Consider the following 69,498-nt stretch of genomic DNA (forward strand, 5'->3'; position numbering starts at 1 on the left):
TCAACTGTTTAACGATAAATAATGTTAAGATTGATATTTTATGATAATAAATCGAGTTTATGTTTGATCTCGTCCTTAATTTATCGAGTCTTGGTTGAGGGTTTCAATTCAGATTCAAACAAGTGACCCAAACAAATTTAAGATCAGATCGATAAGAATAGAAATAAACCTGTCTCAAGTCTCAATCCGATACTTGTTCACCCATATTAAAAGAAAAACACACAACAACAACAGCAACTACAAGGTCCATATTTTATCGTTAATAACCTAAGTTCTTTGCCATTCTGCATTCCCCAACCGCATTTCCTTAAGGGTGGGTTGGTGGCCATGGGAAAAATAAAATAAAATAAACAGCTCAATATGGATACACACCCACAACTTCGAGAGAACCCCCTATTTATCTTGTTAATAGACTTCTATTTGATTGCTTAGTGAAAAATAATATATTAATCAACATTTTTTTTATTCTTGCTCATAAAATAATGTTTTTTTTTTTATAGATGCTTACAAAATAATGTTAACAGTTTCTGCAATTGTTGCTTTAATGAAAAAAATGTTTTAAAACTAACATTAATAAAAATTTCACAAAGATTTAAGTGATTAACATTTTTTTATCTAAACAAAAATTATTATAATAACTTAATAAGTAATTTACATTTTAAAAGATAAAAGATAAATTTTAAATACAATTATAATGATTTTAATAATTTTTTAAACTAATTTAAAAATACTTCATTTTAAAGTTTACTTTAGATTTAAATATACATTAAGCTGCCCTGTTGCTAGCTCGATAAATGATAGTCATTTATGCAATTTAGTTCTCATTACATTTTTTTATTAAAATTCTTTCACACGCATTGCTGGAAAAATAATTTAACGAAGAAGATTACATTAACATTCCTTATATATTACATTAAAAAAACTCCTTAATTGTATTACGTACATCATGTACTCTTATAAGAGAGTTTGCAACATTAAGAAAGTAGAGAAATTATATAAAATCTCAAAAAAGAGAGGAAATTTTGGTGTAATTTGTAATATTCCATTTTCGTAAATAAATTAAAAAGAATTTTTATTTATAAATAAATAGAGTTTTAAAAAAATGATGAGGTTTTTATAATTAAATAAATAAGAAGAAATAATTTTATTAAAATAATGGTTTGAAGGAAAATAATAGACTGAAAGTACCCTATCTATAAATAGAAACAAGTTATGTCAGTTTTTGATGATGTCCGAGGTGAGAGAAATGTCCTTTGCATCGTAACTTTCTCTTTTCCCGTAGAAACCCAAAACTTGTCCCAGTAAAACTACGATCTCAGACTCGTCAACCATTGAATCATCGTGAAATTTGAAAACCACCTTGGGAACCCATTTTTGCATACTTTCACCGTTGGAATTTGCAAAATAATGTTCACAAAGAGAAAAATGTTCTTCGCACAGAGACTGTAAAATGGAGGCTTCAATCTCTTATCTTTCTCTCTGATGCTTGGAAACCCTATCAGAGCAACAAGAGGAAAAGTTTGAAAAATCTTAGAAAACTGCTAGAGATGTTGCTATCGCTGTCGGAATACACACGTGAGTTCGCTTAGAGGTAAGGGATGAGTTTATCGCAATTGGGGGTTAGAATGAACATGTGTAGAGAATCTTAGAGAATTAAATTGGGATTTATTTTAGGATGTTTATTAAATTATAATTTTCCTTTATGATTATAAATATGAGATTGTTGTGTTTGACGGACTAATTGGTGTTCTGATATGAATTGGTTGATAAAATTGAGTGCTCTTGATGTTTTTGTGCTTTTGACCTATGATTTTGATTTATTGATTTTAATATAATTGTGTGAAATTGTTTGAGGGGTTTTACTCCCCATGTTGTGAGAAACTTTTTTGTATAAATTGTTATATTGAGATTATGAAATGGGTTCAAATTATGAGTAAGCGACAAATTGAATCTGTGATGAATGGTGAAATACATGTGTATTGAGATGTTGTATATATTGAGTTGTGAGTTATGAACTGTGCAATCACACAATTGTAAGAACCTTTAAGGGCGACGAGTTTTTGCGCGACGAGTATTGTGATGGGATTCATTGTGGAAACCCGACGAGTTTAATCACTTTGAGGCGCGACGAATTAAAATGATTTTGAAAACAATTGAGTAGTTGTGTGTATTACATAGTTTATAGGTAAAGTGTATATGATTCATGAGGTGTGATAACATGTTAAATTATGATTATACCATTGTGATTGAGACCGAGTGTATGTGATAAATTGAGTATGTATTGACTTGTAATATATATGTGCATTGAGATGTTGTGTGCACTGAGTTGTGAGTTATGAATCGTACAATCACACGATTATAAGACACTTTAAGGGTGATGAGTTAATGCGCAACGAGTATTGTGATGGGAATCACTGTGGGGACCCGACGAGTTTAATCACAGGCGCGATGAGATAAAATTATTTTGAGAACAATTGAGGAGTCATGTGTTTTGTACTGTTTATAGATAGAGTCTGTGTGCTAAAATGTTTTCTAGGTTGGACCTGAATCAGGAGGGAGAGACCCTGACAGACTCTTCAGAGTCTAGGCCTTAGGGGTAAATACACCCGGTTTGAGTCTCCTTTAAGTCTATGTCGATTCCATATGGTTTGAGCATTCTCGCAAAACAGCGTGACCCTGACTGATCTCCCTATGATTTTACCTGGTGAGAGTGACCTGACTAACTAGTGTGTGGTTTGTCTTGTCATGTAATCCTAGACACCCAACGTGGTTTTTCACTTACATAGTACCACATTGCATATATGATTGAGTCTTAGTGTATCTGTTGCATAACGCTTGTGTATTGGTCGATATTGATTGATTTAGTGATATTGTGTTTTAATCCTTGAGTACGTGAATGATGTGAAAATGAATGAGACGTGTTGTGTTGTGATGTGATGTTACACAACAAAGTGGTGGAATGAAGTGAATTATATTTAAGTAAATTGTATTTCGTTTATATGATATGTATATCTACATGTTGTCTTATTTCTCTCTATTAGTTAAGAATGTGATAACTCATTCCCGTGTGTTGTTTGTGTTTGGATCCTGTGATCATCTTAAACTTTGTGTTTATGGGAGCAGATGACTAGGTGAATTGCTTTAAGAAATCTTGTACTGAAGGATGTTGGGACACAATACTCTGATAGAATGTGATATTGGGATATGAGTTTTGTTTAATTATATGATGTTTTAAGCCAAAAATGTTTTTGATAATAGTGAAGTGAATGTGAGCCTTTTATCCTTATATAATGCTTTTATTTAAATGTGTTTTAAATTTTTTTAATTAATTCTGATTTCTTATTCCTTTTATTATTAGTACATATATGTGTGAGGTAGAAGTTGTGACATAATTTACTCTTTTATTTATATACTAAACATGAACAGCAAAAAATCATGCATTTAGATGACGTAGGTTTGTTTAATTGGTTTGATAATTTCAGACGATTTTGTGCATTATCCAAGTGCATGGGTTCAAATACCTTCTTGTTTATCAACCCCTCTTGGTGATTATTCCCCCTTAGGGGGTTCCTTTGAGGTCCTGGATAGGTAAATCCTTTACGAGCACTTATGCTAGTCCTATGAGATCCTTCGGAGGTAAGAAAAATAGAATTAAAGTAACAAATAGCAATGTAATGTACTTGCAACTAATTACCAAAAATGAAAAAGTATACCCTGCATTGAAGATAATTGGCTATCTTATAAGGTAGTGTGAACATCTTGATACATAATATAACACCAAGTATTACATCTTGTCAAGTGTATGTAGATTTGAATATCATTTTATGGGACTTGCTATGTAGTCTCCACCGTAGAGAGTGGCAGTGAGAGCATAAAAAATTAACGGATGTGATAGCTGCTTGATTGAAGGGTTTTCATGGAATAAAAGACCAGAGAAAATAAGGGATTGCATGGAATACGATTTCAAACAACATTGGAAAACTAACAACAGGCTTACAGCTAACGGAATATAGTATTGATGGCTTTGGTTTAATGATAAGACTCTATCTTTTGTTTCTTTAAATTATCCTTTAATTAAATGTAAAATAAATCTTCACATATACTGTCATGCACTAAAGTAGGGACTTTGCGACACATCACTAGTGATTTTGATGATCCACATTTATGCTTCCCCATATTCACAACAGCTTCAAAAAGTTTGTCTGACTTGTTTTATTCATAGATTTTCCCTTTTGGTTTAAGGTCAAAATCAGTTTTACACTTTGTAACATATGCTTATGATTGATTGAACTTAATTTAAGCACAGACCCTAATCATGTTCAGTAATTAAAAATTAATTATCCTAAAATCTAAAACAAATGGATACTTTACAAGCATTTGTCTGGTCCCTCACAATTTTACAACTAGTAGCATTACTTTGTGAGCAAAAAAGAACTCAAAAGGTAGTTTATGATGATCATGTAGATGTTTGATTTCAAGTTAAGATTATTGTGACACATGTTTCAATGTAAATCTAACAAATAAAAATAAAATGAAAACAAAAACAAAGGTATTGAAAAGTAATTTATGTCTCAAAAGTCATTTTGCACCATATTTCCAAACATGTACTGTCATAATCCATTTGTCTTTCTTAAAAACTTAATACTTCTAGCTGTCACGAGAAACTTAAGAACCCATGTGGTGTTTCTCTCATACACAAGAAATTTTGTCCACAAGTAATATCACACACAGCAGTTGCACCAAGCAACCTTCATGCAAATCAGAAACTAAATCCTCTTCAGATCTTGTTAATAATATTGTAATTAATTCAGTTAATCAAATTATGAAAACCATGTCTCCATTTCATTCATCTGAGAAGTGGTAACCAAGAAATATCAATGTTGTCGTGGAATTTATGTATACAAACTCTTTATCTTTGTTACATTTATGAGCAAACCAAATTGGTGGGCTATTCCCATCAAAATCATGAATAAAGACCTCTCCAAGTCTAGAATGAGTACTATTTACAATATGGAGGGCAATAGGAACAAAATATTAAAATGTCACTGGAAAAGAACTGATACTTGACACTAACTGTCAACAATGCTTTGATCCATACCCGAATCTGTGCCCGAATGATGATCAATGGAATTGTAATCTGGCATGTCAGTTAAGGACCTGGCTGGCATGGATTCTTCATCATCTCCGTGTTCAGATGCAGAGCTAGCAGCATCTATCTCCTTCCCTGGACACTCATCTTGGACACATTCAGCAACTTCAATGTTGTAATTTTCAAAACCATGACTGCTACTACTTAAGGGTGACAAGTCTTCTTTCTTGACAACATTAAACACAATCCCATTATGGATCCTTTCAGGCTGCAGAAGATCACCTTCGGTCACAAGTATGCTGGACACATTGACAACCCTGTTGCCAGTTTCCCTTGGCTCAGATTCTGTGCTATCAGAGTTCCTATCTAGTGTTGTGAGCCTGGGGCTATGATACTGAAAATCATTATGGATAGTGTGACTCACTAAGCCTTTATTAGGATCCGTATCAACCTCTAAGTTTTGGAGAAAATCAACGAACATATTTGCTGAAGTAGTTCTCATCAAAGGCCCGCCAGTTCTTGTCCAAGAATGCAAATCAACACTTTCAGAGTCACTGTCACTTCCATCATGTATGCCACGGTGGGTCTTCCAAGTTTTGCCATTGGCTCTGCTGGAACTGCCGATGCCTTGATGCAATGAGGAGGCAACATCAGTAAGGTCCTCAAGGGAGCCGGTCGAATTCTCTCGTGCAATGCAATTCCACGAAGGAATTCTTTTTGAAGCACTGAACCTGACAGTGCTGGACAAACCATGAGAGGCAGAAGCAGCTCTCTCAGCAATTCTCTTTAGTCTTCTCATATGATTGAGAATCACAACACACTCATCAAGAGCAAGCTCAATGCCACAATTTGCTTTTATGGCTGAAAGTTTCTCCCAGGTACATCTTCTCCCTTGGTTGGCTGCCTTTTGAAGCTCTCCATAAGAAGGGTTCTGTATAATTTTGGTGTACTGGAACAGGACACAGGTAAAACAACAGTCACAATATGCACAATTTAATCATTAATTAACTGAATCATCTTTAGTAAATGATACACAAATAAACTCCTGAACCTTTAGCAAAAGTGGACAAATATAGAAAGAACATTTGCCACATAATTCCAATATGTTTCCAAGGAAACTTCACAAAGTTTTGTAATCAAAGGCTTCATGTTAACCACTAGCACTTTTTATTTGAATTGATATCTAGCTGAAGTTATTTTCTCCTTAAATATCTAGCTGTTATTTTAATGTTCCTTAGGTGCATACCTGAGCAAGAGTTGCGGGAATAACAACAGTCACATCACCTTCCCAGTCTTGAGCAAACAATTTAGCAAGTCCACCTAATGGAAAACCAAGTTCCAGTATTTGATGACACCTATGTTTCACCTCCATCTCCACAAGATGAGCAAGCTGAAAAATCAAAAACCAAATTTGATACAATCATTACGCAGTAAGAGTGGTTAACAAGTTTAATGGAAACTCTCAAAGGATGCAAACATTTCCCAATCAAATGTACACAATACCAATAAACATAAAAATGTATATGAATGTAATATGCATTGTGTTTGCCCAAACGTCCAAGTCCATGAATATGTACCTTGGCAGCAAAGTTGCCCCCATAAGTCCGCACAAATTCTTTCAATCTCAATAGTGGTGCAATATGAGGGTTGGCCTGACTAACTATAAAATGATTGACATTGAATAGTTCTTTCAACTGCATCATAGGTAAATCAATCTCCAAGCTACCATCCCTCCAACGGCGCACTGGTGTGGAGCCCTCTTCAGGGCCTAAGTTAAAAGGAGGGTGGTAAGGAACAATCTCTCCACTTCTATCCTTTGCCATCAATTCTTGAGCCTCAAAAAGGCCAGGAAAGGCACAAGAAGCGGTTACTGCACTCCATATAACCACATGGGGTGAAGTCAAGTAGTTAAGACATCTAGGCGGTTCATGCTTCCTTGGGGAACAAACAGTAATCCCAAGAATTCTGCCTGTCATGTCATAAGCTTCTTGAAATGTAAGGTTGCTTGTTAGATGCCTCAACATCATTTGCAACTGTCTGATCTCATGAACAGCACCCAATGTTGTGACTCTCTTAACAACTGCAAAAATCCCACCCATTTGATCAAAAAATTGCAATGAGTGCCATGAATCCTCAAAAAAGCTCTGGAGCTCAGGCCAAGTCCTAGTGGCAACAACAGCACACATAATGGATCCCACACTTGAACCAGCAATTATCCTAGGCATGAGTTTATGTTCTACCAGTGTTTTAACTACACCCACATGAGAAGCTCCAAGAGAGGCACCCCCACTTAACAGCAAAGCAGTCCTCCCAAATGCATGCCTAGTTTCATGCATGAAAGCAAGCTTTTCTTCCAATGATAGCTCCTCTGAATCAGAATCACAGACCATTCTCAATTGAGTCGTTACTTCATCAATGTACTCCTTGATTAATTTAGGCACCTGAAGCCTACCCTTGTGTAGTTCAGGGTTACACATATTACCTAAATTTCTAATAAGATCGGCACGCATAAAAAACATTATATCTCCGAGAGATCCCTCTTGTCGACGGTGGCGGAGCTCTTGAAGCTTGTTCCTCACCAATTCCACATCATAAAGGTCTGATTCATTCATCTTTGTTGTCTCTTTATCAAGCATCTTAGCTGCATGAGCCCACTCCTCATAGGTCAAAGCACTTCTCATCATGTTTCTCCAAAACTTCCTCCTATATGCCATTTCAGCCCTTGATTTCACATTTGTGTATCGTTTCAACAAGAAAGCAACAATTGTCATCATTGCCAATATCCCTTGAGGGTTCCTGGGATGCAACCATGATATAAAGGATGCCAAACCCCCCCTAAACCTATAGAAGAGATCTAACAACACAATAAATATGTGGTGCCTAAAATGTGAGATAGACTTGCAAAAAAGAACCCTGAAAGCAATTGTCCTACCAAGAATGCCAGAAGGACCAATTGGAAAACGGTCAACACTGGCCTCATTACTAATATGATCCATCATTCTCCCTTGATCAAAACTAAATAATGTCCTTCTCACAAATCAAAACTATAAACTACAAAGGGATTAAATAATATATAATAAAGTCAGTATAGTAAGAGTTGTATCTTCAATGTTAATATCAAAGGGTACACATTGTGGAAAAGGCAAGGCTAAAGAGTACAAAGAAAACAATTCACACCAGAATCTCACAAAATGATAAACTTAAAAAGTGTATATGTGTCCTGTACAGCTGTGTTTAGCTCCAAAACTCGTAAAATTCCCATCTTCAACCAAATTAAAAAGAAAAAGGAAACTAAAATAGAAACGAATATGCAACAGAACAGTGCTATAAGTCATTGTTTTTCTTCCAACCCCAAGAAACCTAAGAACCACGATCACAACTCGAAATCAGATAACCAAAACCTTTCAAATGAAAAAAGATGAAATTTTAACCAACCCCAGAAGTCGAATCGTCGATCTATAAAACCAATCTTCGTGCAGAGCTAAAGGGGCAAGGAATTTTTGGTGTTATTATAATTAAGAATGGATGGCATTGGGATCTGAGAGGAGGGGATAAGATACCCATACGGTGACGCGGAACCTAGTCAAGAAATGATGACGTGGATACCACAGAGATAAGGGAAAAAGAAAAAGGTGGCAGAGTCAGACAAATTTATAGTTTTGGTTTGTTGTTGCGATGCAAGTTGAAAGTTTGAAACATTCTAATTAGATAATGCCATCCAATTATGGATTTGTGGTTTCGCAAGCAAGGGGCACACACAACAGCTGACACGCAAACCAAACGACAAAAACGTGAGGGGAACAATTAGGTGTTTTTCTAAGTTCTATTTCTCACAAATAAACGGAAAACGGGCTAGGGAGTTGATATTGGCTCCGTAAGCTTTGCTATTTTCCTCACTAAAATTTTCTGTCTAAAAATATCCTTCCCCACTTTGTAGAGGGGAAACATAATTTTTGTTGTATGAGTGAAGGTGCCAAAAATATTGTGACACGAAAATATGATTTTATTGTATTTTATTTTATAATGTATAACGAAATTATTTTTCTGTTGTGTAAGTGAGGTTGCAAAAACATTGTACAACAAAATCATGATTTTATTGTCCAAGTGAGAGTGTAAAAAAATATATAACAAAAATATGATTTCGTTGCACATTGCAAAAGTCGGGATAGTTAGGTTGTGGTTGCATATCAATGTCATCACCACCCACATTTTTATCATTATCATTACCCAAACTAATATCATTAGCCTTTTGCTCCATATGCTTGGTCGAGTTGGTAAAAGAAACCTTGACTTTTATCATTCATACTTTTTCATCTAGTTGAAATTGTAACCTCATTAGATATAATTATATAAAATTATTTCAATCCATTGACCTAAAAAATTAAGAGAAAAATTTATCATTTAAAAAAAATATTTGTTGCAAAATTTCTAACACAATGAAATCACATTTTTGATGTGTTGCAAAAATTGCAATAGAATCAATGTTGCCAGAAAATAAATAAAAAATGAAATCTTGATTTCGTTTTCATTGTATAAATTACAGATAGAAAAAAAAAATACCGTGTAAAGGACTGAGAGGAAAGAAATGGGAGTGTAGGGGAGAGCTTCCACAGACAAGGAGGAAAAGAGGAAAGAAAGGAAGAAAGGTTAGAGGGGAAGGGTGGGTGCTAATAATAATATCCCAACGGGTAACTCAACAAAATAATACAATATAGCTCGGAACGAGTCCAATGATAATGTTCATGGACCTTCTAATATGTTAGGATAGTTGATATTTGTACCTTTCTTATATACTTGTATACCTCCTTTCTTTTTCTTTTTATTTTTACCTAAACTACCCTCATTTTTAAATACACCCTCCTCATGCCCTCCTAGACCTCATCAGAAGATTTATTTTTAAGACCAGTTGCTTATGCGATTACTGCTCAAAGAGAAATCTTGGAGATTTTAATTAGTTTTTTAATCACTGTGAAAAGAGATAGAAAGGTAAGCAAATGGAATTCCACAATCATTAAATCATCCTTGCTTCATACTCACATATTGTTTGTGAGAGATTTCTTTCCTAGGTCAAAGACAGAAGCCATGACAAAAAGAAAACAAAAGGAAAAAAAGAAATAAAACAAAATCTATAATTAGAGTTTTTTTTTTTAAAAAAAAAAAACACAAGCAACACACATCAATCCCATTTGAAACATTAATCCCATCAGATAAAAAGATTCAAAACATTCACTAAGGTTGAGAATCAGACGGTCTTGAGAACCATATGGTTGCTTTATAAATTACTATAAGTTTACTGCTAAAAAGAGTAAAGACTACATAGGAGGTATGTTTTCATTCTAAAGAAAAATGAATAAAAAAATTATATAAAGAAAAAGAGATCCGGATAATTTAGGGAAAAAATAAAAAAGGGAGGTATATAAATAAAAAAGAGAGGTAAGTAAAACATCCATGTAGAACCGTCAATGTAAACTTAAAACTCATGGTTTTTTTGCATTTTTTTTCTGTACCCTTTATTGTTTGGGCTTTTTACTAGAGTTGGAGACTGTAATTCAAAATTCACTCTAGGGAGTTGCTATTAGCCCCAACCACTTTGCTATTAGCCCCTACCATTGTTCAAAATTTCAAAATTACCACCCTTCTCCAAAATGTGCAATGGAATCACGATTTTGCTGCATTAGAGGAGGTGCAAAAAATGTTGTACAATGGAATCGTGATTCCTTAAAGCAATGTACAACATAAATGTGATTCCATTGTATTTTTTTATACCCCCACTAGTGCAGCGGAATCACAATTTATTGTGCATGAGTTTGTGAAAAAAGTGCATAGGGGATAAATACAACATGTACAATGAAAGTATGTTTCTGTGGCACAAGATACAACAAAGTTATATTTTTGTGGTGCATTTTTTTCCTTAAAAAAATGTACTACTGAAATGAGATTTTGTTGTACATTGTGCAACGAAATCCAACTTTTGTTGTACATTTTTTTTTTGGAAAAATGTAATCACAACTGAATCATGATTTCCTTATGTAACCAATAACTTGAAGAAAAATAAATGGAATCAAAATTCTGATATGTTTACGAAAAAGGAAAAAAAAATACCTCAGCAACGGAGACTTGTGTGAGTGAAGAGAGGGAAAGATGAAATGAATGAATGAAGAAAGAAAAAGAGGAAAGTGATAAAAGGCATGAAGAAAGGGAAGGAAGGAGTATTTTGGGTGGGGTGGGGTGGGGAAGGGTGTTTTGGTATTTGCTCTTGGCTGGTAGGGGTCAAGAGTAATTTGGTTAGGACCAATAATAATACCTTTCACTCTATCATCCCTCAATATTTAATAGTAAATAGGAAATTAAGTTGGATTATTGATAATGAGAAGTGTTAGTAACACATTTTTTTAATTAGTTAAAATTTATTGAAAACTAGAAAATCAGTATAGAGAATAATTAAATATGTTGTGGAACCCATCAATTTTTATCATTTTTGATAAATTTTAATCAATAAAAAATATATGTTTTAAAAATAGTGTAACAAAGAAATTGTTCCTAACATTTCTCTTGTTAATATAATGAGTATATTTTTTTTGTAGAGAAGACACGCTTTTTTATCCGTTGGAATTGAACACTGTATCAAAAGATTTACAACACACACACACTCTACTCAACCAACTGCATTAGACTCTCTTGATAAAAGATGTGTTTTTTTATGCATAGAGAAGACATGTATTTTCTATAGAAATAATATTGTTCAAATCGAGCAAGATTATTGTGAACAATAAATTTATTTCTCTAAACATTTAATATAATTATATACCTAAGACTCATATTCGAAGTAGTTAATTAAACTAAAATAACTTCAATATGCATTATCAATGATAAATGGGTATGATTATTAATCATTTTTCCTTTTACCAACTAATATTGGAAATTCATGAATAGTTTGGAGAGGCTAAAGTAGTGAACAATTAGACAAAATCCCAAATTCTATGTAGTCAAAAGGGTTTAGTAGATAAAAATGGGGTTGAATCATTTGTTAAAGGCATGCTTAATGGCTTGGATATGATAATATAGGATAATTATCCTATCCAATAATTAATTGTTTGGTATAATAAAATATGATTCGCTTATCTTGTTTATACTATCTTTTTGACCTAATGTATTTCTTATATTGAAGAGGGAATTGGGTTAGAAAATAACAAAGTAGGATATGTGTTCCCACTCTTTTCCTTTCACAATCACAATTGTCACTACCAATCTTGTCATTATCGTCATCACCACTACCACGGTCACAATTATTGTTACCATCAGAATTGTCACACGACTGTCATCATCATTGCTACTTCCACCACAACCTATCATTATTTTGTTTGCATCAAATACATGTCAAAATAACATAACAACGCTATCTAATGTATATTAATTATGAAATAAGATTAAAATTTATCATGTTTTTATATCGTATCATTTTCTATTATGTCATATGTTGACCGCAGAATGAGTCCTAACAATATTTATGAACTAATAAAATCTTATATAGATAGTAAAAAATTAATTAAAAATAGAAATACAAAATCTATATTTATTAAATGTATCACTTTTCATAAATATTATAAAACATAATATTTATAAAAGGCCATATATTTAATAAATATATATTATGTTTTATAAGTCAAACAAATACATTATACTTCATGAATATAAAATTTAATAGTTTTTTAAGTTTATTATATATTAATTTTAATAAATATGGAATTTAATATTATCATGAAGTCAATTTTATTTGGTTATATGATATATAAATATAGATTTATCAATTTTGTTACAATAAATAACATTTAATATGCAAAACAAATACATGTAACAAATATAAAATTGGATAGTTTTTTTATATAAATACATTTAATAAATATATAATTTAATATTACGTTAATTTTTAATATAACATTTAATTTATGAACATCAATTTTTTTATATCATATATATCAAATTTCGCATAAATTAAGTATTTGTTAATACAAATTTTATTTTTTGAATGGCTGGGACAAAGAAAACCCCTATTTTTTTTTTATTTTTTATTTTTGTGTATAATGGTGGTCTCACTTTGAATTTAAGATCTCGTGTATACAACCCAAAATCCCCACCACTAGGCTGACCCCAATGGTTCAAAGATACACTCATGTTAATATTAGGATAACAGTTTAAAACGATTTAAATCAGTTCGATTTTCTATTCAAATAGTTTAATTGGTTTGAAAATCGATTCAAAATTAGATTAATTTTAAAAAACTGATTCTTAACCGATTTTAACTAGTTTTAAATTGATTCTAAGCTTCATATTAGTTTTGAACTGATTTTTTCAAATAAAAAATATTATGTGAAAATCAGTTCGATTAACCAAACTGATTAGATAGAAACAATTTGATTAACTAAATTGATTTTATAAAATAATACAATTCTTTTTTCTTAAACTAGTTAAAAAAAATCAATTTAACTTAGGTTCAATTATAATCCGGTTCAATCCAAACCGGTTATTTTGCATACCCCTTATTAATACAATATCTAATCATGGACATTTACTTATATTTTTATATTTAAATAGTTTACTATTTGTTAAAATAAAATATACAAGTGATGAAGCATTAATTAATTTTTTATTTGCATGAAATTTTAAAAGATTAATCTGTTTGATAAAAAAATTAAATTCAATGATTGGATTAAGTAATTTCATATGTATAAAAAATTAAACCAACCTTCCCGTTGGCTAAACTTTAAAAAAAACGCATTGTAGCAAAAAAGAACTTTAAAAACCGCAGAAGAATTCAGTCAAAAAAAAAAAAGCAGAAGAATGTTTTTTTGCTCGAGTATGTATATATTTAATAAATTTTTAAAATGTTTAATTATCAGGAAAAAAAGAAGAAGATAATTCTTAATGATTTTTTTTTTCAGTCTTAATTTCATTACAGGATTGCGTCAATTGCGTCGTGTAGATTGGTGTGAGCAAATCGGTGGTCCCACCATTCTCATGATTAACTCAACTAAGCGCGTTATGTTTCCCACAACACCACACTTGATCTTCATCTATGACAACTATTATTAATTCCCGGATCTCAACTGTCAGAAAAGGTTCATATGGTAATAATTACTTAATTAGTAGATTTATATATTTCTATTAAGACTTTTAATTAATGAATATTTAATAACACAAATAGTATACCAATTAATTTTTTCTTAAAGTATTTGTTTTTATAATTTTGAAAAAATTACTAAAATAAAAATTATTTTAAAAAAAGAAGTAAATTCACACAAGGACCATTCTTCTGGTGTACACAAACATTTTGTTAAAAAAATAATATTACTGTACACCTTTTTCATGCAATAATTGGAGATTAAGATTTCTCTACTTGATGAGTCTAAGATTTTTTTTTCATCATCATATTATTTGGTATGAATTATTATCGGCTTTGTTTCATTAATTTTTATAAGAAATTCAACTGATTACTTTAGTAAAAAAATTTCTTCTTAATTACATTTTTCATCCATAAAATTCAAATTCAAGATTTCACTCAAAAGAATTGAGTTTAATATTATTTGTTAATAGATAAGTAAAGGGTATGACAGCGTGAGAAAATCCTAATAACACAACTTTTAGTGTATATATATATATATATATATTTTTTTTTTTTAAAATACAATCATTAATTAAAGAGTAAGTCCGATATTCAATCAACTCTATGAATTTCTCCATCCCATAACCATAAAATGAGTGTGTATGTGTTACAAAATGTTAGTAACAATTCTCAGAAGAATCTAAATACGAATGAGTAGTTTTCACGTCGAACCAATTGAATTGACCAAGGCCAAGTCAATTCGACACAATTGACTCTTTCCACTCCTATCTACTGGTCAAGTACCTCCAGGTCCCATTTCTCATTCTTTTTTATCTTTTAACACGTTCAATTCTAAACTTTAAAGCCAAAAGCCACCTATTTTATTTTATTTTTCCCTTTTCTTTTGCCTCTTATTTTAATAATATTAATATTAATATTAATATTAACATTAATATCTAGTCTAGTTACAACTTAAGACAACTGTCTGAAAATTCCACACTCTGGATTCTCTGTCTCATAGTTTTCTTTGCAGAAGAAAAGAAAAGCAATAGCTCAATTCTCTATTTTCCAGAAGATACACTTTTTTCTCACACAAACCAAGGGAAGAAAAAAAAGATCATTCCTCAATCTGAAGCATAATTGTAACACATAATCAGGTGGGAGACTTGTTTTCTTTTTCTCATTTCTTAATTTGTTTTCTTTGATGGTGTGCACAAATTTTCACTCCATGATGTTGATTCCATGAATTGTACTGATTCTGCAGAATGAAGGTTGAAATTGAAGGCAGCCACAGTGATTATGCTGAATCTGTTTCCAGACAACCAGAAAATAGAGGAAGATTGGAATCCAAGAAGAAACTGAAGAAAGTGAGGTCAATAAGGCTTGTAAGATTGCCAAGCAAGAGATCATCCACCAGAGGAGGGAGACACCGCCATGATTATCTCTTCATTGACACAGAAAGTTTAGAGGGGCCAACACCAATTGAAATGGTAGATGCATCACCAAATTACATGAAGGCTACCAGCAGTTCTCATGCAAAAGATAGTATTCAGGTAAGTTTGCTGATTTTGAAAAAAATGATTTGAATGGTTTCAATTGTTTGGTGAATAGTAAGAATAAGAATAATACAATGCTGCTTTTGGTCAGAATACACAAAGAATACTATTCACAAAGAAGACTTTGACAAGAATGTCTACTACTTTGAAACTGAAGAGAAGTCTGACCAGAAAGTTATCTGGAAGGACTGAACCAAAGAGGGAACTGAAGTCCTCAAGATCAATCAAGTTTGCAGCTGTCAAGGGCCAAAAATCAACAAGAAAGTTTTATGAATCTAATTATGGAAGTGATGACCAGAATTGGAAAAGTGCAAGTGATGCTGGTAACAAACTCCAGAGAGTCATAACCAGAAGATTAAGCTTGAAGCCCGTGAGGATCTTAGCAAAGATGCCTACTTTCAAATCAAAGAATTCTTCCATGGAGAGAGGCAATCAGATATCTCAATCCCCATACACAAGCTTGCTTAGAGCCACTTGTACTTCTGCTCTCAAGGATTCCCATTTTCCTGAGAAAATTGACCTCCCTCAAGAGGGAAGTGACTCTCAAGGAGTATCAGCTGTGAAGGTTTGTCCATATTCTTACTGCTCACTTCACGGTCAACGCCACACCAATCTGCCTCCACTGAAGCGCTTTGTGTCAATGAGGAGGCGCACGTTGAAGAGCCAAAAGCCAACAAAAATGGATTGTCAACCTGACACTAGATCAAAGCAGATTGGTAATGCAAAGAAAGCCGCTCAGAAAACTCAAACTGTCCACAAAGAAGATGGAAGATCTCATTTTCAGAACAAGAAAAAGCTGGCTAGGGGCTTATGGATTAGGCCTCATGGCACTCCAGCATCCACAGTTTCTGAAGGTGTGGAATCAACATCAACAGATAGAGTCGAGTTTTCTGCTCCTGATACTGAGATATTGGAGAGAGAAGTAACTAACACTGGCAACACAAGCAAAAATATGAAGCTGGATTGTGAAGTACTGAAGATGAGTTCTTTACAGAAAGAGTCTACACATGCTAGCACTACTGATATGGCAAGGGGAATGCAGGAAAGAGATAAAAAATTTGTCAAAATGTGGCAGTTGATGTATAAGCATGCTGTATTGAGTAACACAGGTGAAAATAAGCAGCAATTTGATGGGAAGGACAAGGAAGGAAGAGAGCAAGATTTCTTTGCAACTAATGAAGTGAACAACTCTTGTCGTGATGATTGTGATACAGATCAGGATATGGATGAGGAAAATAAGGATGCAATTGAGCTGGTGCAGAAAGCATTTGATGAAATCCTTCTTCCAGAGCCTGAAGACCTCTTTTCTGATGATCAATTCAAATCTGAAGGCATTGATTCAGATGTGGTACACTTAGAAAAGAGTGAAGTTGAGAGAAAAAGGAATACTTCAACATCCACAGAATCTCCAACAGCACAGAGGATGGGGACCAAACCTGACCAAAGAGCACCAAGAAGCTGGAGCAATCTGAAGAAGTTAATCCTCTTGAAAAGGTTTGTGAATGCATTAGAGAAGGTAAGAAACATCAACCCCAAAAGACCAAGACGTTTTCCTTCTGATGCTAACTTAGAAATAGAAAAAGTTTTTCTCAAGCACCAAACAGCGGAAGAGAAGAAGAATGCTGAGGAATGGATGCTTGACTATGCACTTCAAAAGGTTGTTTCTAAACTTGCACCTGCTCAAAGACAAAAAGTGACACTTCTAGTAAAAGCTTTTGAAACAATTCTGCCATTTCAAGTTGCTGAAAATAGTCCACGGTTTTCTCCAACAATGGAACCTCAAGCAAATCCAGTTCAACCCCTTGACAATTCCTCAAATCACAGCGAGGAAGAAACATCATTTTCTCATGATAGCAGTATGGAACTGACAGAAAATACTAGTGATGATCCAATGCCAGAACTGCACAATCCTACTACGCTCAAAGAAAGATGTCTTGAGTCTCTTGATTTTCCTGGAACCGAGACAGTCAAGAATATGCCTGCCTTTGGAGCTACTGAAGAAGACTTGAGTGGAAAGCAAAGTTTAGCTGGCAGTTATGATAATGAGGAGAAGATATCAAGTGACAGTGATAATATTTATCTTGTAGAGATCAAAGATACTACCTCAAGTTCCTTAAATGAGCCAGTTGAAATTATAAGAAGCAGTCATGAGGAGGCTCCAACCAATGAAACAGTCAATGATGTTCCAGAAGATTTGCTATCCAGTGTGAATACAGAAAATCCAGATATCAAATCTGAGTCACCTGGAAGAGATGTTGAAACCAAGAATCTGAATGGTGATAATGGGGAAAAAATTTCCATGTCCAAAAGTTTAGTCCTAGAAGGTTTAGTTAGATCACTCAGATCTAATTTGATTGGTTCAGGAGCACCTGTAAACGAACCAACTGCCAACAACAGAAAAGAAGGAATTGAAAATGTTAAACAGGAAACTGAGACTCTTGAAGAGTTCCCTACAAAGGAACAATCTGAAGCTCATATTAGTGCTGTTGTAGAACCTGAGACCCCTGTAGAGAAACAGAATAACACAGGATTGTGGTACTTGGTGTATAAGCACATGGTATCAAATATGGATGAAAACAATTCCGAGTCACTAATTGATGGGGCAGATGAAAAAGAGTCAGGGTTTGATGGGAGCAGAACAAGAGGAGCTTCCTTCTCTCATGAAAGTACACCCGTGACTGATGAAGAGATGAAATTTAAGGACCATGTCGTAGCTGATCCAGAAGTTGCACGCCAACAGAATGAAGCCATCAAGATGGTAGAAGAAGCAATTGATTCAATTCTTCCAGATGATCAGGATGACTTATCAGACAAGGAATCACTCACTGACAGCACAATTTCAGACAACTCCAAACAATCCAACAGAACTGAAAGAGTATACAGTGAAGGCCTGAACCAAAAAGAAGAACAGATGGAATCCGGGAACGGAATGATCCAAAAACAAGAAGAATCAGCACCAAAGGAGCAAAACAAAACAAACCAGAAAATGTCTACAAGCTGGAGCAATCTTAAAAAAGTGATCCTGCTTAGGAGATTCATCAAGTCATTGGAAAAAGTAAGGAAATTCAACCCAAGAGGGCCTAGATATCTACCTCTAGAGCCTGATTCAGAAGCTGAAAAAGTTAACTTAAGGCATCAAGACATGGAAGAACGAAAAGGTACGGAAGAATGGATGCTTGATTATGCACTTCGACAGGTTGTTTCCAAATTAACCCCTGCTAGGAAAAGAAAAGTGGAGCTGCTGGTGGAAGCTTTTGAAACAGTCATGCCAACTATAAAAACTTGAAACTGGGCAAACTGGCAAAGAGTGGAATAGCTTTGTATGCAAAAAAAATTCAAGCTGAAAGGTATAAAATTACCCTCAAGTAGTTTTTTTTTTTAATTTACCCTTCCTCTTTTTTTCTTCTCTGAAGTATTGCAAAGTGATGTGCAATTGTTAACAACAGTCAACAGAAAACTTGTCAAACTATGTGAAAACTGAATATTCAAAAATGTCAAGGGAAACCATATCCATTAAAAATATCAAGTAGCCACTCCTATACTCCTGTCATATGATCAATTTTAACCAGATAACAGAAGAGGAAGAATTCTATATGCATCATTTATAAGAACATCCACGCATCTAAAGTAATAGCTCAAGTTGTATTTATGTAATTATACTACTATCTCGAGAAATCTGATTCACTGTCTCCTCTACATGTGCAGGTCAACAAGGAGATGTATATGATCATAATCATTTGGGATGTCAGCAGTTTTTTGTTTTGTGGAAACTGTGTCTGGTGTCATATATTTTTTATAGTCTCTTAGGAGGAAACTTAGAGTATAGAATGTTTCATGATTCAGCAACAACAAAATTCAATATAGGGATATTTCCCCCTTTTTTTAACCTTTCATATCTCTCTTGGTGTTCTCAGGTGGATGTTTTGTATGAAAGATTTGCATTACAAATACCATAGACAATCTTTAAATGTCATGATGTATGTCTTTTGTGTGGAACATAATAGAATGGCCTAATCCGTATTGCATATTTATACTCTTCTCTTTTTGCAGTAAAGATTTCTTATCCTGTTTTTGAACATCCAAAGATAAACACAAAGTGAAAAGTCATGACTACCTAATTTCATCGCTTGTTTTGAGTAGAACACTGAATTTATAAGCCATTATAGATGTGCAACATATACAATGCCTGCTTTTACTTTTAAAAATAGTTGTGTTTTTATTTTTACTAAGAAACGATTATTAGTCATAATTTAAGCTTGATCCTATCGACACAAAACATACATGACTTGAATAATGACTGGAAATAATGAAACTAAAACCTGTTTTGGGGTGATAATGAAACTGAATAATGGGCATTTGCACACAAAGGTAATAATAAAAAAGAGTAAGAAGTTGTTAACCTTGATCCACTGTGGGGAAGGGCCAACACTCACTTGTAACAGCCATTTCTCTGTCTTCAACAAAATGTGTTGACTAGTGACTTCAAACTTCAAAGTCCAAACCTTTATGCTATGTTCATATTCGAGGTTGGACCATAGTTCGAGACTTACGAGAGCTACAACACAAGGTCCTTTTTTCTTTTTGGTAAATCTTGAGCTGCACACAGCTTCCCGATATTTTTGTTGGGATTTTGTCTAAGATCCTACAACTGGGCTGCAATTGACTATTTTAATTATATGTTTTATTTTGCCTCATACTAATGTATTTTCTCTATGAAATTATTTCAATTATATAATTAATATTAATTGACTTATTACTAATTTTAATAAAAACAATTTTACTAATGTATTTTTTGTAACTTATTGTATTATATAATTAGAACTAATTGAAATTAATTTGCTTAGTTTTTTTAAAAAAATAATTTTAATTTACCACTTGTACAATATTTCACTTTTTATGTTCTTTTTCTACAAGTTTTACCAGAAAAAACTTATCCAAAGTCCAAATAGGCCATATATTTCAACTTTCAAGTTATGTTTATATTGGGACGTTGCTATTGTCACTTTTAGAATTACTATTGGTACTACCAAGCCTTAGCAAGTGACTATTTTCCCCTACTGATGTTTTCCTACACCCCAATCCTTCACCCTTCCTCTCACTTCTCTATCACTTCTCTCTTTCTCTTTCACAGCACATTCATCCCCTTCCTAATTCATCTTCTCCTCTCTTGTTAGACCAATTCGAGACACAACAAGTTTTTTTTTATCCATCAAAATCACAATTTTTTTAAACATTTTGAAACCCATGATTCCATTGTGCCTACATTTTATATGCGAAATGTGTTTCTGTTTTTTTTTTTAATTTTCAAAACCCACAATGGAATGATTCCATTGTGCGGGTGCATACAAAATCTAAAATGAAAATATGTTTTCATTGTGGATTTTCTATGTAGAAACATGTTTCCCTTATAGATTTTGTTCGTGAAAATGTGTTCCCATTTCAAATTTTGTATGAACCTCCTATTCAACAACAAAAATACATTTCTTTTGGCATGACAATTATGTAAAAAATCTACAACATAAATGTATTTATGTGGACAGGGAGTGTGTACAATATATAAAATGGAAACACATTTCTACGTACAAAATGTACAATGGAAATGTGTTTTCATTTTAACTTTTGTATGTTCCCCCTTAATACAATGAAAATATATTTCCATTATAGATTTTATATGCGGTTATACAACTGACCCATGGAAGGGTAATTTTAGAAATTACGAAAAGTTTCCCACTTGGGTAGTGTTGATAGCAATACCTTTTTTTTGGGCTAAAATATATAATAAGATTGCGATTGGGCCGAAATAAACGGCATAAACCCAGTAGCAAGGGACTCTCTAGAGAAAGAAGAGAGGGATATTCCTCTTCACCATTTTTGATTCTCAAACCCAAACACTGCAATTTGCCGGGGTTTTATCTTTATCTAGAACTCGAACCAGCATCAGAGTCAAATCCACTTCACTCTACAGTGACTTCTTTGTTTTTGAGTTTTCTCAAGGTAATCTAATCAATCACTTACCATCTTTCGCAATTTCCATTTTTCTTGCCCTGGCTTGTTATGTTTTGTTCCATCTTTCTAAATTTTCAAGTGGGCATCTTGAGGGCACGAAAAGGTAGCAACTTTGAAGTGCCCTTGATAGTAATTTGATACTAACACCCTGATGCTATTTCTGCCTTTTCCATTAAAGTGATTATGATAATGTTCGTTTCTCTAAGTGGGTCTACCTTTTTTTGTTTATTGTTTTTTATCATTCTAATTCACCCTGTTTCGTATTGTGTTGGTGCTTTTTTGAAATTTTGATTATTTGGTGTTGGTCACATCACGTCCTTTTGATCCACAAAGTTTTGAAATTGGGTTAATGACTCCATGAATCATAATTACGTGCTTTATTCTAAACTAAAATGCAATGCAAATGAATGGATTTTAAATAAGAGCAATAATGTTTATCCATTTTTTCAAAAGTTCAAAGAGCTTTGGGAATGTTTTGGTGAAACACTTATAAATTGAAGTGGTCACTTGTCAGGAATATGGTGTTCAATGTATTCAGATTGAAATATGGGTGATTTGAGCTCTTCAGTCATTTGATACTCTAGCCAGTTGGTATTTCTGCCTCTTTCTCAACTAACATAATTTATATCGTCCATTTCTCTCCGTGGGTATAGTCCTTGTGTTGATTTTTAGTGGTGATATTTATTTTGTGTTGACGAATGCTCATGCTTGTGATATTACAAGTCTTTACCCTTGCTTACTTTTTGATTGACATTGTTGGAAATTACTTTGATGAGTCCTTGAATCAATATTAAGTGTGCTTGATGAAGCAAGCATTTTATTATTATTTGAAGCAAAGTGCAAGTGATGGGATTTTAATTCTTGTTTCAGGAGTGTGCTTAAAGTAATTAGAGGATCCTCTGATCGAGATGGCTCAATTGCTATCCTCTTCTTGCTCCTTGACTATCTGCTCTAGAAATAAACCTTACCTAAAACCCTTTAACAATTGTTCAACACTGTTTTCTATCACGTTAGCTTGCAATAATTCCAAAACTCCATTTAGAAGGCTTTTCTTGCAAGAACAGAAGCCAAGAAAAGGTTCTCTAGTAGTACATGCTGCTGCAGTTTCAACTAGCCAGGAAACCCCAGTTCAAACTAGCTCTGGCGATCCTTTTAAACCACAGCGAGTCATGGTCATTGGTGGAGATGGATACTGTGGTTGGGCAACTGCCCTCCACCTTTCTAACAAGGGTTATGAGGTTGCCATTGTTGACAGCCTTGTTCGACGCCTTTTTGATCACCAGCTTGGACTGGATTCTCTAACACCGATTTCTTCTATCCAGAACCGCCTTCAGCGTTGGAAATCTCTCACTGGAAAAACTATTGAGCTCTACATCGGTGACATATGTGATTTTGAGTTCTTGTCTGAAACCTTCAAGTCATATGAACCTGATGCTGTTGTCCACTTTGGGGAACAGCGGTCTGCTCCTTACTCTATGATAGACCGGTCAAGAGCTGTGTATACTCAGCAGAACAATGTTATTGGGACACTGAATGTGCTCTTTGCCATAAAAGAGTTCAGAGAGCAGTGTCATCTAGTGAAGCTTGGGACCATGGGTGAATATGGGACACCAAATATTGATATCGAGGAAGGTTATATTACCATTACTCACAATGGAAGGACAGACACTTTGCCATATCCCAAGCAAGCTAGCTCATTCTACCATCTAAGCAAGGTACATGATTCACATAACATAGCTTTCACTTGCAAAGCTTGGGGGATTCGAGCAACTGATCTGAATCAAGGAGTTGTATATGGGGTCAGAACAGATGAGACTGCAATGCATGAAGAGCTGTATAACAGGTTTGATTACGATGGAATATTTGGAACTGCATTGAATCGGTTCTGCGTTCAGGCTGCTGTTGGTCATCCACTTACTGTATATGGTAAAGGAGGCCAGGTAACATACCCATGCTTTTGTTTATTTGTTGTTGATAAAAAGAATGACTTTTGATGATTGTTGTGGCAAAGGACATAAATTTTGCAATATTTCAATCAGAACATGTTTATATTGTGTATTGTCCATTAGACTACTGGAGAAGAATCAAAGACCATTGATGGAGCTTCTCTAAGGCAACTCCACATTTTTCTTTGAAAATTAACTGTAACTATATTAAACAAGTCCTGCTTTTTGGGTTCTTGGTAACCTCATGTATTTGTTGCAACTCAATAGATATCTGAGAGTTATTGATAGTAACTATGATTAACCCCAGCCACTAGTATACAATGTTAAATGTTGATTTTGTCTCACTGCCTTGTCCATCTTGTTCCATTGAGACTCCAACAGCGCGAATTGATTCTTCAATTGCTCTATTTTCTTAGTTCTCTTCCTATATTAGTTGAATTGGTATACTGTGTGTCTATAGGAAAAACTTTTGAAATGCTTTGATGCTAATTTTTTGTTTGTATTTTATAATGCGCATATTTCAGACTAGGGGCTTCCTTGACATAAGAGATACAGTTCAATGCGTTGAGCTTGCCATCGCAAACCCCGCTAAGCCTGGGGAGTTCCGAGTCTTCAACCAATTCACTGAGCAGTTTTCAGTGAATCAACTCGCCAACCTTGTTACAAAAGCTGGTGAGAAGCTGGGCATTGAGGTGAAAACTATCAATGTGCCTAACCCGAGAGTCGAGGCAGAAGAGCATTACTACAATTGCAAGAACACTAAACTTGTTGATCTGGGACTGAGACCACACTTTCTTTCAGACTCTCTCCTTGATTCACTGCTCAATTTTGCTGTTCAGTACAAAGATCGTGTTGACACAAAACAAATTATGCCTAGTGTGTCTTGGAAGAAAATTGGGGTTAAAACAAAAACTGTACCCCCTAAGAAGTTGGGGGGGGGGGGGGGGGGGGGGTATATATGGCTGCTGGCATAACTGTGTATCCTTCATGATGTGTTAGGTTATGCTGCATTGCCGTGAATATTTAAAATTTCTGTATTATAGGACTTTTTATGTTACAATCCATCTTTGTGACTCTCCTTATGTAGAGTAGATTTTTGAGTTTCAACTTTTCCACAAGATCCATGTTCAACGAGTGTATTGATGAGGATATTCCTAAGAGGAAAACTACTGACTTTTATAAAGGCTTCTTTAGAGCAAAGGAGTAAATGTGTAATAATAGATCAAAAGAAGAGGCCAACACTTTAAAAAACTCATTTCCAGGGGATGGAATGAGTCGTTTGATTCATTAATATTTAACTTAGCTTTTAAGTTTAACTTAGAGCTCGAAATAAATCTTTTTTCCAATTCAGACTTAGACTCAATTCAAGCTTGTAAGCAATTTTGTTGAGCTCGTTAGTTCTATTACATGAATCAAGAGTCAATTTTCTTAAACCTTATACATTTCAAAATTTCATTTTATTAATAGATTTTAAATCAAAATGGTTGTTTAATTTTTTTTATAAAGACAAAATTAAACTTACTCACTGGGTACAAAAAAAATATAATTACAAAGTCTGTATAAATAAATTATTTCACCTTGCAAACGAGTTGAATTATATATGATTTAAGTTTGACTCATTTATATAATGAGTTTAATTTTTAATTCAAGTTTAATTCATTTGATTTATGAACTAAATTTAACGAACTAGTTATTGAATTGAGTTTCAAATGACTTGGTTGAATTGAGTTTCAAATGACTTGGTTGGATAGGAATATAAACTAATGAACATGAAAATATTGATTAATTGTTAGAAGAAGAGATATTAAGTCCTCTTCAACTGGGGTGCTACCTTTTATCTTCTTTTGTATTCTATAATTCATAGATAGATTAATATTGATTATTAGTTAAGTATATTGCTATAAATTATTGATCAATCAATGGATATATTTTTGTTTTATTTTGACAGCAATATGTTAAAATATAATTAATTGACAGCAATTTGTTTCATTTTATGCTCCCAATTTTTGGTGATTATCTTCATGTGGACAATTGGTCCCCTACTGCCGGACTGCTTTTAACTTCTAGGACCACTCCCGTCTCGATATATTTTGGAACAAAATTGTGTCACAGCAACCTTGTATTATAATGCAACCTTGCCAAGGATATTCCTATCCTAATAAAAATGCTTCTTGTGCATACGCAATAACATTATATAAGTTGTACTATGTTGACAGAATTAACGTGTAAAGATATATATAAAAAATTACATAAGATTAATTAAGTCTCTTAAAACAATTTCCAAAAACTCTAGGGTGAATTTAATTCGGAGACAAGCCAATCAAGTTTCTCATTCTCTTACAAGGACATCTTGATTTCATGTTAACAATCATATCTTTTCAGCATATTACCAATTGTATTTTTGATGATATTTTTGAATGAAATGCAATAGATATCTCTCCTGTAAAAAAATTACATAAGATTAGTTAACTAGAATATGGAATATTGATAGAGTTATGCTATTTGGTACGAAGATTTTTGGTGAAAAACAGTACGATTGCTATTTGCCTCGATTTGATGCTTCCGCATTACATAATGCAACCTTGCCAGCTCTAGTATTTTCAGCAGTGAATTCATTTGTTAATCAAACGTAAAACTATTGTAAGACAACATGCTATACATATATGTTAATTAGTGACAAAAGAATAAGTTTGTGCATGCACATTTTCAGGTGTCCTGATCAATAATAAGTTGTTTTATACTATTTTTCATTTTTAACAATATTGGTATTTGATATGAAAAGATTCTTCATGTAATTTGTTGTGAACGAGTTTTTAATCAATCAAGAAGATAGGTATATATGAGTAGAGTAGAGATCGACATAATGATTAACCATAGTAAAATCTAATTTTAACGAGAAACAAGAATTACAATTATATATCAATACATTCTGTTCGTACATGTGCCTGAAACCTTAGAACCTACTATAATATTGTTCATCAAACAAAAAATAGTGACATAACACTAGGAACTTCGGTAGGCATGCACGTAGGAAGATGATAGCAATACAGAGAGGGCTGATACCAGACCAAGCAGGAACATCAAGAGGCCAACACTAGCATAAGGACAAGAATATTTCTAAATTTCCTTAACCAATTCTGTTATAACAATTTGTTCAATTTTGTTATTAAAATTCAGCGCACTCACAGTGGGACACATGCACCAATTAGCTTGTGCTGCTTATAAATGTGTATCCAGAATTGAAGTGAATACATGAGAAATTTCCACTATTGCTTTTCCTTTATTATTTCTGCTTAGGATTAGAATCGTAGTTCCCAACAGAAGAGCACACGTAGTATAAGGCATGCAACCAATTTATTCATCAGCACGATTAACATTTTCCTTCTTCGTACGTACTACTGTAGGGTAGAGATTCCACAATGGGCTTGGATTCGAGAGTAAGGCTCTTTGATTTTCTCTTTGTCATAGAAACGAAGGTATTCATAATGGTCGAATAGTGGTTTATAACGCAAGGGATGTTGCTTATTAACTAGCTCCTCAGGTATACGCATCACCTTATTACCACCAAAAGAAAACAGTCCCATAGAGTATCTGGTTTTCTTTGCATTCATTGTAACTCTGTGTTCACATGGCCGTATTCTGCCATTACTCCACACCTACGCCATGAAAATATAAACGCATCGAAGTTAAAATTATATGAAAAATGTTAACCGTGCTCTTAGATTAATTATTAAGGAATTAAAAGAAGAAATATTTTTATTAACATATGTAAAATTATGTTACTCAATTTTATTTTATTTTATTTTTACATTTTTTTATGATTTTCACGCTCATAAAAGAATGTAAAATGTAAAAGAAAAAATAAGTTAATACTAATTTATTCACTTTATCCTTTTAAACTTATAGAAACTTGGATACTCCGATTTTTTATCATGAAATTGTGTATTTTGTAAAATCCTATAATATTTTTTTATCTCTAAAACATTATGGACTAATTTATTTGCCCCCACTGATTTTTTTTGGATCCACTGTTGATCTCAATAATAAATATTTTTTCCTTCTAGTTCATTAATCAGTCTTAAGACACTAATTAACAATTCTGCCACCAGTATTTGATTATATGATTTATTCAACTAATGTTCTCTTATTTTATTTAACGAACATATAAAAAAACAGAAAAATTTAAAGCAATAAATAATTTAAAACATATTAAATTTTCATAATTGATAATTACTTCAGTCTTAGATTAGTATTCAAATCCCAATTGATCGAGGTGGATGAATGCCAAAGTGATAATTAATTTAAAATGAATAAAGTATATGATATTGTGATAGATAATTAGGGTATACTCACATTGAATGCGTCACCTGCCATAACTACAAACGAAGAGGGTGAAGCATCAATCCCTTTCCATTCCCCATCCTTCAGTTTGATTTCCAAGCCATTCAGATTATTCAGCTGATGTACAATGGAAGTGATGGTCAAGTCCGAGTGAGGTTGCAGTCCCAAATCAATTTCACCCGTCTGGGGTGTCCTATACATCATGCATCGAAGTAGATAATCGTTTGATTCTATGAAAGAATCGCATCGTTGCATGTCCACACCATAGCTCTCAAACACCATTCTCTTCGCCATATGGTCCAACTCTCCCAACAACTTAGAATACTCATTGATGCTTTCACTATATGGAAAATTAAACCTCTGCCATGAGCTAGCAATTGTTCACAATCATATTATATTTAAACAAAGATATAGGAAAATAATGTGTAGTTAAAAAAAATAATATTCTCTCTCATAGTTGTTAATTTATTTTAGCCCATATGTTACTTTTCTATAATTAAGAGGCAAGAAAAAAACCCAAAAAAATATATGATAAAGTCCTCAATTTCTTTAGGTGTATAAGTAGAAATAGAAAAAAATAAAGAAATAAATAAAAGAAGAAAGATAGAAATTAATAGATGTAATAAATGATGCGAGAAGAAATGAAGAGAGAGATATAAGAAGAAAAATATGATAAAATTAAGATGAAAAGATAGAGTTGGTGTATGTTAAGTATTTTTAAAAAAATATTATAACAAAATAATATTATCTTTTTAATCATTAGTTGATTCTCTTAGAATATATTTTCTGAGAGAAATAAACACTTTTAAGTGTGTGATTAAGTTTCAAAGAATTAGCTTTAGAATCAAAATTTGTGAGATATTTTTGGATTTAATAGGAGAGAAAAAAAAACCCTTTATTATTAGGATGGTTAAAAAAACAAATATTACCTTTTTAATCACGTGTTACTATTTTTTAACAAGAACAGCCAACACACAATGAAACGTACACGAAGAGGATAATGATTTGGATCCATTATTTTAATTTACATGAAACATGTGTGCAAATTAAAAAGAGGCACCTACCAGAAACGATGATTCCCCTCCGGCCACATTATGTGGCCAAATTTTTGACACCCTAGCAAGGTCAACGGATCATCAATGCCCACAGATTCATACAAAGGAAGCCACGAGACTTGCCCTAAGTAGCCATGGAAAAGTTTCTCACTAGTCTTTTGCGCTTTTGTCTCCACAGGGAGATCAAATAGCTCTTCCACCGCAGATACAACTGAGTCACAAAGCTCTTTGCCAACTTTATCATAGCGTGCCATGAAAAAACCGTTGTCCTCGAGTGCAGTCCTCACTACACTGCACGCTGAGAGCCATGCATCGGTGCCGGGCTTCTTCGTGTTTTCGTCGGTGAAGTCCACCACATGAAGTTCTTGAGACTGTGTTTGGGATCCCATGATCGATGATGATTCTCTCGATCTTTAGGATATCACTGCTCTCGTTGAAAACAATTATTCGTGTGTGGGAAAGCTTGATGGTGTTGTTGGCTTTCTTCCTAGCTTTTGTGTGATTTTATATTAATAATGGATATTTGTTTGTTTTCGGGGCTATGATTTTAAATTCTTTATTTATCTGTGCATAGTAAAGTATTGGATATAGTGTTAGGTCTCTCAAGATTTTGTCCAAATTGATTTTAGTCTCTATACTTTAGAGACAATGGTTTTATTCTTTGTATTTTTTGAAATATGATGAATTTGATTTGGTCAAATAAGTATAGGGAACTCATATGATTGATAAGGTGATGTAATATTTTTATTACATTTATATGTGAAAATAATTTATTTAACAAAAATTTTCATGCTTAAAATTCTGTCCATCACACAACAAAATTAATCTTTAATCCTCATAATCTCTAAACCTAAGAAAAAAAAATTAAAATAAAATATAGAATTGGTAATGAAATTTACTACATTTTCAATAAAAGTAAATCATGTCCCCAAAGTTAAGAGTCCATTTGTTACGTTTAGGTTTTTTCATCAGACAATCAATTTTTTTAAAATATCATCTATTTTGGATTTTTATGTGTTTCTTACAACTTTTCAAAATAATCAAAAGCTCAAAATAATATGAAATCTATTATGAGCAGAAGTTATTTAAAGCTATTCAAAAAATCAATTTTTTTACAAGAAAAAAGTTATGCAGTGGCATCCTTTTTTCATAAAACTTTTTTTTTTTATTGTAAACAAACATGTTTAATTAAAATCTGAATTAAAAAAGAAAAATATAAGAAAACAATCACTAAATTATTTTATACCAGAATTACATCGATCCATTCTTAAACAAATCGACCTGAAATTAAAAAAAAACAATTATTAATGGATCATTGATAACTGCAAAATCTGAACTAAATTGATAATTATTTTGGCTAATAATGATAATAGTTTCTTCATTTTAGTAGTGTTTTTAATGAAATTACGAAGAAATTAATATCTTTGTAATTTGTGATTAGCAGAAGTCAAAAGAAGAAGAATTAAAGTGTTTTAGAGGGAATTAGACAATAAAATGTGAAAGAAAAAGAATTGAGGAAGAATTGGAAGAATTGCACAGCTCGCTCAGTGGACAACCCAGGCTCGGTGCGTGACGCTCACTTAGTGGGAAGTTCTAGGCTTAGCGCACAATTCTCGCTCAGCGCGTGCACTCACTCAGCACGCAGGATCGGCTTAACACAAGAAGGCCCACGAGGAGAAGCCCAGTGCGTGCTTAGCGCGTAGATACGCGCTCAACATGAAGTCATAAGCTATACCTTAGGCTTATAAAATGAGAAAGAAGTAGAAGGAAAAGACACACCGAGTCTCAGTGTAGAAATCCAAAGCCTGAGTTTATTCCTTAGGGGAAACCCTCTTTCCTTAGCGATTTCCCCTTTTGTTGTTATTAGTCATCTATCACCTTCTTCCATTGACCCATGAAGTGTAAAACCTCTCATGACTATGAGAGGCTAAATCCCCATTGTTAGGTGCCTGGAGGCCAAAAACGCTTGTAATGTAATTCTTTGTCTATTTGATGTTATTTTGTTTCCATTATTCTTCTCTGTGCTCGTTTATTATTATGGTCTGATCATCCATATAATGTTTAGAGGGTAATACATTGAAAAATGGTTATTTTTTAAAGAACTGGGGAAGGGTAACTTAATAAATTCATTGCTAGAAATAGATTGACATTTATTTTGCCCACTACATCTCTTATCTTAATGCAGTTTGTTAGTTTATCTTTGCAAAAAAATTTGGGGGAAAAGGATAAATAAATTAGGTTCTTCGTGCGAGAAACCAAACACAGGGTAACTCAGCTCAGTAGATGCAAGTGGAAACAATGAACTCATTAATTAAAGTAAATCTTTTACATTACATCATAAGTAGATTTGGCATACTAGGCCCCAACATCATTGCATTCTGATTCTATCTTTTCACATTCAAATTGTTGTTTGTTTTTTCTGTTAATTTTTGTTTGCCTTATTCCAAATTTCACATTTATAATTTATTGTCTCTGTCTTCTCTCTCTTTTCATTGCTTAATAATTAGATTTGTATCACTTAAGTATAACCAAAATCCTAGGGATTCAACACTTTATTACTTGTGATAAAATTGATACACTTGTCAATCTGTTAACAATCATGTACAAATGTTACGTTTAAGTTTGTAGCTCACCAATTCACTAACGAAAAAAAAGTTTGTAACTAACCAAGATTCTTTTTTCCATCTGACCTTCGAATTATTTATGAGCAAAACTCATCTGCATGTATTCATATATTTGAAAATGTAACATCTCCGCAGTTGAGAAAATTATTTTGAAACGTATGTTGGTCTCAACAATTAAGAGTACATACCCAGGACCACCATATAATTTCACACTTAATAATATGATCTCAGCAAATCAATTCATTGGTTCTGGACGACATTGGCTTTAATCCACAATAATTCATTATTAAAAATGTAATAAAATCTTTCGTAGAAATAACATGATTTATTCTATTCAGATAAATGCTTTGACGATTTTACAAGGAAAAGAGATACTTGATAAGAATGAAAATTTAAAAAATATTCAAAATAGCACATCTAAAGATGTAAGAAATAAATTATATAGGAACCCAGTTCCATCTTGATATGGCAGTCTTATGAGGGTTTATTTCTGTGGATGCATAGTGCTTAGAGGGACAGAGATCATCTATCTGTTGCATCATCTAAGTGCAAAACATCACAATTTGTACTTTTTTCTTTATCCATAAAATTCGAACTCACAAATCATAGTTTTTTTACAACAACTTGTCCATAAGAAATCAAAAATGAGAAAGATTTACAACAACTTACACATACTATTTAATCAATTGAGCTGAACTCTAGTAAAAAAATAAGGATTCAATAATCATTTTATTACAAATCATTGTTGGTAGTTAGTAAGACTTTTAAATTAGTTTTATAAAAGTTAATAAACTTATTATATATGATAATTTTGTGATTGAATGATAGAGTAAGATTATGTTTAATAAGTTTATATAGTACATGAGTTTATTTTATTAGCTTATACAAAATAAGCTAGCTTATAAGCTATAAGTTTTTTCTTCTTCTCAATTCTATCTTTATTGTTTTTATTTGAAATTTCATTTTATCCTTTTTAGTCATTTTAAAAATCCTCTCCTCTTTTTTGTTTGTCTGAAAAACCATCATATCCAATTTTATGTTAACTCATCAATTGTCAAGGTTATATTTTTTTTAATCATATCAATTTTATAAATATTTATTGAATTATTCTATGTTTTTCTCTAAAATTATATGACTTAATTCATTTTCTTACATAATTTTTATTTTATTCAATTTGTAAAAATAAAAATTTCCTTTTTTTAACTAAATTCCATGCACAATTGAATATGCTCTTTTACATCATTTGACTTATAGTTAACTTATCAACTAATCTTATTAAACACTTTTAATTAAATTAGTTAAAACTTTCAGCTTTTCAGCTCATAGTTTATAAGCTTTTTTCTTTTTGTGAGGAACTAACTTATAAGATAGTTTTATCAAACATAAAAAACTATTTTACATATCATTTTTAATTAAATTAATATAAAAAGATTGCACGTTTTTAAAATAAATGTTAATAATAATGATGCTTATGTAGACTTTTTTTTTAAAGGAATCCTTATGTAGACTTTATATGTAGATTTTTTTTTCATTTTATTTTTTAAATAAATAAACAAGAAATATTTGAAAGAAGGAGAGAGAGATTCAAGGCGATTTCCTGTCTAAATTCAACCCATTACCAATTTTTTCACAAAAACTCTAACTAGAAGTTCACGGTCCATAAAATGGTCCACCAAATCAACACATTATTGGATCTTATGCAAAACACCAAAGCATCAAATTGTTTTGCGACCCCATTTCTAATTCCATGGAAAATAATAACTGTTTAAGACCTAAAGTGAGAATAATTTATTATCATATAATTTGTATTGTAACCCAAAGAATTGCCATAAGGGTGTAACAGCTAAAGTAAGAATAATTTATGTAACAGGACTATTCATATTCGATTATCACCATGCACAAAATTCTCTTGAGTTGAGGGATACCATTAGTTTCTCATACAGGAATAGAAAAGTATAATTTATATTGTGTCATTTTCATGCATATAGTACAATTGTTTCATTTTTTTAATGCCATACAGTAGCACCAACATTGCATTGGTGCAAAAATTAATCAAATAATAAACAGCTTCAAACTATTACATTCATTTTTCAGGTACCTTCTTCCAAATCTATTAACAAAGTGAAGAGCAATAGCGAGGGAAGAAAAAGCATGGGGTCAGAACCCGAATTGAAGCTGCCAACTATTGACTTCTCCATTGAGGACTTGGAGTTCAATGTTGCTAAGTGGGAATTAGTGAAATCCCAAGTTCACAAAGCACTTGTAGAGTATGGTTGCTTTGAGGCTTTGTTTGATAAAGTCCCTTTGGACCTTCGAAAAGCCATTTTTCTTCAAGTGGAAGAGATGTTCGATCTCCCTTTACAAACCAAGCAACGAGTTGTGTCTAGTAGGCCATACCATGGTTATGTTGGGCCTCTTCAACTCTATGAGAACATGGTAATTGACGATGTAGATAATCATGACAGTGGAAAGTTTAATCAAGATCTTATGGCCACAAGGAAAACCAAGTTTTAGGCATGCATTAGAAACGAAGCTTTTATTTATTTCACACACCACATCTCAAACTTATAGTATTTGTCATCTATAAACTTATCACATCAATTAACTAGTGAAACAAGATTTTTTTGCCATTATAACAACTTTAACTACGAAAAAAAATAGTTTAAGTACTAATTTAATCTTTGTACTTACACGTTTGTTATGTTTTAGTCCTTATACCTATAAATGACTCATTTTAGTCTCTAAATACATACTTTTTAATCTATTGTAATTTCTACAATTTTGGATATAGAGACTAAAATGGATTCAAAGATATACATGTAAGGACTAAAATAAATACTAAAACATAAGATTGAAAGTGTATAGAGATTAAATAAGTAATTAAAAAAATATTAGAACACCTTTTTGACCCCTCTTCATGTTAATTATTTGGCAGCAAAAATCTACAATCCTTCACAGAGCAAGTGACAAGATTGGATCGGATTATAAGGAAGATGATTTTGGAGAGTTTAGGAAAAATATATGGACGAGCACATGAACTCAACAAATTACCTTGCACGGCTTATCAAGTGCCAAGGCCCTCAAACTAATGAAGCAAAAGTTGGCATAGGAGAGCACACAGACAAGAACATATTGACCACATTGTGTCAAAATCAAATTGATGGTTTAGAGGTACAGATCAAAAGTGGAGAGTGGATCAAATGCAAGCCTCAACACCAAATAGTTTCGTTGTTGTCACTGGGACACACTTTATGTAATTAATTTCTATATACATTCCACTTTCTCTAGAAAAATTATAAAATTATCTTATATAAAAAAAATGTGACACTAAAAAATTTGATGATTAATGCAAAGGTTTAATAAAATGTGTTGCAGGCATGGACAAATGGGAGGGTGCATACGCCTAATCACCGAGTGATGATGAGTGGAAACGAGACAAGGTTCACTATTGGATTATTTACAGTTCCAAAACCAGGGTTCATAATAAAGGCCCCTGAGGAGCTTGTGACAGAGGAACACCCTTTGCTCTTTAAGCCCTTTGTCCAGAGTGAGTTCATGAAGTTTCTTCACTCTTCTGAGAGTACAAAGAATGCTCTGAAGGTTTATTGTTGAGTCTGAGATTTGATTCATGATTACACTAATGCTCCCTCTACACAATCCCTTTGGAATTTTCATAAAAGTGTGTATTATTTGAATAAAGTTTGCAATATAATGTGTGTATGCATATGTATGAACCTTTCTTCTCCAATTCATATGGACAGAGATTGTGGGAGTTTTGTATTATCCAAACTCAGGAAGAGAGTTTGTTTCAGAGTAAGGTTAAATTAAAAGTAAGAAAATAAAATAATCAACGCACTTAGGATGTGGTTGTATCACACGAACAAACACAAAGCTGAAGGCCAAATTAAACTTTAAATAGAGCTAGACAAGACTTGGAGATCATATATAGTCCTAAAGTTGAAACCTAAACTAAATAATCTACCACTAGTAGGCACAGATCATAGAGTTGTAAATAACATAAACAAATTAAGAAACAGAAGCCCCAAAAATGACCAAAATATCTTTATGATGGAAAGCATACTATTAACTAAAATAAGTTTGCAAGTTCTCAAATTTCCTCTACTGCATGGTTTTTATCTCCCATGAATATCAATTTAGCCTCCTTATTGTTGAAGGAAATAATGATATAAAGACAAACGACTTTCTCACTCACAAGGTTAGATTTTTTTTAGGAGTGATAAAATACTGATTGGAGTATTTTATTCTTTGGATAGATTTGAATCATGCACTGTAGTAACATCTACATTTTCTCTTCACTACCTATTATTCGTATTCTTGTAATAGTTTGTATAATGTTCTAACTTCTAACTTCATTACCATCATTATACACTTGAAAAGAGCGAGGTAAAATAATTATTTTCTTAATAAAGGCAAAGTTGAGCTCAATAATTCATTATTTTAATTGGATAAAATAAATTTTTTTTCTCACTTATATATTTTATTTTAAACCAGTTATCTGACAATTCATTTTTTTCAACCAGTTATCTGAAACATTTTTACGTTTCATTTCACTACTCAATGATAGTTTCCTTCTGTTATGATGATGTGAGAGAAAGAATGTCACGGTATCACCTTTTTCCCCTTTTTTAAGGGAAACCACCACCAGTGCGCCACTACCATCGATCACGCTGCACCACCACCATGGTTGACCGCGTCGTCCAACCCCTTCTGGTGAGAGCAGTTCACACTTCATTCCTGCTTCCCATAGTCGCAAGGAAAAAGAGAAAAAAAAAAAAGGAACAGAGAGAGAATGCAACAAACTCAATGTGCGAGTTCGGGAACTTCCAATCCTGCTCTAACTTGCAGAAGAGCTGAAATACAACACAGCGGTGAACCTCACAAATCGCAGTAACGGAAAACTACAGTCAATCCAGAATGCTTCGATTTTTTTAATTTGTTTGTATTTAATTTCTATAACGTCTTTACCGGATTGTCAGCAAAGAAAGAAAGGAATAAGAAGATAATCTAGGGTTTTGAGACGGAGAAGAAGCAATCACGAAAGCAGGAGAAAGTGATAGAAGTTAGATCGAGCATAAAATTAAAGAGAGAGAGAGAGTGGAAGCTTACAACAATAAGCTTGAAGAGGTTGGCCTCATTGGGAGAAAGAGAAGCACCCATTGTTGTGGTGGCAGAGACTGATAGTGAGAGTGCGAGCTTTTTAGTGGAAGCGGAGCGAAGAAGAGAAAAAGGGTTCAGTTGTGGATGGCGTGCGTGCAGTGCAAGTACAACCCTCGTGTCCTCATCCTTTGTGGTAGATTTGTTTAGGGGATGCTATGGGAGGGTCGTAAGGGAGAAGGGGAAGGGGTTGGATAGCGCGGTGGTGGCGGTGGTGGTGGTTTCCGTTGGAGAAGGTGAAGAAGGAAAGAAAGTAATAAGGTTTGTCATAAATCGTAAAAATTTTCAAATACTTAATTAAAAAAAATGAATATTATATACTAATATGAAAATGACGGTATAAAAAATTTAATTAATAATTTATTTTAATATTATCTTTAGTCAATTTGAAAGTTAATTTTTTTAAAATAATATATTAAATATGATATAAATAATTCAAACAAACTAATAATTAAGATGTGCTAAAAGCTGTTTTTGGTGAATCAATCAAACTTTGGACCACAACCTATGTAGTTATGCAGTTCTGTCTTATTTGTATTAAATTCATAAGTTCAATTTTTTCTCACTTTTTTTTTTTACATGTTGAAAACTCTATCCATTCAAGTTAGAGCACAAAAGTAAAATATTCACACATCAATTCAGTTTAGAGCACATGCCTCTCTCTACCCAGTTGCCAAATTTTAGGAATTATTTACTAAATGGTTCAAACCTTAGAAATTATGAATATGTTTAAACTAAGTAGCACTTAAAAAAAATCAGAACCGTGTTTCTGTGATTGGGAATTGTTAATTCATGAGCCACTGGCAGAAACTATTTGGATAAATGCTGCTCAAATAAAAGACACAAAATACAAGAGAATGCTCCCAAGTCACAACAAATGATGCTTTTTATTCTGGCCTGTGACAATTGACTAGGGATAAACACAATTTGATAGATTTATTCACTTGAAAACTAAAGAGAAATATACCATTTCCATGGGTAAATAAATTTTTATTCATTTAGTTACTTTCACAACATATACTACATAACCACAAACTCCTTTCATATACATACCTAGAAGCTGTAGAAATTTAGATTTTATTCAACATACATAGCACAACATAAAGTAGTCCCCAACACACATTTAACTTCTGATATATTTATATCATAGAAACCACAAATAGACTGTCTTCACATGATACATATTTTGTACACCTCAAATACCACAATATACCTTGATCCTAAAAGCAGATTTTACAGCTTCTTCTGTGAGGAAGAAACGAAGATATCCATAATGATCAAATGGTTTATAACGAAGAGGATGTTTCTCATCCTCTAATTTTTCCTCTGGTTCCATCACCTTTCCAGCATATGAAAGTAGCGCCAAACAGTATCTGTCTACCTTTGAATTCATGAATACTTGGTGTACACATCCCCGTATCCTGTCATTACTCCATACCTGCAAATTGAGATTTTTAATGGAAGGGCCACTATTCAATGATATTCATTATTCATAGTATGCCAATTTTTTGTTAATCATGCATATGTTTGGTTAACGGGCTAATAATCAATTTTTAATGCATTAGTCAAACATTACACAAAATTAATAGAGTTTAATATGCATGTATCCTTAAGTTTTTACTTTCTTACTCAATCCGAAATTATCTTTAATACGAATTTTAAGATAATTATTATATATTTAATAAATATATCATACATGGATAGAGCAACTAATGCTATGTTTGTTTCCCTGTAGTGCACCCCTCAAACAGCCATTTAGGCAAAAGTAAAAAATTGTTAATTCTAACACTACACTGCTTTGTAATGTATGCACTTTCATTTAACCGGTAAATCAAACACACAAAAATTTGAGCTTTAGGTCTATCAACATTTGCTATTAATTTTTTAAATTTTAAAAAATTCACATATATTGGCTAAAAAAAGTATTTCTCAGAGAGCATTAGTATTTACACATTCAGTAAAAAGTCAGAAGGTGAAAAACACACTACCATGAATGCATCACTAGCCAAGACAGCTAACATGTTGGGTGAGGCATCAACCTTGAACCACTCTCCATCCTTCAATTGAATTTTTAAGCTATTTAACTTCTGATTCAATATAGTTAGGAATCCTGAATCTGTATGAGGACGCACTCCTAAGTTGGTCTCTCCCTTCTTAGGTGTTCTGTATTTGTAGCATCTGAGAACATAATCAGTTGATTCAAGCAAAGAGTTACATTTCTTATTGTCCAATCCATAGCTCTGAAACGCCATTCTCTTAACAAGATAATCCAGTTCTACCACTTCATTTGCATATGAATTCACACTTTCACTGAAAAAACAAAACCAAAAAAATGTTTGATAAACAGCCTAATTAAGCATATTTTTAATAACTTCAGAAGGGTAATTAATTAATTACCTGAATTGGTCATTCCCTTGTGGCCACATATTAGTTGTGTACTTGTGACAATCTTTATCATTCAATGGATTGTCAATGGCCATGGATTCAAACAAAGGAATATCAGAGCGTTGCCCTGCATAGCTACCTTATCAGTGGAGTGCTGCATTTTGTCTTCTAATGGAAGATCAAAGAGTTGTTCCATTGCAGAGAAGACAGAGTCGTAGAGCAATGGATCAACCTAGTTGTAGAGTGCTAGGAATCCTCCGTGATCCTCTAATGCACCCCTCACAACATCACAAGCCGAAACCCATGTGCCAGTTCCAGGTTTAAGGTTTTCATCACTGAAATCAATAACAGGTAGAGGATGCTGAGACTCTCTTTCTGTCCCCATGATTATCCTTCTCAACCTTTGCTCCCTCACCGTTTTACCAAATGATTGTTTGGATTCTGGAACTAGAACTTGTGTATTTATATTTGATTTGTGTTGTCATGTAAGTTTAAGTAGAATACAGGTTTTTGCACGAGACAATTCTGTTTGAATAAGATAAATCATTATGATTTATGAGCCATAATTTTTCTCTCCTATTATCTATTAAAAATAGTTACATATTCAAGATTCAAATTCGACCTACTGAAACAACAAGAATTACCTTGTGTTAGTTAATTTATGTATTCAGTGGTATATTTGTCTATAATTGAAGGGAGACAATGCAAATTATTATTGAGATAATTTAGAAGAATGTTTTAAAAATCAAGTTTAGAAAAATGTTACGTGACAATTATTAGAGAAGAACTATAGGTAGATAGATATTGAATTGTTTTAAAATTAAGTTTAGAAAACTGTTAATTTGTGATATATTACAAGTAGAGCTATGGAAATTGGAATATCAAGCTTAATTGATGGCCAAAACTTATGTTAAAGAAAATCAAACTTTGTTTTGTCACCCCATTCAAAAGATGTCCAAATTTTTTATTGTTCTCATTGTCAATCCGTCAGCTTATCCTCAAGCGATCCATTTATGCAGAAGGCCGTTTATACAGTGAATTTAAGATGGTTTAGGTTCTAACCTGCCTCATCAACCTGTCAACCATTTAGAATGAGAGTGCTAGTTTAAATATTATAAAATAAAAAATATAAAAAATCTTTTGAAGAGGCTAAATAATTGTTGTTACTAAACCTTATAAAAACATCATAAATGGTTCAAAACTTTCAAATGAGTCTGAAAACATAGGGACATGTCATAATTTTTTCAAAATAGATGAAAGGCGAAATTGATCTTATAACAGTGTAACCAAACATGAGATAAACATCTCCACCAGCAAGCTAATATCTTAATATAATACTATAAGTTACAAAAAAATCATACCAACTTCTATTTCAATTTTGAAAATTGCACTTGGTCCCCACCAGTATGTGTGTACGATATGTAGTAAATAATAATTAAAAATAAATTTATTATAAATTAAGAAAAGGATGTCACTGTACATTCTTTCAGCTTATGCAGAATAAAATTACAATTTCTGAAGTTAAAATCTGAACAATTTGGCTGGTATAGTGGTGACAGCATGGCTTATTCTCCAATAATGATTACAAGTCTACGATGCTTCTTTTTATTATTATAGCCGTACAACCAATATAAAAATTTCGTAATTTCTTTTCCAATGACACGGTTAAACATATCATGACAAAAGAAATTCGAATGTTCTTGTTTTATGGTAACCATGACAATACTTAAGGATAAGAAAATCCATAAATTAAATAAAAATACTAGTTATATATTTTTTAATATAATAAATAGTTCTATTATGTACATACATGAAAGGTGAGAGAAGAGAGAGATCACTGGATCAATTGACATTAGATGTCAAATTTTTAAACAAAAACGAAATTAACGATTTCAATTGTTTAATTATTTGATTTTTTTTAGTTAAATTATAATTTATCATTTTAATTTTTTATCCACAATTTTAGTTCTCATATTTCTTTTCACGATTTTAGTTTTCAAATTTTAAAAAAATCTCAATTTTAATCAAATTCTCAATTATATATATATATATATATATATATATATATATATATATATATATTATTAATTTTTTGTGGTAGCTTTAATGAATATTATGTTAAGTTTGGATTCAATGACCCCAAAATAAAATAAATCAAATGCATATAAAGACAAAAAGAAAATAAAAATTATTTTGCTAGTAAATTAATAGTAAATACAAATGATAATATAATTTTTGATAAATTATCAGTAAGAACAAATATTTTTCTTCGCGGAATTTATAAATACAAGTTTATTTATTCATAATTTTCTCCTTTGCTTTGGTTTGGTCGTTTGGACATTATTCCTGGGTACTGCTATAGTGCTGTGGAGTATGGTTTTGTTGGAGAAATGATACAAAATCATAGCTACACACTTCAACATGAAAACAACTTATCAACCTGACTATATTATGAGAATATTGCTTCAATCGATTGTAAGTGTTTTTGGTTTTTGGTGGATAATCGATTACAAATTTATAAGTTGTACAAAGTAATCAGTGTGTTTTTTTTTTTCGGAGCATTGGAAATTTCAGTCTCTCTTTAATCCACGGGATTAATCGGGTTAAAACCATAAGCCCAAGCCCATGCAACCAATAGAAGATCCCGGCCCATCTAAGGATTCATCAGCTATCGGTTTCCTCTCACGCCCAGCCACAAATAAAATGTTTTCTATTCTCTGTTTTATATATAAATTGAGGATGAAAGAGCCCAAATAAATGCATTAAATTAAATAATATATTCTTGCAATTGTGCTTTAATTTGTGTGGGAATTTGGATTTGGAGCATTGCAAATTCTTGCAGTTAAAAACTCTAGAAATTGTATGATACAAGCAGTTCCTCACATACAAGCAATTTCGAGTGACTTTTAAACGGTCAGAAAATTAAGCTCCAAAAAAGTAATAAAATAAATGTTAAGTCTATAGTTATTAAACTTGACTTGGACCAGTTGGTTCAATCTGAGAACCAAACACTCAATCTAATCTGATGTTATCCGGTCTTGAACCACTGATTCGGTGACCGAATTGACTCAATGGGTCATACATTTTTAAGATTTTTTTTTACCATTGAACAATATCACTTATATTAGTAAAATAAATTTATACCCTTACCACCTACTTTTACATATTTGCTTATATTTTTTATCAAGCCTAATCACATCTTGAAATTTGAGATGATAAAAGTGTTACGATTTTCAATTTTCCCTTAATTAATTTATATGTGTATTGGATTATGTTTTTCGTTGTACATCAATAATACATATTTTAAATTCTAAGTTAAGGTTGTTTATGTATACCAAATTCTAAAAAAAATATGTTACATGCTCAAAATTTTAAACAAGTTCATAACTATGCTTTTAAATATATTGAGTTTTATTATTCTTTAAATCTTAAGTGTACAAATTTACATATAATTAATTTTTTTAATATAGATCGGGTCGTGCGGATTGACCTTTAACCTAGTGATCTAGTATTCTGATTGAGTCGATAATCATTCCGAATCTGATAATATTGGTCACGACAACATTTATGCATAAAAGAATCATCTTGAATTCATCCAAAATTATAAAGAATGAAAATAAGATTTTTAAAACTTAATATACCAAAACAAAAAAACACTAAAACATATAATAGATAAGTGACATTTAACAAAAAAAAATGCTTTATAACTAATAGTCTTGACATACTATGTAAATATATAAATAATACTAACATTTTATCCATTTTATTTTTGAAATGTTATTTAAAAATATAATATAAATATATAAAATCAAATAACTCAACCCAACCCTATGTTAGTTTGATCACAAAAATTTATTAGCAAAGTGGGCATAGATCACCACAAAATGCAAGTTTTATTTTAACTACTCAATTCCCTTCGGCATGTCCATCGATGACCTCATCTCTTCCTTCATTTTCTGATTTCTTATTTGCAATGTGACTGTGTGATGAGTCGTGAGTCATGCATTATGGCATAGCAAGGCATGCTTAATATTCCGTCGGGGGAGTTTTCAGGTCGACACTCATTCATTCATTTGCTATATTTTAAATAGATTATTAATGCCATTGATCCTATATTCAAATATGTAATAACATTTGCAAATATGCCAAAGCTAAAAATAAATAAGCCAAAGATTAAAAACAAAGACGGACAAGCAATCATCAAATGTAGGACCAAATATATAGTGACAATTTGCTATGATCAATGTTAATTAAGAGGTGATTGGGTTTAATATTTAAAGCTTAAGTTTGACCAGTAAAAAAAATAGCATATTCAAGTTTTAACTCGTTTAAATGAGTGCTGTAAAAAAAATCGTTTAAATGAGTTAAATTTTAAGTTTGAATTTATTTTAATAGAAAAATATGATATTTCTTCAGCAAAAAAAGAAAAATATGGTATTTGAATAGGATTTGCTTACTTTAGACATAATAACAGGCTGGGGCAGGTCGATGATGGCTTTGATTTTTCGAGGCAGATGCGGGTTTAAAATTTTGAAATTCATCTTTGTCCTCATTAGATTTTTTTGGGTTTGGAAAACTCTCGTAATAATTTTTGAAATTTTAATTTACTTATACGATTTTAAATAAATTATATATTAAGTTATTGATTATATTTTAATTCAAAAATACATAAATTAATAAATAAAAAGTCTATGAATTATATTATATTTTTAGTTAAATATATAATTTTTTTATTAAAATTATTTAACTAATATAATAGTTTATTTCTGGAAGATGGGTAAAGCTTATTAAAGACTTTATTGTCAGAGGAGGTCTTTATTTACAGGGAGACAAACTAAGTGGTGGACACTCTTGCCAAGTTCGGGTTATCTAATGTGGCTTCTATTCTATCAATAAATAAATAAAATGTGGCTTCTATTTTTCTTCCTCATGATTTTTAATAAAATTTTCTCTATGGGGCTGTAGCTCTTCCCTGTTCACAATAAATTTAAATTAAATTATTTGTATAATCAAACCAAAATTAAATTAATTCTGAGTTAATTTATTTATTAAAATATATAAATTCAATCAAGTTTTCAGCGAGTTGAGTTCCCAAATCTCAACTCAATGACGTTCTTAGTTGAGACAAAATATAAATCCAATATATCATCATTACAACGTTTTCAAATCGATCGGATGATATTACTATCAATTGCCATGATCATAAATACATATTAAATTTTAGATTATTCAAATAGTTACAAGTATGTTAGTATTCAATATCCACATTTTGTTTTATTTTTGTTAAAGTATCATAATATCATATACTTAGACAGAATATCAATTAATTTTGAATTTCCATAAAATTAATATATCCCATAAATCTTTAATTCAACAGTTGAATTAACAAAGGATTTTAGTTTAAGGTTTTCGCTCTCTAATATCTATACACTTTCTGTGAGTGTGAGTGTGACAGTAAAACGCGTTTTTATTTGTTAGAAGACAAATGAAATGATGACTGTTTTAACAAAAACTGTTGTTGTATGCAAATTTTTAAGACGATTGTTATAAAATTGTTGTCGTTGAAGTCGACCAAATTATAAAATTGTTACCGCAATTAAATTAAGATGATTGTTGAAAAATCATCATTGTTTTATCCTCCTAAAATATAATTTTTTTAGTAGTGAAAATCATAAGTATTCTCGTATTTTAATACTTAAATCTTTGAATATGTTAAACCCTTTTCTCATTCTTATATTGATTTTTAAGGTCGAAGAGGGTGTTTGATATAGGATAAAAATTCATTGTATTATATCATTTATAACCAATTTTATTTGATGACACAAGACTTAATCGTTGTTATTTGAGGTTAGAACTATCATAAGTTTAATAATCCTGAACCTCTCATTGTCCAGTAACAAAGGTGCTACTAAATTAACAATCGATTAATTGTTGACTTCCTTTTTATTTTGAGCGATAATACTGAACGACTTCATCATATATTTGATTTCTATTTTAACACTAAAAAGAAACAAACATATAAAACACAAAGAGAAGCACTGTAGTGTTCAAAAACTATTAAGTTTCTTTTGTCAAGAAATACTATTATGGATCGAAAACAATAGGAATGATTAATTAACCACAAGGCTTGAATCCTGACCAGTATGGCTACCTCTATTCCACAATTTCTGGCATCTAGAAACCGTTGACGACAAAAGAAATCCGGTTTTGGGCGGAACAAAAAGAAAGAAAAATCGGTATATTCTATTCTATAAAGATGCTGAAACGGAAAGTTAATTACGGGCTACTCCTAAGTATTAAGGGACAATTATACTTGTTTCAAATTTGACCTGAAGCCTGAAGCAAGTAAATAAATAGTATACACTGCTATCTCAATTCCTAAATATAAGATATTTTTAATTTTTTTTCCTAAGAAAGTTAGTTAATTTAATTAGTAACGTTAAATTTGTTATTAATTTATAATTTTTTAAATTATTCTTAAAATTAATGGAATTCAACATCTTTCTTTCCATTTAATTATTTTTTACCTAATTAATTTATATATATTAGTTTTTTTCTTCAAGCCTTATAAGAGAAAAAATGCATTTATTTTTCTAATTCATAACATTTACTATCGTAAAGTAGTAATTAGAGATGTTTTAGTAAAAAATTAATTAATGAAAAAGAAAAATTAAAAATAATTAATCTTATAAAAGGAATAAATAAATTTTAAAAAGAGTCTTATATTTAAAGTAAGAAGTAGTATTTTTTAATCATATCTTTTAAATTATGTGCATTAATCTTAAAAATGTACTAGTTTTGGTTCAGAAAGAAAGAGTATTAAATTACTTTTTGCATTCTAAAATCATTATAATTTTAGGTGCTAGGCGTCTGGTAAGTGTATCAAATATTCAAGTAATAAAGTCTCAGAAGTTTGAGTGTCAAATTTCACAGGAATTTTGTGGTGTACTTATCTTAGATGCTTTTCAATTTATAAGACAAAAATAATAAAAGAAAAGAGTAGAAGAAAGAATAGGAGGCAATAATAGTGAATTATAAATAATAAAAAAGCAAAAGAATTAAAAGCAAAATAATTAAAGAGAAAATTTAATGGAATGCGAATGTTAGGACCTAACATATCTTGTCTGCCTCGGATGTATGAGTTTATAACTTTTCTTTATCAATTTAATTGGATCTATTCTACCCACATCTATTCATTTACTTGTCCCCGATTCCTCACGATGACAAGCCTATTTTATTTATCTATCTCCCAAATCCCTTTGAAAAGATTCAACAAATAAAATGCATGAAGTCTAAATTCTAGATGTTTGCATAAATGCATGGGCATAAAACTATCATTCTATGTCTAGCAATGATTTTCTTATGAAATCTTTTCTTTTTGTTCTATTAGAAGTTACCCTCTTCTGAGTGTCTAACCCTTAAAACTGATTCATGCATACTTTCTTTAGACCTTAATTAGAAGTTACCCTCTCCCGAGTGTCTAACCCCTAAAAGAATATAAAGATGAGAATGCAAGAGAAACATAGAAAAGATAATAGAATAGAAAAACCTGGAAAAGACTCATGTGACATTGATAAATATAGAAAGTACACCATACATCGTTGGTTTTTTAGGCCTGCTAGATCCTAACTAGGGGTTTAGCCACACTCATGGTCATTGAGGGCTTTACAATGAGAGGGGCGAAAGAAAGAAAGGAATAAAGATGATAAAAGAAAGGAGAATAGTTCTCAGGCTTTAGGTAGTAGTGAGAGTGTTCTAAGACTTGGTATGTCGTTTCCTCTTGACCAGGCTATCTATTTATAGCTGCTGAAGTGGGCTTTGGGCCTTCGTAGGCTCACTTAGCGCGCCCTTCCTCGCTCAGTGCCAATAGATCGCACGCTTAGCGGGCTCCTCTCGCTTAGCGCGTGCTGTTTTTGTTGGATCGCATGCTTAGCGGGCTCCTCTTGCTTAGCGCGTGTTGTTCTGTTACGCACGCTTAGCGCCTTTTGTTTTGTTGGGCCTTTTCTGATTTCTTCTTTTTTTTCTTCGTTATTTCCTACTTTTTCCTTTTAGCACCTCTAGTTTTTATAGCTGCAGCCAAAATTCAACGAAACATCAATTCTTTAATATTTAAGCGCAAATAACTGCTAAATAATTATTTTTAAAGACAATTTTGCTTTATTTTCTATTATCAAAGTACAATTATTTAGCAGTTATCAAAATCCCCCAAATTAAAACTTTGCTTCTCCCCAAGCATATCAAAATAAAACCAAGCTCTGACTACTCCAACATTTTCAATGGCTGCTATTTCTCAGATTCTTCAACTGGTCCTTTCTGCATTTGTCATAATCTCGCAATGGAAGTACAAACAACATCGAGATGAAATTGGTTAGTAGTGGAAATCAATCAATTTGGCTTGCCTCACTTTCCTCACAAGGTTAGTGTTTCTCTCTGTGCACAAATGTCTAGGGTGAGTGTTTAAGATCTCTACGACCTACAATTAATATTCCCAAATTTTACACTTCATCTCGGTTAAAGTTATTCTTACTCACACTTGGTGGATCACTAAGGACTTTTATTGGCTAGTAATGGGGTCTGACTTATCAAAAAATTCATGGTTTTTCTGGGATTTAAAAAATTAAGGTTATAAGAGAGCATTCATCCTAGAAAACTTATACTTAGCCTAGGCTTTATTTTTCAACCCTTATTATTCTAACAACACTTTTTCTTCTTAGCACTTATGATACCTCTCTTTTTTCTGCCCTTATTTCATTTTATTTTTTTTAAGAAAAGAATACTTTGGGCTTACAAGCTTCTGAGGGTGCCCTATTGTGTGCTGCTCTACTTTTTTTTAGGCAGCTTCCCCTAGCAATCTCCCAAATTAAGGACTTATCATGACTTGAAACCCTTATGCTCTCTTAGAACCCTAAAATTAGGGTCAAGGGTTTATTCAAACAAATCATCATTAATTTTGGCTCAATAAGGGTGCAAGGGATAAATTCATTATAGGTTGGCTTTTGGCTGAGTAGCTAAAATACAAAGAAACATGGTCTTGATCATATCCACCTCATGTAACTAATCTAACAGTCTAAGAATGATGCAAAACCAGGAACTTAAAAACAAACGTTCTCTCACAATTACATTCACACAGCTCACCGGGACAAGATAAATTTATCGGCTTACCGAACCATGATTTCTTTCCACCAAGCTAACCTTTCTCTCTCTTGTGATTCATGTTCCATTGCTTGACTAGCTCTTTCTTTCAGGAACTAGCATTCTCACAATTGTTGTGCAGCATCTTAAGTGTTGAATCCTTTGAGAAAAAGCTTAAAAAGTGACTTCACAAGTTATCATGCACTTATTCAATAACAAAAAATGATTGTATTTAAACTACTGGAATTAAATTGCTGAAAATAAAAAAAAAAACAAAAACTAAAGACAAGAAATATAAAGAAACGAAAGAAAGAAAAAGAAATCCTGAAAAAAAAAATTGGGTCTCAATCTTGTGTGGGCCTTGGATCCCAAGCTCTATGAGCACCACTAATGTCCGCAACATAATCATCCTTAGCTTCAACGTCTGCGACATCATCGTCAGCTACACCAAAGGCGTCACCCCCCTATCAAAAGAAAGTTGGTCTCCTGGCCAAGCGACACAGGCTAGAAATGCCTTGGGTGTCATCACGGGCTACTGGAGGGAGAGATGGTGGAGGCTCTGCATCAATAGGTACTGACCGTGGTGAAGGCTATGCAACATAGTTAGGAGTCGTTCTGGCTGAGCAAAAGGCATAAATGTTCGACCGACAAGTGGAGGAGAGACATCTGGTGAAGGGACCGCTGGTGGAGGAGCTGGTGGAATGTCTAGAGTGGCTCGGATCTTGACCTGTTCTGGCCCTAAAAAGACCCTAGAAAAGTCTGTAGGATTCTCAACTGGCTTGGCTTCATCTTATTCTAGGACCACAGAATTCTGGTGCCCCCCAATGGGGTTGGCTTTTTGCTCAATTTCCTCCACCTTAAAACAAGTATTGCTATCACTAGGATGCTTAATTCCCTCAAACAAGTTGAATGCGGCTTTTTGGTCTTCCACACTCATCTCCAAATTACCCTTCCCCATGTCCACAACACACTTTGTGGTTACCATGAATGGCCGACCTAAAATCAAGGGGATCTCAGCATCTTCTTCAATGTCCATGATTACAAAGTCCACCAGAAAAGTGAGTTGATGGACTTTGACCAGGACATCTTCAACTACCCTGAACAGTCTTGTGATGGAGCGGTCTGCCAACTGGAATGTCATCCTTGTAACCGGATGGAGGGTAACAAAATTGTCAATTGGTTTGCTAAAGATGGAGCTTCTTCTAATGATGTTTTCAAACTTTGGGATGGGTGTCCAACTTAGCTTAGGCATTCTCTTTTAGCCGACTCCTTAGGGTTTTGTTATCGTAGGGATAACTAAGCATTTTTTGTTCTTGCTTGTTTGTTTCTTTTCTCATCCAAAAAAAATTAATTAACTTTCTTAATAAACATAAATTAATTAATGTCTTATAATAGGGACGTAAAAATATTATATTGAAAAATTAATATACTTTCTCCCGTCTTTATTATAAGGTCTAATTAACTAATTCACATAATTAAAAATTTAGTTAATTTAGCTAAAAATATTAAATTAATTTTTTTCATAACTATTCCTATAAACAAAACTAACAAACATTAATGAATTATGTTTTTTCATTATCATGTCATTCAAGAACTAATATTAATAAAAAATAGTTTTGTGAAAAAATAATTAATGCAAGAGAAATTATAAATTGGATCTTATAAAAAGAATTGAGTTATATTTTTTATCAATAAATATTAGTTGTTAATAGTTAATTTTTTGTTGATAGAGGAATTTTTGGAATCTTTCCTCATTTTTTCTCTTTTTATTACTCCATCAATCTTATAATTCTATCAAGTTCCATTTTTAAATTGAATCTTATAATAAAGACAAGAGTGAATATTTATTTTAGGATATTTTTTAAAAAAAATTAAACACTTATTTTGACACAAGAGAACAGTAATTAGGGGACAAAACGTGTAATAATTATAACTATTATAATTAAGTAAAAAAAAAAAAAAACGACAACTTTACGGTGTGATTGAAAACATCGCTGAATGAGAGGCAAGTAACCAACAATCCAGAAAAATTAAAGGTTCATTTAGACCTTCCCCTTCTCCAAGAAAACGCCCCTTAATTCCCAAGCCACGAATACAAACTCTTGACATCAGTCTCTCTTACCCTTTCCTTTTCTCTCTATATATACCAAATCCAACCAAACCACTTCCTCTAAGAAACAAAAACATAGATACTCACTCATCACATCAGGGTCTTCTCTTCTTAATTTTCTCACTGCTTTTTCCTCTTCTATGGCTGGCCTTCAACAATACAACTTCTTCCCCACCGATCTCTTGTACCCTCGTCCACAACCCCAACAAGCTTCTCCTAAACCCACCATGCTTCCCCTCCAAACCCCTAATGTTCAAGATCACACTCAGCACCAACAACCACCAAGGACCAATGCCACCCCTTCAACTTCTTCTGCCGTTGTTTATAGCCAAAAGGGTCATTCTATTGCTGCCGTTGACGACAACAACAAGGTCTCCAAATTCTCATCAGACCCTCTTTCTTGGTTGCTTTGGATGCCCGAAGATGAAGATGAAAATTGTTCGGACTCTTCTTGAATTGTCCTTCAATTCTCCTCTTCGAGAGAGTGGTCTAATGACTCTGGTGAGGTCGACTACATGGATCATACTCGACTACATGAATCATACTGTGCCGTTGGATTAAAGACCAAAGAATAAGATTAAATGATCATTTCATGTTTATAGGAGTTTGGACACTGAAAATTATTATTATTATTGAAGGGACTAATACCTCTTCTTTTTTATGCCCTTTCTTTACTCTTAAGCCTTTGATCAATTATCCTTTTTCACTTCTTTTTTTCATTGGTTTTCATGAACATTTGAGTTAGTTTACACTATAGAACCTGAATGGTCCTACTCATACGTACAAGATGAAAATCAATAAAATTGAAGCTTGTGTTATACTATGTTCTTTATTTCTCTGCCTCCTTTTTAAGTTTTCACCGTTTTTCAGTTCCCATCCGCCGAACGAAAATTCAAGGGTTTTTATCTTTGGACTTGGTGAATAATAGAATTGGGTTTTGCATAACGTGAGATTGTTCAATTCTATGCTTGCTTGGAAGTCTCAATTTTGTTTCATTACAATTTACATGTTTGTTTTTACGTAGACAAAAGAAAAAGGAAATCATACGAGCAACTCTAGAAAACTAGATTCAATGAATGTGTCGAAATCTGTTAGTCAACATATCATGTGGAATTAATATTAAAAAGATAAAAGTCAATTTTGGTTTGCTTCAACCATCTAGGTTCAAAAAATGTACAACACATCAAATCATAATATTCAACTCTTGCAACATTTGAATAGTGACCTATGAGAAAAGAAAACACAGAAAGAAAGAACAAAACAAAACAAAAATCAACATGTGGCAACATGCATGCCGAACCTGACGGCGTAAATCATACGCAGAGGGCCACTTCTGGAACAAAATGCGAATATACCACGAATATGCCTCCATGAGCTTAATAATTTGATTAATTTCTATACCTACATAGTAACTAATTAACGATGCGATGCACGTGTTACACTGTTACTTAAGCCTCAAACCAACCAATAATTATATTGTATGGTCCTTTTTGTTGTGTAAAACGAATTTGTAAAGGCTTTGCTCAGTGGGATTCTTTTCTTGCAAAAGAAATTAGCTTCCAAAAATATATAATATACCGCAATACTCCTATAAAGAATACGCTTCTTTGCTAAATAAAGAACATGGTTTACTAGAAGACAATATAATCTAGTTGGCTTATCAAAACTTAAAGTATGATTACATATAATATCAGAATTTAATTAAACTCATCTAATGCTAATAATTTTATACTATATAAAATAATTAAACTCATAGTATTACATAAATTTTATAATCTTTAGCCGACCAATAGGTCAATAGCTAATTAGAACCAGTTATATATACTAATTCTTAGAGAAAAGATTATCTTGAGTATGTAGGTTTGCTTGATCAGTATTAATATATTGATTATTGTTTCTAAAGTAGCTAGGAAGAAGAATTTTGCGGTTAAAAATCATCTTAACAAACTCAATCCAAATTAATCAATTGTCCAAAGTGTGATCCAAACATTGTTTGATCCTAAACCAAAAAGTAGAAACGAAAAATGAACGAGGACCATAAGTTTTGCTAAAAAATCTTGCATGCTTTTATCATATGATGGGGTCATGGGTTGTTAGAAAAATTAGCATTGCTAAGTACAAACCATTAGTAGTGTTCTACCTAACTAAACCAACTCGTGTAAAGTAGATCATGAGGTGAAAGGTGAACCTACCTTTCCAATTTCCATGGTGTCTGTCTACTTATCATGCATTAAAAAAGTCCAAATATTTTGCGTTCAAACGACGCAGGTTCAATTCTGGACCTCATCACCTGACATTTGTGCTGGAAATTGGAATATTCAAAGAGGTAATAACTATGATTGATTCTGTTTTAAAAAGAATGTATATTCTGTTGTTTTAATTACATATATATAAATTTGTACAAGAATCAAAACATTTTTTTAATATAAAGTATCTATTGTAAACGCAGTTAGCATGTGAGAACCCTCGTCTTTTTCAAAGAAACTGAGGCGACTCTTTGTTGTGTCTGAGAGACTATGACTCTTGAAAGGTTTCAAAAATTACTGTTGGTTTTCGATTTTATTAACTTTGTAGATTTAAATGTTAGTTATTATGAATTAAAACATGCTTATTACTGTACGTTAGATGATTTTAATTAATCTTAAAAAGTACTAAATAGTTTTAAAAAATAAAAATATTAAATACTTATATCTTTAATTGGTAAATTTATAAAGATTTTTTAACCTGTATCTTTTACAACACAGATCAACAAAACTCTTCAATTAAATCCAATTTTTATCCCCTATTTTCTAAAATCCATAATTTTGATCCCTTAGTTTAAAATAGAGATATTTAGTTCTTTTATTTTTTAAAATTCACAATTTTAGTTCTCTTATTTTAAAATAGAAACATTTAGGCTTTCACTTTTATAAAATTTGTGACTTTCATACTTGCGTCAAACTAAAATATTAACTATTAAGATATTAACATTAACTATATCATAGTTTAAACAAATAACTTTATATTATGTCACTATATTTTGGTCACATCAGACTAATTTTTTATCAAACAATACAATTTTTTTGAAAAGATCAAAATATTAAATTTTCATTACATAACTGAAAGACTAAATATTTTTATTTTAAAATAAAAAAATTAAAATTATAAATTTTTAAAAATATGATGACTAAATGTTTTTATTTTAAAATAGAGAGATCAAAATTATAAATTCTAAAAAATAAGAAGACCAAAATTACATTTAAACTTATTTTTTAATGTAGTTTTCAAATTTTCCTCTAATTATAAAGTGTGTTTTTTTCTTTTACTTCAAAAATATTTTTTTTCATCAATATTGAATTCTTGTATAGAATGAAAGAGTCAAAGGACTAGAGTGAATATTATGGTTGACTTTTGTTCTGCCAAACCCTTGAAATATAGTAGAGGAGATGGTTTGGAGATTACGAGATGGTGTAAGGCGGACTAAAGTGTTGGGGTTAGGAGGAATTTTGAAATTCTTTGTGTACTATGCATAATTTTGTTAAGTTTTTTTTTTTATTTCTAAAGCTCAATTTTATTTAATGGCTTTAAAAATGCAAGTAGAAACAAATATTTGAATAGAAAAGACTAATCTCTGTGTATATTAGTCCTAGGAGATTCACAGTACATAATGATTTACCTAAAAAAAAGTACATAATGATTGTCTATCGGAATTCATTTAATTCAAGTGCTTAAATGGTTGTCATGTAAGAAGTTAGTCCAAAAAGAAGATAACTTATCAATATAAACTTAAAAAATGAATAAATTTAAATGTTGTCTTTCAAAAAACTAAAAATTTATAGAAGATTATCTTCTCCTATATCAAAAAACACAAAAAAAAAGATAGTAGCAAACACTTATGAGAAACACTTCCGAGACAATTCCCGGATTGGTTTCCTACGAAACTTTCGCTGAAAGCATTGTATATAAATACTTTTAACACAATTTCACATCGATTATAAAACACCGATGTAGAAAAGTCAATTTTTACATCAATTTAAAAGCCATTGTTGAAAGTTTTCAAATTTCAATGTCAGTCATCTTAACATCGGTTAAAAACTATTGTTCAAAGACCTTTCAGAATAATCCTTGAAAGATTTTTTATAATAGTGAAGGGAGAGAGTACTTGGCTTTGAAAATAAGAGATGATAACGTGCTTTATATTATCAATACCGAGAAAGGAAGATAAGCAGTAGTACGATTTATCAAATCTTACGTGACTAGTTGATATATAAAAGGCATTACATGTAGTATTTAAGGCACCAATGTTCACAAAGTATGAAGGATATAGAACAAGAGAGCTTCAACATACTGTAACGTATACCTTCCAATTATTGTAATAGTGTGGTGTAATGGTTCCTGTAATTCTATTGGTAGTTAAATTCTTGGTAAGTAGTTAAGGACTAGATGTAGTCTTTGGGAGAAAAGGTGCAGCATTTCTCTTTTTTCCTTATATAGTTATTATATCTTTGGTTTTACAACTTAAAATTGCTTTAAGGAAAACTGATTTCAAGCTTAGATGAAGCATTCATCTGTTAACAATGTGTGTTTCAAAAAATATTTGAAAAAAATAAATACAATTCACACTCTGAAATACAAAGATACGCACGTCTTACAAATGAACCCAAACACGCTATACATTTCCTTCTAACCTTTCCTAGAGAAATGAAAATCTGAAACTTGCAACTTTGAGCTAGAAATTTACAATCTGCTAGCTACAATTGCCTGTAAATAAGTAGCTACTCGAGGTTGAATTTTTCGCCACTGGTTGTGTAGAATTTGACAATTAGTTTCCAAAATCAAATCCACGAGACAAAGATGTGCTGCCATTTATATTGACAAAATGTAATTTTATTAATACCACTACACTTGACCACCATTTATATTGACAAAATGTAATTTTATTAATATCATTAGACTTGACAACCAAGCAGGTGGATTAACTGATATGAAGTTATTTAATTCTAAGATTGTTTCAGTATAACCAATCAAAGATCTTCAGTCTGAGTTCTAAGTATACAGTTATGCTAAATACTATTACATAGAGAAAAGATTTTGTTGTTTATAGTCATCTTATCTGACTCAAATAAAATTGTCTCTACGACAAAAAAGAAAATCACTAAACTTGGCTCAAGTGTGACAAAGTCTAGCAGAAGGGTTACTCAAGAAATGAGTTGCCAGATGTATATAGAAACACCCGCCGAAGCCTCAAAAACTACTAGTGTTTTAACACTCGTAATGCTGCTACTTGTTCCCTACACTGACACACGACCAAATCCTTTGAGTGCCACTTTCATCAATCTTGTGAAAATGAATGCAAAGCTCACGAACATCACTGTACAAGAATTATAATAAGTCCAAATAATCACATGCATTAGATCATCTGCATGTGCTGCCATTTCAATGTAATTTCAATTACTTTTTAAAACTGTTTTAATAACAAATCGTTGTGATTACAATCACAACATTGAGTTTGCAGAGTAGGATTGTAATTGCTGTCGCATAAATCACATTTGTCTCTAATTTTACTAATCACAACAATAATCGCGATTACAATCACAATTTACAACTATGTTTAATTTGTTTTATTAAAACCAAAAAATAAAAATTTTCATTCCAGTGAATTTTTAATTGAACTTTTACCATGTCGAAAATTAAAAGGAGCCAAAACTCACTAATGCATCATTTGACTAAAAAAAAAGAAGGAAACATGGGTGAAAACTACATTGAGTTCAAAACAAGAAGCAAAAGGACATATAGAAAAGTTTCCCTGTGTACAGAACGAGCATTGTATGTTTCGTCTTGCGGAACAGCTTATACTTCATAATTTTGCTTAGCCTCTTCGACGTAACTGAATACACGAAACTAGCATATATTATTATTTATGTCTGTGATTAATTAGTCTTTCTTAAAAGAAAGTCTTTCACAAAATAGTTTCTAAATAGTTTTTTTATCAGTAAGAATGAAGACAAATAACAAGATTCTCAATAACTCACCTATCACGCATCTTATTCAACCAACTAAATTAGACCTCATTGGTAGCTTCTAAGCATATACTAATGCAAACTTTGAACATACTAATAATATTTAAATTTTCATAACGAGAGGACACATATTTGCATTGTGTGTCTTCCTTGTGCCTTGTTTAACAATTTCTAGGGAGGAATTTGACTACAAGTTCAATGCCAGAACAGAAGTGTTCTGTCTTATTCCCTAAGGATTATGAAAGCACACAAAGACAAAAAAGATTAAATTAAGGTACTTAATTTCAATCTGGTGGGTACATATATAAATACATGGAGTGGTGGTAGCAACTAGCAAGGGCATTAAGAGACTTAATAGGTAAAATTTAAAGTTTCAGGGGCATTTTGGTCCTCCTCTTTTTGTCTTCCAGTTGTTGTAGCAAGGGCAAACTTGCTTGTTGCCAAAAGTTCCAGGAGGCACACACAAGCACTTGGCACAGCACTTTTGGCAGAAGAATAGGCACGGTTTCTTGTATTGTGTGTTTGAGCATCTAGCGGTGCAACGTGGCCCACATTCTGCAGTTTTGTGCATTAATTCAACAAACAAATAGCACAAAAGAAAAGAAAAGGAAGAAGTGCTGCAAATTTATATAAGTTGTGAATGTGTGATGGAAGCTATTATTAGTATTACCTTGTGGTTTAAGACTGCCTTCGGTGATGCCATGCTGCAACTGAGGAAAACAAACATGAAGTTAACAAAACAAGGAATTGACAAACTCGTTGGAACAGAATTCAACATGTGGGGCAACAGCAGCACATGTAATTGGTGTTTTAAAGTTTAAGGGTATAATTGTGATGGAAATCAAATTAATGTGTAGAAGACAAATTGGTGTTTTTAATTTGATGAGAGACTAAATTACAATTATCAAAAATTGGATTTATAAATAAGAGACCATGGTCCGAGATTGGATGTCATAAAGAAGTTTGTTCTCCCCTAGAACATTCAATAAACTTCAGACATCGACAATTTGGAAGACAAACTTTTTAATTATATGATACAGTAATTAATTCGTAATGTACTTCCATTTTAAAAAGAAAATCTACATACTTTTGATAATTTGACATAAAAAAATACTTTATTTGATAATGTTTATCATGTTTGATATCTCCCAATTTCTAACAAAACTGACAAAGTTTGCATCTAAGAAGAAATGAAATTGTAATGTATGCTAGAAATTCTCACATTGTACCAATATATATATATATATATATATATATATATATATATATATATATATAAACTCACATTGGGAACATGGGACTTGGTGGTGTTTGTGTGAGGCAGCGGAGCTGGAGCGCTGGACAGGGTGTGGGTGGTGTTCTTGTGAGGCTGCGGAGCTGGAGCCTCCACGGTGGACACAACAATCTCAGCCTGAAAGCATAATCATAATTATCAGGGTATATATGTTACCCAAATATAATTAACATTGTTTATAATGTCAAAAACAATACAAAAAAAAAAGTTGTTTATACACTGTAAATAAATCATGTACTATGATTCACACAAATGCATCCAAGCCAACGTTATGAAGAATAGAAAAGGCAAGCCGAGGAAACGCAATGATAACAAAACAAAACAATAAACAAAGGAGTTAAGGAAGTTGCACTATTTTATTTATTAACAAAACTTATAGTTAATGCACATTCAATTCCATTCCCTAAACATGATAATTTTCTACATTTTGTTGCCAATGCTGGTCAAAATAAACCAAATTAACAAACTAAATTCAAGCATGGCATGGGGTTCCACGCTAACTTCAACGTGAAACAACAAAGTGATCTATTGTGAACAAAAAGAATAAAAGAATTTCAAGTGGAAGCAACAATGCAGAACTTAGAAGAAGTAACAGAGTAAAACTACTAAAGCTGAGGTTGGAGTTATCAGAAATTGAGAAAGAGAAACCAATGATTTGTTTTGGCTTACATCGTTTTCCACAAGAAGAAGCAGCATTTGAACAATGCAAAGTACAACAATGCTTAGTTTTCTCGCCATTGCTCAAAAATGGACCTCAGACAAAGAGAAAAGAAGAAACAGAGAGAAGTTATCTCAAGTGTGGTCTTCAGGAACTGCTGGCAGATGAGATTTCAGGATATTTTATAGATGTAATGTGGCTCTAGCCTCTATGTAGTTATGTTAGCTATTGTTTTCCCAAAAGGACAATTACAGACTCTACTTAGACAAAGACAATTACAAGCACATCTTTCCCTACACTTTCCACGCCATACGTTTTGCTATAAGAATTATTTGAGTTACCATATATATGTATGAGTTATGATTTCCAAATTTTTTAATGTGGTGGATGACGTTGAGAAAATCTTAGTTGTCTTAAATTTACTCTCTAACGTGATGGGAAAATGTGGCAGGACACAGTGACACGGTGGTTTTGGCGTGGTGGAAAAGCTTAGTGTGACACAGTAATACATATGTATGTATGAGTTATGATTTTCCGGTTTTTAATGTAGTGCATGTTTAGAAACGTGGTGAATCACATTGAAAAAATCATAGTGGCCTTAAAGTTAATCTCTAGCGTGGTGGAAAAAATGTGATGGGACACACCAATATCATGGTTTTGGTATGGTGGAAAAACGTAGTGAGACACACTTACACATATACGTATGAGTTATAATTTCTCGGATTTTAATGTAGTGTGTTTGGAAATGTGGTGGATCATGTTGAAATCTTAAGATTACTCTCTAATATGGTGAAAAAAACGTGATAATACACACTAACACAACAGTTTTGGCATGGCGGTGGGAAACACTAACACATAGATATGTGTGAGTTATGATTTTCTGATTCTTAATGTAGTGTGTGCTTGGGAACGAGGTGAATCACATTGAAAAAACCGTAGTATCTTTAAAATTACTTTATACCATGGTGAAAAAAAAGGTGATGAAACACACTAACACGGTAATTTTGTTGTGGTGGGACAAACTTACACAATGATTTCTGGGTCCTCAATCCTCACACCAATCCAAACACACATAGTTTATCAAGCCCCTTTCACTTCTCAAATAGGCAATAGCATGGAGTTGGTTAGAAAAGTTAGCAAATCTTAGTACATTAAGTGCATGTATGTTTTAGCCTTTTATTATGAAATAATTACTATTCTTTACCGGCTTTCTGATAATAATAATAAAAAAAGATATTTCCTAAAATAATCCTTTGTTAAACATGCATTTGCAACCATTTCTACTTTAGTCCAATAATTGTTATGCAACGACAGCCGAAAATGTGGATGAACTCGTGACAAAATGAGGAAAAGGGGTGAAAGATATCAAAAGACATTTTTTAAATGGTGGTGACTTCAACTACAAAGTGAAGCCAAGTAGCCAACGCCTATGACAGGGGAATTAAATGATAATTAGAAGAAACAAACGAACCATGGTGAATAATTGCTCAATCTTAACTACAAGTTAAAACTAGGGGCTGATGGATTTCTTTCATGTGAATGGTAGTGTGAAAAGGACAGGTAGCTATCTCACATGTGCATTCCCATGTGATTTCCCAATGCACCCTCAGAGTAACTAACTCAGAGCGTGACACAAGAACTAGGAAGCACCGTACACTAACCTCTCACCCCTTTGCTCTGCCTTGTCTTTTGCATAGACCTGCCACTATGAGAATCCTTTTGGTGCTCAATAGCATTCCCGTGAACTGATTTATGCATTTACTATAAAGAATTTTACTACCCTTAATCTTGTAGGTGTACACATTATTTTAGTTGGTTATATGAAAAATGACCTTCACATTTTACAGCAATCCCTTTCAAGTCTGGAATCACATGTCAAACCAAATCTTGTGAAAAATTTAGCATTTTTTGTTTATGGATAGAGAAATTTTGTTCTTAGTATGTCATGGATCGTGCTGTGTCCATCAACTGAATTAAGTCAAGTAGCATATTTGTGACCAATAATTGGGGATACTGTGTGGTGGATTTGTATAACCGCTTGTAAAAAACTTGGTTGTTTTATTGTATTCTATTTGTTGCAATTTTCACCTTTCCTTTATCCATTCTTAGAATGGGGTACCTTTTTTTATGCATAGAAAAATGTGGGAAGAGTTAACCGTCCACATCAACCAGTTAATGATGGTTAGGTATTCAGTTTGCACTATTGGATTGCTCTTGTGAAGTAACATTTGTGTATTCAACACACGATTTAAGAGGTATCAATAAAGGTTAATTCAGTTGTTAAGGATCATATTTATATTTTATAAGGACACAAATTTGAATCTCATCGATGATGTGAGAACGTGATATGTAAGTATTTTGGTAAATACTCAATAAATCTCGAGACATGCACTGATCTGATAAGTTCCCAAGATTCACTCACCTAAATTTTTAGTAATAAAATAAAAAATAAAAATAAAAACAAGGTTAAACAAGTTTTGACTGAAACCCAAAATTTGTGTCTATTATCCCTCATTCCACGTAACCACATCAAAATGGGTCAGTGTTTTCAACCAAAAGAGATTACATACTACTTGAAAACTTCAAAGCATTCCATTGTTAATCACGAGATTAGTGCTTAAAAATTAAAAAATAATAATAATGCAATCAGAAGTTGAGAATGTAACCTGAATCCTTTAACACTTGCCAGAAACCTTAACACCTTTGTGGTTTCGTTTCACTCTGTGAGTAAATTCAAGTACGTTAATAAAATTATACTGTGGTTGTTGACGTGTATGACATAGACACATTGAGGCAAAGAAACACACAATGCCTGTTTTGTTTGGTCGCATTCTCGTTTGAGGAAGATAGTGGCTGCACCTCTTTACGGTGAGAGAAAAAAACACAGAACAATAGATAACGCTGAAGAGATAATAAGCTAACAGACACAAATGAATAGATTGAAAAGAAACTTCCATTGACATGCTCTGTGAGCACCGATCCATCATTCTTCAAGGATCAAGCATTGTGGTTCACACATATGGAATTCTATGGATACCCTCACATGTTTTAAGTTCTTCACTCAAGAATTATACCACGATCAGGCTCAAAATTGTAAAATACGTTACAAAAGTTACAGTTTTCATCAAAACACTAAGTTTACCGAATTGAAACTTCCGTTCCCCATTCAAGGCATTGCTTATCTCTGTAGACATGTTAAATGGAGAAGAAAAGGCACACCCTTGCCTCAAAAGTTTGGCATATTTAGTAAAAACGTAAAACATAAGAGGAATTAATCTTTACTTATACAACTATACATAATGATTAAAATTATTTTACTACTTAAACCATTTTTGTTTTTTACTATGATATTGATACACTAAAAAAAATAACTAATCTTTTATCAGAGACAATGAACGCACCTAATATAAATATTATTCTCCCAGAACGATTTATTACATATCCAAGGTCAAAAATTCAAACATTCATCAAAGGGTACAAACCACTGCTACTTGTGACATCCTACTACTTAACCAATTTAGTTAAATTGCTAAAATTTACTCCTCTCGTGCTCTCACTATATATAAGAAAAGGGTCGTTTACTCGCCAAGTTTGTTTACTCTCTTTATTAACTTATTGAATACAAATGAAGCAAATCCAAACTTTAAATCATTTAATATCTTTTTGGTAATTATAAATGCCAAACTTTAAATAAATTGAACATTTATAATATTTACTTACATTTAAAAAAAACATAAATTGAAATAAAATTAATTGATAAAGTATCAAATAATCTTCAAATTATAAAAAAATTATAAACTTAATCCACTTAAAAAGAATTTTTAAACTAACAGTTGAATTAATAAAATTTAAGATTTATTAAAGTTATCAAGTTAGACTAAGCTTATTCTTGAAAGAAGTAAATCCCTTCCTATATGTATTCGGGTACTAAATAAATTGGACATCACTTGGATGAAGGATCCAAACCAGCAAACTTTCTCTGGTTCCCGGTAGCTTAGAAGTAATAGCACTTTGATTTTCAATTTTTCACCCACAATTAAAAAAGAAAGAATAAACAATGAAATATATATATATATATATATATATATATATATATATATATATATATATATATATATATATATATATATATATATATATATATGATTATCAAACTCTTGAGTTAATTCATTAATTCTTATAAATTTACGAGTTTACTTACCTTCTACAAATTGATTCATGTGTAAACTCTTTTTTTAGTAGAGTCTGAGTAGACTCTATAAACTCTAAGTAAATGCAGAGAGTCTACCACCGAATCAACAAGTTAAAAAAATTATATCAAAATGTAAATTGTCTATTTAACGTTCAACATACCTACATTTAGTGTGTTATTCTCGAATAAAAAAATTCTCACATTTAATAACATTAAACCCTTATTCTCTAATAACATCAAACTCTCGATGAAAATGATCTACCACTACTATAACATCTGCAAATTATTAGCTAGTAGAGATGCATTACAAGACTTCATTATTAAAGTGTTGTAAAATTTATGATTTACTATTTTGCTTTATTATATTGTTGAAATGTTTAATTGGTATATTATTTATAGATATTTTGTTATTATTTTTATATGAAGTAGACTCTTACGAGTCGAGTGTATGAAACTCTCACGAGTTTATATAAACTCTCGAGTTTGATAACCTTGTATATGCGCCCAAGCATAAGAGTTATACAATATATTTACAAAATCAGTAAAATAAAATAAAAATGTTATTTTTCTATAGCACACACCATTCTCAGCATGGGAAAAGCAAAAAAAAAAAAAATGCCGACTATACCATACTCAAGAGTAGGAACTTACTAAACTATGGAAGAATAATTTTATAAAGCATTCTACCCATCGAAGAGAGAAAAAAACCACTAACACGAGAGTAGAGCAAGTTGGATGAATCTGTGTTTGTAATTAAATCCCGAGTTGACGATAAGAATAATAAAACCTGAGCCAAAGCCCATTGTCATCTGAAGCATGCAATAAGTGAATCATGACAAAGGCGCCAATACTCTTTGTAGTGCATGGACGTCCATGGCATTGGTGAAGGTAGAAGGGTGCCACGCATAGATGGCATTCTGGTCAATGAGGGAATAAAAGGAAAAAAATACAAAAAGGTGTTATTAAATAAAAACTAAACAAAAAATCAGAGAAACAGGATCATCAAATCATAGAAACCATAAGAGCACTTAGCACCAGGATATCACACCTTTGTCCAATGAGTATTCCATGAGCCACTGTGGAGATGGATGACCCAGAAACTCCCAAAAAAACATGTATGTAGTGAGGTGAGATAATTTTTCCTGAAATTTAATCCATTGAAGTAAGTAATGCTTGTCCATGCAAAATACAATAGTAGCATATAATGCAAATTGTCACCACTCCCAGGTCACAGCAATCAAAATATCAAGAGGAAAAGTCTGATATCACAATCAAAATTTCAATCAAGCTTTTCAAATACATTTCTTAAAGAATGTTTGATAATGTCTGGATCTATGATATACTGCTTTTATCGTGATAGGCAATCAGGAAGAAAGAAAATTACCAAAACAAAACTAAAAAGACAGATCATCACCACTGCTGGATTTACTATAATACACATCAAAGATAAATCACAATATATATCCAAATTCTTCAAGTAAAAGCCACATAAATTAATAGAGAAAGTCTCACATTTTCATAAAACAAAGCTGCACATTGACCACATGATGTCACATTCAATTTCCCTATTAATCAACATAGAGACATATCTTGACAACCAAATACAAGCATCAGTCTGAACCCACAAATAAAAGCTTCGGGTCTCACCTATGCTCAAGTAGTTGCTGTGGAGAGCTGAAACTAGACTACTAGATTTTTCTCTATTGAAATCCTTTAGATGCAATGACTCCTTGTATGAGGTCATTTCATCAGTAATATCAGCACTTGGAGAGGCAGTACTATTACTCTGACAACCAATAATTTCAAGCCATATTCCAGAAGGGAATCTTCCTTGTCTTACCAACCAAAGAAATATCTTGGTATAAGGGGTAACATGAATTACTGAAATAGTGACTTCAATCAGTAGACAGACAAGGTTAATGGTTGTGTCCATGATACTAAAGAATATATAGAAAACGGAAGTAGTTGGTAAAAGAAGTAGAAGTGGTGTAAATAAAAGAGATCCAACAATGTGTTGCTTCACAGTATAGTCAAAGCTATCCAACCGCTGCCTCAGAGGATTCCATTTCCGACCCCTGCCAAAATAGCCAGCAACTTCATGAAAATATGCGAGAAAGAAGAAAATGTGTGCACTTCCTTACTCGTGGCAATCATCTAAAACTGAACCAGAATTCAATACCTGAAAAGCCGCCACAAGGCTGCTAATGCCTGTAATTGTGATGAATATACAAGTGAAATGAACCAATGAAGAGTTGAAATGTGTAAAGTTGCCAGTGCAATCATGTCTATGACCAAAGCAGCAGGAACAGTGAATCCACAAAGGATTCCTAAGACAGAAAGCCCTTGAATAATATAATTGAAGATGTAACCCACAAAGATCCAGAGTGTTGACCATATCTGGACTGCATTCAAAGAAGCCATGCCAAGTACTCCTGCCAACTCAGCATTCAATTTGAAGCCTGCAGGGTTTCCCATTAACCACACACACCCAGAGCGCAAAAATGTGGAAAACCCATGCATAAAGTTCAAAACTGAAAGGCAAACTGATTCTGCGCGATATAGTAATGCCCAGCCAACCAAGTTTCCCAGGAGAATATCAACAACCAAAGTAGACCACATAGAATGCCTATGCATTGCAGCTTTCTCTACATATTCAACACATGATTGTGACCTTACACACAAAAGAATGGTGTTAAACATGGAGAAAACAAAAAATCAATATCAAAAGTTACATAAGGTTAAAAATAGTAAACAATTGCCTCAAAAAATAAAAAAAAATAAACATTTAATTTTAGAAGATAAATTTAAGTTACATTTACAGGAAACTATCACCAGGAGTAATATATTTGTAACTGTAATGTAAATAAAATCCTGTATGTGATTATATTGATGTTGAGATATAAAGGTAGAGGGAGGGAAAAGCAAAGTAGAACAAGGGAAGGAATATACATGGAGGGAGGAAACAGAATGATGCTCAATTCAATCTCAAATTCAAGTCAATAAATTTCCAAGTAATTCTGAAGTACTTAAACACATTGTTATCCATTGTTATCAGTATTGTACAGTAAAGAAACTTAACTGAATCACAGTTTAATTCAGTTTAACCAGTTTAGTTGGGTTTGATTTGGTTTCTTTAACAGCCCCACCAAAACTTGTCCTTTGAAAGAAAACAAATTACATGGACTATATTAAATAATAAAGCCTACAAAATTTGAAACCTGCCACATATCAGACGAAGTAATATATTTTACCTAAAATTTCGTATTACCTGGGGTCATTTTCCCGAAGAAAGATTGGCCAATATAATATCTGACCACAACGGATTCGCATATTAATCCAAGCAGTCTTCATGAATACATTTGTTGATTTCACATATGCCCATGATTCTGATTCGTAACTAAAATGTGTTTGGAAAAACTGAAGAACAATATAGAGCATGGTGGAGATCGAAGCCCAAAATTTGGAAAACAGGTGCCCTATGACAACATAAAGCCTGAAAAATCACAATATAGATCCATCAGAGCTTGAAAGTCAACTGAGCAAGAGATGGTGCATCAATAGTTAAAGTGTGTACATGGGAAATATGGAGAGCTGGCTCAATGATCTTCTTGGGACCAGGTGTGTCTCAAAAATTCTTTTAGCAGCAGCAGTGCAATTAATTGCCAGAATAATTGTATCCTGAGGTGAAATTTTGAAAAGGAGGATTAGCAATGAGGACAAAAATCTGCATACACAAATATGACTAAGAAAAATTCCATTACCAATTCAATGAATTGCTGCTTTTTATGAAGCTCATCGACCCATTTAGGATTTTTAATGGAAGTTTTAGCTTGCTCATTTGAACCCGAATGACATAATGAGAAATGATGAGCACCATAAGAGGGTGTTTCATAAATTATAACCTACAAGTGGTTAAATATCATATCATAATATATATATATATATATATATATATATATATATATATCTGTTTGAGAGAGGGATAAAAGTCTTGAGAAATCACAAGTACTTGCAGAAAGGCAAGTAAAAGAAATAATGACTTACATACGTGAACATCATATTGTGACACAGTTAGTCCATTCCAATGAATGTGATGCAATTTTGGAAGCCTGTGTATTACTACATCATTCTGTTCAGGAGAATCAAACATGAGCAGAACCCAATTACTTCTTCCAAGAACATATTGGCTACTTTTCCTCAATGAACCATCTAACTGGAAGCATCGACAACTCATAGAGTTATTCTTTCCATCTGTACCTCCCTCTTGCAAAGCATTGCCATGCTCAGAGAACTTCTTTTTGTCATCTTCCGCCCCATTCATCAAACCATTACTAGTAGTAGGGCCAGTGACACACAGACCAAGCACAGAGAACTTGGACTTATCCTCAAGAACTGAAGGCATGCTCCCACATGTGCCATCAATGATTCCCTGATAGAGAGTAGAAGTTAATCATGTCAGTTATCCTCATTACACCGGATCATTCCAGAAACCAGCTAAGACAAGTTGTATGAAAAATCATTAAAAGAACTTAACAGTGGGATTTTTCCCAACCACTATCACCACATATTGTCATAGAACCAAGATTTTCATAACTAACTCAAAGTAGTTATGCACCATTTCAAGTGTGAATTGATGCCAATCCAAATCAATTTATTTTCCCATTAAACTTTATATGTCTTTTCCACAAATTTGTGAATATCTTGCAATAAATTTTATACGGACATATTACTGAATATTCCAAGAGGAAATATTTCATTTCTATTTAAACTTGACAGGAAGACCCAAAAAAGACTATAAGAGAGGTTATCAAAAAGGATCTCGAAATTAATGGTTTGGATAGAAGTATGGTACTTGATAGAACATTATGGCGGAAGTTGATCCATGTAGCCGACCCCACCTAGTGGGATAAGGCGTTGTTGTTGTTGTTGTTGTATTTAAACTTGACAACTCTTGCAGGAACTTTTTTTAATATCACAAAAAAGGAAACTCAAAATTTCCTCTGCAAGTAATAGTTGTAACAAACATGTTACCGATAAATTCATTGCTACTATTGTTATTTCATTTGCTTTACTCTAAACTGCATGCAAGGAAAAGGGATTGTGGCTGATAAAAAAAAAAGGATAAGGGATTGTGTACTCAAATTCAGTTTTATACCTCAATGCCAGGACTATAACTAGAAAGCAAGACTTCACTGCAAGTAAAGGCTACAATAATGTCAAGGGATGATGGTGAGCAGGTGACAAACCACCCCAACAAAATACTGGATGATGATTCTTCATTTGATAAAAGTTGCTTTGGCCACCAAAGCCTACAATGTCTTCTCATCTTCCTCTTATGATCTTCACATAAACTAAGCTACTATTCATGAAGTCCCTGCAATGGACAGAGGCAAGCATGTGTTTACTTCATTAAAAATTGTCAGACTAAAAAAAGAAAACAATATGCAAATTAAAAAACAGTTTATGTAATAAACTAATAAAAACTTGAAGAAGATTTAGATGGAAGTATAGGTCATATTATATGGTGTACTTCCTTTTTATTACTTTATAAAGGAACATTACATCAAGAATTACAACTCGTGATATCAAGAAATAATGTCAAACAACACAGAAACTATCCCTGAAATATATTGGACTGGACACAGTAAGTTTCTCAGTAAGTTTTTTTTACATAAATGTAACATTGAAGATAAAAAAAATTTACAGTGCAATACTTCCGATTAAGACAATTTAGTACATAAAACAAGATAATACACTTGACAAATACAACAACAGAATTCTTATCATCTTAGGAAGTGCTACAGGTCATCAGTAGATAGAGTAAAAAATAGATAAACAATCTGTCCAAAATATTGTAGAATCTCCCAATTATGTACTTACATAGTGTGTACTCCAAAATTTTCCTTCTAAAACCATTGTCAACTTAATTTGCAGGACATGTGATAATTAGATATCTGAGTTTAAATTTGAACTTAAGAGATTATCTAAATTATTTTTAAATCATATAATCTCTTTCAACCATATTATTGAGGGTGAACCCTGACACGGCGGTGAAGTTGTGCCTTAGTGTCGGTTGGTCATGGATTCGAATCCAGAAACAACCTCTTTGCATATGCAAGGATAAGACTGCATACAATGACCCTCCCCCATACCTTCACATAGTGAGAAGCCTTCGAGCACTGAGGTACGTTAGTTAGTTAATTGACTTAGGCCAATTTGAGAATATGTACAAGGTCTCCATAATGAGAACAAACGAATAATAACTAGTGTTTGTTTTAAAGAAGGGACACGTGTCAGGTGATCCAAACTTTCAAGGAAAACACTTGGTGAACTCTCAGCTAAAAGACATTCATTGGAGTAAGCAGAAATATAACATATAGTGAGTGAATAGGAGGGTGTGAATTCTGTAATCCTTTTCCCTTTCATCAATCTTTTTCCTGATCTTGTCATTAATTTTCTACCTCGGTACTCTAATGTATTCCACCCTGGATTCCAAAATAGTGACTTGAACTAAATGCCCTATCCAGGCCAAGTAATTGACTCCGATTGGTCTTGACAAATGAAGATTGGGGCAGGATTTGGTCTTCTTAACCCATAGAACGCTCGATTCCCATTCTAGTTGCAGATGTAACCAATCCACTATTAAAGATATAGTAGAAAGAAATAATAGAAAAAGAGCTCCAATATTAAGATCCCCATTAGTAACATAACCTATGCGAAGATATTATAGCCATCTCCGATTGTCAGAATTCCGGTTGAATACTACAAAGTACAGAATTTGGGTGTTGCTTTCTTACGAACTGTTCGGTGTAGAAGAAATAGGGTTGAAATGGAGA

General features: G+C 32.4%; 9 protein-coding genes and 2 long non-coding RNA genes across 16 annotated transcripts in view; 4 read left to right on the plus strand and 7 right to left on the minus strand.

Moving 5' to 3' along the window:
• Positions 1 to 4,861: 4,861 nt before the first annotated feature.
• On the minus strand, positions 4,862 to 8,753 carry SDP1-4 (triacylglycerol lipase SDP1). Its single transcript, XM_003521103.5, has 3 exons — positions 6,667 to 8,753; positions 6,336 to 6,479; positions 4,862 to 6,038 (listed from the first exon to the last, which is right to left on the minus strand). Exons 1-3 carry the CDS (start codon positions 8,086 to 8,088, stop codon positions 5,070 to 5,072), a joined length of 2,535 nt encoding a protein of 844 aa, XP_003521151.2. The 5' UTR covers positions 8,089 to 8,753; the 3' UTR covers positions 4,862 to 5,069.
• A 6,302-nt stretch (positions 8,754 to 15,055) lies between these two features.
• LOC100804484 (calmodulin binding protein PICBP) lies at positions 15,056 to 19,772 on the plus strand. Of its 2 annotated transcripts, XR_005890727.1 has the most exons (4): positions 15,056 to 15,346; positions 15,454 to 15,742; positions 15,837 to 19,092; positions 19,451 to 19,772. XR_005890727.1 is itself a non-coding variant. In XM_041014021.1 (3 exons), exons 2-3 carry the CDS (start codon positions 15,455 to 15,457, stop codon positions 19,029 to 19,031), a joined length of 3,483 nt encoding a protein of 1,160 aa, XP_040869955.1. In that variant the 5' UTR covers positions 15,146 to 15,346; position 15,454; the 3' UTR covers positions 19,032 to 19,094. The 2 variants fall into 2 exon arrangements, 1 of the variants encoding a protein (XP_040869955.1); XM_041014021.1 differs by lacking the exon at positions 19,451 to 19,772 and having other exon boundaries at positions 15,146 to 15,346; positions 15,837 to 19,094.
• Positions 19,773 to 21,581: 1,809 nt separating this feature from the next.
• Positions 21,582 to 24,815, plus strand: LOC100805019 (UDP-sulfoquinovose synthase, chloroplastic). 3 transcript variants are annotated; one of them, XM_014773738.3, is made up of 4 exons: positions 21,596 to 21,739; positions 22,266 to 22,342; positions 22,622 to 23,691; positions 24,222 to 24,815. In XM_014773738.3, the coding sequence occupies exons 3-4, from the start codon at positions 22,660 to 22,662 to the stop codon at positions 24,669 to 24,671; spliced, it is 1,482 nt and encodes a 493-aa protein (XP_014629224.1). In that variant the 5' UTR covers positions 21,596 to 21,739; positions 22,266 to 22,342; positions 22,622 to 22,659; the 3' UTR covers positions 24,672 to 24,815. The 3 variants fall into 3 exon arrangements, with proteins under 3 accessions (XP_014629223.1, XP_014629224.1, XP_014629225.1); XM_014773737.2 differs by lacking the exon at positions 22,266 to 22,342 and having other exon boundaries at positions 21,582 to 21,739; XM_014773739.3 differs by lacking the exon at positions 22,266 to 22,342 and having other exon boundaries at positions 21,737 to 21,854.
• Positions 24,816 to 26,512: 1,697 nt separating this feature from the next.
• LOC100791791 (probable 2-oxoglutarate-dependent dioxygenase AOP1) lies at positions 26,513 to 29,871 on the minus strand. 2 transcript variants are annotated; one of them, XM_003521104.5, is made up of 3 exons: positions 29,103 to 29,871; positions 28,051 to 28,378; positions 26,513 to 27,353 (listed from the first exon to the last, which is right to left on the minus strand). In XM_003521104.5, exons 1-3 carry the CDS (start codon positions 29,480 to 29,482, stop codon positions 27,093 to 27,095), a joined length of 969 nt encoding a protein of 322 aa, XP_003521152.1. In that variant the 5' UTR covers positions 29,483 to 29,871; the 3' UTR covers positions 26,513 to 27,092. The 2 variants fall into 2 exon arrangements, with proteins under 2 accessions (XP_003521152.1, XP_040869956.1); XM_041014022.1 differs by having other exon boundaries at positions 26,553 to 27,353; positions 28,051 to 28,408.
• A 3,997-nt stretch (positions 29,872 to 33,868) lies between these two features.
• Positions 33,869 to 35,329, plus strand: LOC106798086 (probable 2-oxoglutarate-dependent dioxygenase AOP1). The gene is made up of 3 exons (XM_026128032.2): positions 33,869 to 34,224; positions 34,653 to 34,785; positions 35,093 to 35,329. The coding sequence occupies exons 1-3, from the start codon at positions 33,869 to 33,871 to the stop codon at positions 35,327 to 35,329; spliced, it is 726 nt and encodes a 241-aa protein (XP_025983817.1).
• Positions 35,330 to 35,610: 281 nt separating this feature from the next.
• On the minus strand, positions 35,611 to 37,267 carry LOC121174595 (uncharacterized). Its single transcript, XR_005890728.1, has 2 exons — positions 36,845 to 37,267; positions 35,611 to 36,588 (listed from the first exon to the last, which is right to left on the minus strand). It is a non-coding gene; the product is annotated as an uncharacterized lncRNA (long non-coding RNA).
• A 724-nt stretch (positions 37,268 to 37,991) lies between these two features.
• LOC100792845 (deoxypodophyllotoxin synthase) lies at positions 37,992 to 39,372 on the minus strand. The gene is made up of 3 exons (XM_041013945.1): positions 39,290 to 39,372; positions 38,881 to 39,202; positions 37,992 to 38,330 (listed from the first exon to the last, which is right to left on the minus strand). The coding sequence occupies exons 1-3, from the start codon at positions 39,370 to 39,372 to the stop codon at positions 38,088 to 38,090; spliced, it is 648 nt and encodes a 215-aa protein (XP_040869879.1). The 3' UTR covers positions 37,992 to 38,087.
• Positions 39,373 to 50,510: 11,138 nt separating this feature from the next.
• On the plus strand, positions 50,511 to 51,337 carry LOC100793368 (uncharacterized). Its single transcript, XM_003521107.5, has one exon. It carries the CDS (start codon positions 50,660 to 50,662, stop codon positions 50,972 to 50,974), a length of 315 nt encoding a protein of 104 aa, XP_003521155.1. The 5' UTR covers positions 50,511 to 50,659; the 3' UTR covers positions 50,975 to 51,337.
• A 5,236-nt stretch (positions 51,338 to 56,573) lies between these two features.
• GASA3 (gibberellin-regulated protein 3) lies at positions 56,574 to 58,626 on the minus strand. Its single transcript, NM_001248099.2, has 4 exons — positions 58,482 to 58,626; positions 57,804 to 57,929; positions 57,189 to 57,228; positions 56,574 to 57,073 (listed from the first exon to the last, which is right to left on the minus strand). Exons 1-4 carry the CDS (start codon positions 58,548 to 58,550, stop codon positions 56,892 to 56,894), a joined length of 417 nt encoding a protein of 138 aa, NP_001235028.2. The 5' UTR covers positions 58,551 to 58,626; the 3' UTR covers positions 56,574 to 56,891.
• A 2,319-nt stretch (positions 58,627 to 60,945) lies between these two features.
• On the minus strand, positions 60,946 to 62,188 carry LOC121174596 (uncharacterized). Its single transcript, XR_005890729.1, has 2 exons — positions 61,278 to 62,188; positions 60,946 to 61,191 (listed from the first exon to the last, which is right to left on the minus strand). It is a non-coding gene; the product is annotated as an uncharacterized lncRNA (long non-coding RNA).
• Positions 62,189 to 63,209: 1,021 nt separating this feature from the next.
• The window catches only part of LOC100793897 (uncharacterized), a 7,633-nt gene continuing 1,344 nt past the window's right edge, over positions 63,210 to 69,498 (minus strand). Inside the window, exons 2-10 of one of the 2 annotated variants that reach the window (XM_003521108.5) lie at positions 67,818 to 68,036; positions 66,711 to 67,091; positions 66,424 to 66,564; positions 66,237 to 66,340; positions 65,931 to 66,155; positions 64,842 to 65,333; positions 64,310 to 64,737; positions 63,711 to 63,804; positions 63,210 to 63,579 (exon numbers count right to left, since the gene is read on the minus strand). In XM_003521108.5, the coding sequence (XP_003521156.1) occupies positions 63,468 to 63,579; positions 63,711 to 63,804; positions 64,310 to 64,737; positions 64,842 to 65,333; positions 65,931 to 66,155; positions 66,237 to 66,340; positions 66,424 to 66,564; positions 66,711 to 67,091; positions 67,818 to 67,988 (2,148 nt within the window). In that variant the 5' untranslated portion in view covers positions 67,989 to 68,036 and the 3' untranslated portion in view covers positions 63,210 to 63,467. The remainder of the gene's footprint in view (positions 63,580 to 63,710; positions 63,805 to 64,309; positions 64,738 to 64,841; positions 65,334 to 65,930; positions 66,156 to 66,236; positions 66,341 to 66,423; positions 66,565 to 66,710; positions 67,092 to 67,817; positions 68,037 to 69,498) is intronic. The other variant, XM_006576730.4, reaches the window with a different exon arrangement.

This window comes from Glycine max, chromosome 3 (assembly GCF_000004515.6).
Source record: "Glycine max cultivar Williams 82 chromosome 3, Glycine_max_v4.0, whole genome shotgun sequence".
NCBI lineage: Eukaryota > Viridiplantae > Streptophyta > Magnoliopsida > Fabales > Fabaceae > Glycine > Glycine max.

What these genes read in the sequence shown, in the direction of transcription:
- SDP1-4 (XM_003521103.5), bottom strand. Translation starts at nt 8,088, where the DNA reads ATGATGGATCATATTAGTAATGAGGCCAGTGTTGACCGTTTTCCAATT. An exon ending in GGGGCAACTTTGCTGCCAAG is followed by an intron (nt 6,480 to 6,666) that starts GTACATATTCAT and finishes TTGATTTTTCAG; the next exon opens with CTTGCTCATCTTGTGGAGAT. An exon ending in TTCCCGCAACTCTTGCTCAG is followed by an intron (nt 6,039 to 6,335) that starts GTATGCACCTAA and finishes GTCCTGTTCCAG; the next exon opens with TACACCAAAATTATACAGAA.
- LOC100804484 (XM_041014021.1), top strand. Translation starts at nt 15,455, where the DNA reads ATGAAGGTTGAAATTGAAGGCAGCCACAGTGATTATGCTGAATCTGTT. An exon ending in ATGCAAAAGATAGTATTCAG is followed by an intron (nt 15,743 to 15,836) that starts GTAAGTTTGCTG and finishes GCTTTTGGTCAG; the next exon opens with AATACACAAAGAATACTATT.
- LOC100805019 (XM_014773737.2), top strand. Translation starts at nt 22,660, where the DNA reads ATGGCTCAATTGCTATCCTCTTCTTGCTCCTTGACTATCTGCTCTAGA. An exon ending in TATATGGTAAAGGAGGCCAG is followed by an intron (nt 23,692 to 24,221) that starts GTAACATACCCA and finishes CGCATATTTCAG; the next exon opens with ACTAGGGGCTTCCTTGACAT.
- LOC100791791 (XM_041014022.1), bottom strand. Translation starts at nt 29,482, where the DNA reads ATGGGATCCCAAACACAGTCTCAAGAACTTCATGTGGTGGACTTCACC. An exon ending in GAGGGGAATCATCGTTTCTG is followed by an intron (nt 28,409 to 29,102) that starts GTAGGTGCCTCT and finishes AACAATTGCTAG; the next exon opens with CTCATGGCAGAGGTTTAATT. An exon ending in TGGCAGGTGACGCATTCAAT is followed by an intron (nt 27,354 to 28,050) that starts GTGAGTATACCC and finishes TTCATGGCGTAG; the next exon opens with GTGTGGAGTAATGGCAGAAT.
- LOC106798086 (XM_026128032.2), top strand. Translation starts at nt 33,869, where the DNA reads ATGGGGTCAGAACCCGAATTGAAGCTGCCAACTATTGACTTCTCCATT. An exon ending in ATGGCCACAAGGAAAACCAA is followed by an intron (nt 34,225 to 34,652) that starts GTTTTAGGCATG and finishes ATTATTTGGCAG; the next exon opens with CAAAAATCTACAATCCTTCA. An exon ending in TACCTTGCACGGCTTATCAA is followed by an intron (nt 34,786 to 35,092) that starts GTGCCAAGGCCC and finishes AATGTGTTGCAG; the next exon opens with GCATGGACAAATGGGAGGGT.
- LOC100792845 (XM_041013945.1), bottom strand. Translation starts at nt 39,372, where the DNA reads ATGGCCATTGACAATCCATTGAATGATAAAGATTGTCACAAGTACACA. An exon ending in CAAGGGAATGACCAATTCAG is followed by an intron (nt 39,203 to 39,289) that starts GTAATTAATTAA and finishes TTGTTTTTTCAG; the next exon opens with TGAAAGTGTGAATTCATATG. An exon ending in TGGCTAGTGATGCATTCATG is followed by an intron (nt 38,331 to 38,880) that starts GTAGTGTGTTTT and finishes CTCAATTTGCAG; the next exon opens with GTATGGAGTAATGACAGGAT.
- LOC100793368 (XM_003521107.5), top strand. Translation starts at nt 50,660, where the DNA reads ATGGCTGGCCTTCAACAATACAACTTCTTCCCCACCGATCTCTTGTAC.
- GASA3 (NM_001248099.2), bottom strand. Translation starts at nt 58,550, where the DNA reads ATGGCGAGAAAACTAAGCATTGTTGTACTTTGCATTGTTCAAATGCTG. An exon ending in CCAAGTCCCATGTTCCCAAT is followed by an intron (nt 57,229 to 57,803) that starts GTGAGTTTATAT and finishes TGTTTTCCTCAG; the next exon opens with TTGCAGCATGGCATCACCGA. An exon ending in AGGCAGTCTTAAACCACAAG is followed by an intron (nt 57,074 to 57,188) that starts GTAATACTAATA and finishes ACAAAACTGCAG; the next exon opens with AATGTGGGCCACGTTGCACC.